This window comes from Oryzias latipes, chromosome 13, assembly GCF_002234675.1.
Source record: "Oryzias latipes chromosome 13, ASM223467v1".
Taxonomy (NCBI): Eukaryota; Metazoa; Chordata; class Actinopteri; order Beloniformes; family Adrianichthyidae; genus Oryzias; species Oryzias latipes.
Genome location: NC_019871.2, coordinates 2271484 through 2341997, shown reverse-complemented (window position 1 = coordinate 2341997; position 70514 = coordinate 2271484). Strand labels below are relative to the sequence as shown.

The following is a 70514-nucleotide window of genomic DNA, read 5'->3' as shown; positions in this document are numbered from 1 at the left end:
AGAAGGACCGCCTCAAGTCCTGCCTCCCCACTGTTGGTTGGCTGCTGGGAATCACTTCAAATTTAAGACGCTAATGTCGGTCGATGCTCGGTCTCACACAGCGGTGGCCGTGTTCAGGAGGAATGTGGTTCGACATCCAACGCGTGTGAGGTTCATGTGCCTTAAAGGAAGCCGCACACTTACAGGCGTACCCAAATGCTGCGGTGACAGGATGGTTTGCATATTTGTCACACTTGGGACAGAGCTCTGCAAAAGCGGGGCAGATTTTCTGCCAGATTCCAAAATAAAAGTCTCTGGACGCTCTGAGGTGGGATTAGGAAACCAAACACCGTGAAAAATGGAAATCAAGCAAAAACCTTAGTTGATTAGATTGTTGTGATTCTCTCTTTTCATGTGACGCCACACATAAGGACTTTGTGAGCGCTGGGGTCAAAAGGCCTTCTGTGTGACGCTCACAACAAATGTGATTCGCGCTTATCGTAACTTGATGCTTTGTATGCATGTGGATGAGCTTTCCAAAGTATTAAGCCTGTTGTTCAGAGATCAAGTTTATTTATTTTGAAGCGTCAGGAATCACGTCTCTGTGTCTGGATTTACAAGGTCATCCAAAGACTCTCCCAGTACAGTGAGCTTCACCATCAACTGCGTCTGAATGACGGCGCTCTCAGCGGGACCTCTGTTTGTCTGTGACTCTGTTCCACATTGGTTTAAGGAGGGAAAAATAAATCACGAGAAAAAAGATCTTTTGACTATTGTCTTTGTGCAAATGAGAAAAATATTTGCTTCAGTTCAGTAGGAGAACACATGGTCAGATGATCAGATTCTACTCCATGGTTTTGGACTCCTCCCCCTGATTACTGATTGGCTCATGTGATGTGAAAGTTAAAAGCATTGCGGAGCACCGGGATGTCCAAAATGTGCTGCTGCCACGCCTGATGTTCCAAACACGCCGCAGAACTGCTGATCGATTCTGTGCATTGACTTATTAACATCCAAACCGGACATCCTTGCTGTGTGAATCGTTCGATGGGGAGGGACAAGAGGGGGGTGCATGTTTTTGGTCGTCTAGGTCCGTGGGGGGTCGTAGAGAGGAGCGGGCCTTTGGTTGCTTGCGGACACCTGAGCAGTTCTACAGATGGTGGAACCAAAAACTGTCCCTTCTCTTTGTTTTTTCATTTGTCAAACGTGACAGAAAGTTGGAATCCGGTGTTCAGTCTGGACAGAATTTTCCCCCTGATGTCCATCTTTCATCCCTGAAGCCAAAGGCTGAAGACAGCCAGCAGAAACATCTGCATCGGCATCTGCAGCTGTCAGAGGAGATGCTTGAAGCGGCCACTCACACGCGGCATCTTTCATCCCAGCCGAGGCAGTTCAACACAGCAGTTAGAGCACTTTCACGAACTTTCCTCCTCTGTGGCGGTAAACAGTCTGCTCTCCAAACCAGCACCGTTTCTAAAGCCAGCCGCTCTTCTCCTTCACCTGTTCCTGTTTGATCGGCACACCTGTGTTTAAACTTTTCTAAATCCCTCTTCATGTGTTTCTTTTTTTAAAACAATATTCACCACATTTCAACCATTTCTTCTCTCTCCATTTGTTAAACTCTATGCGTCTAACCTGTGTCCCTCCGTTTGGCCGCCACAGGCGCTCGATTGACAGATGAACCCGTGTCACTCGGCCTGCACATCCGCCTGTTTCCATGGCAACCCTTCTGCCCACAGATGTTCCTGCCTGTCATAGATGTGCATGTCTCCGATGATGCTAATTATCTAAGAAGCTGTAAAAACTGCTGTAAAAAAAAAAATCACCCACCAATTAATTAGTGCTCCCACTGTGTGCTTGAGATAATTTAGAGTTTCTCTGATCTGCTGGCCTTCATTTGTGGGTTTTTGCTGCAGCGGGTTCATCGTTTAAAATTCTTTATCATTTTTAAAATTGTGAGCTGTAACGAGCACCCGGCATGTTTTTCTGCATGAATCTAAACAGACACGCATTCCAACAGTTTTGGATAAACAGAAAAAGTTTTTTTTTTTTAATGAAGTATTTTAGGTTTTCTGAAGCATCAGCAGAGATTTCACAAAGGTTCCCCTTTTCTCACAGCTATTCCTGTTCATCCTAAACCTTAACAAGGTTAAACTCAAACAAAAATTAAAAACCTTCAAATGAATTAATTTTAGAAACAACACGTTGAAGATATTTAAGATGAGGAGAACTGAAACGTTTAGACACTGAAGCACCAAAAGGACATTTAACAAAAGGAGGCTGAAAGACCTTTAGTGTTGCATGAGGTCGTGGTGGAAACGTCTGGATGTTGCAAATGCAATAATCCAAATATTGTTTAGAATTAAAAATCACGTCTGATGTCCATTTCAATCTAAAGCTTTACAGCAGAGTCAAAAGGAGATCCGGAAATGAGACGTCTCTTGCCCCCATGAGGGTTATATTCAGCCAAGCTCTCTTTTTAAACCTAAAGATTATTTCAAAACTTGATCTCTGAATCTTCATCAGGAAACAGGATCCTTGATAACAGATCTGCAAAACGGTTCAACAGGAAACTCTTCTGACTAGATATGATCATCTGACATTTGTGCTGCAGCAGCTGAGCTGCTCTGCAGTTTGACTTTTCTTTTGGTTTAAATTCTGAACCTCATGGAAAAGAGTCAGAATGAGGAAGTTTTAGGAAGAGGAGGAAAGAGGGAGGTGGGGGTAAACATGGAGGACATGAGGGGATCGACACGAAGAGAGAAAACATTAAAAACGTTGCTTGGAGCTTCATGCTGTCAATGCCATCAACATTTAACAGGATATGTGCACAACCACACCCATCTACACACTCTAACGCACAAACAAGCACACACCTTTGTAAATGAGGAATGGTTCTCAATCAACCTTCCTGGATAAATACAGGTTCTACAAGATGCAGATCTACACACGACCCACGTGTTCTTTCAGAGTCAGATTCACAAATATACAAAGTTAACATATTTATGGCTCGGTGGTGCAGTGGGCAGCGCTTTCGCCCCACAGCCAGTGATTAGCTGACTGCCACGGTGGGTTTTCTCCGGGAACTCCAGCTTTCTTCCACAGTCCAGAAATATGTTTGTAGGTTGGTTGATCATTTTTAAACTGTCCCTCTGTGTGATTTTGTGGCATTGGGACAGGCTGGGGCAACACTGTGACCCCGAAAGGGGTAAGAAAATGGGTGGATGTGTTTGAATCTCACATCAGCATTCTTGAGGTTATATCACACTGAGGAAGAGTGTGAAATGTGAAAAACACACAGCACCAGGGGCAAATGTCGTATCAGTGCCGCTTTATGTTAGGAAACTGACATACATGCTAAAGTGAGGAAAAGTCATGAAAAGTCATGAAAACATTGTAATAAAGTGTTGCATTGAAGCACACACTAAATTAACAAAAGGCCCTCAACCCAGTTTGCATTGGATTGCACAATTTACAGAGAGGCTGAACTCGATGCTGCAACAGGAAACACGCTAAACACAGAGATTTGGAGGATAAAATGATAGAAATGATTCAAATGTTTGTGGATGTCATGAAGGAAAGGGAAAAACATTTAGTTTTTACACCTTTTTAAAATATTCTTTAAAACTTCAATGATTCTTATTGTTTTCTTAGCTTGCCATCCCATAATGAACAAATCCAGAGCAGATGAAGGCCGTTTTTCTCTGCTCCTTTTCTTTGGAAGCTGAATTCATTTGCTATAAACCACCTTTCTCTGATGTGGAGCGACGGCTCAACTCCAAGCTCCTTCCAGACTCCTGAGCTTCCTCCACCTTTCTAAGGTGACCAGAGTCTTCCTCAGAGGAAACTCTTGTTTTGATGTTGATCACATCTTGGTTCTACTCCTGAAGTTTCTTCTGCTAAAAGATAGATCTTGATTGTAAAGTTCTGAGCCCCAAGTGTCAGGAACTTCAAACCCTTATAGATGCTCAGCAGCAACAAACACCCAGAAAATCATCAAACTAGTGTCTTTGAGGGATGTTGTGAAGAACAGGCTGTCAGAGTTTGAAAAAAAAGTGAGAGCAGAAAGGCTGGGAGGGCGGGGCCAGAGCACTGGCGTGATAAGTAGAGGAGCACGGGAGGGGAGGACAGACGGAGAGGACATGGAGCGTCCAGCTCTGCTGCTGTTTGTGGGTCTCTGCAGCTCAGGTAAAACTCTGCTTCCATCCTGACTGGCTTTGACTTTTAGATCTGGGAGAAAGCAGTGGCGGCTGTTTGCATTCCTGCTGACTGCAGAAGAATCCGTGCATTGGAGTTGGAGAATGTCACACATGACGCGCTGTTCTCCTCATGAGGGGCCTCATGTTGAGGATGGGGTTGTTTCCATGGAGACCATTCTGGTCTCAGTAGGTAGGGACCCTGAGAAAATTAAGAGGAGCATCAATTGAAAACGGCACATTCACACCTAATGGACAAGCTCTGATCAATGAACCTATGAAGCGTGTTTTTGGACTGGGGGAGGAAACGGGAGAAAACCCACACATGTACAAGTAGAACATGCAAACACTCCCCCCTGGGATTTGAACCATTGGGGAGGTTAGAGTGCTTCCCACTACACCACCATGCAACCCCCATGTAAATCAGTAAACACTTTAATTGTGGATTGAACTAAAGTGACTCAAAAGCTGTAAATGATAACTTTAAGTTTCCAGTAAAAGTGACGGCAGGGTCTCTAAGATCCACTCAGCAGGAGTCGACACTCAGACTTTTCTGCCCTCTGGTGGTTCACATGCGTTTCTGCAGGAACTCTGACATCCTCAGTTCATGACTCTGAGTGTGAAAGTGAGTGTGTGTGTAGTTTGTGTGTTGGACAGATGCTACTGTTACAATCAGGAGCCTCAGTTCCACGAGGAACATATTTATATAAACCCCTATAACTATAACAATTAAATGTTTTCCTAAAGGGCGGGGCCTGTCACTCATCCACACACATTCAAGTATTACAAACATGTTAGCACACACACATGTCAACACGTACACAATACACTCTTGTACGCATGCATTTGTCCATACATACATACAAATAAACATTTATGATTCCTGCATCGTGTCGTGTTTTGCACTTGCTGAAGTAGACTTTGGTTGATTGACTGAATGAGAGTCAGGTGTGTGGCATCCAGGAAGTTCACGCTGGGGGTGCTGGGAGATGAAGTGCTTGTTCTTTGGAGACTGCTCCAGCCAGTGACCAGAGGGGGAGACAGAGTTCTGCCTTCTGACAAGGGCCGCATTTACACTGCAGGTCTTGATGCTCATATCCGATTTCCTGACTATATCCGATTTTCTTGAAGACCCGCTTACATAATCTTTTAAAAGTGACCCGTATCTGATTTTTGCATTTACACTATACAATCCTGAAACTATCAAACGTAGACGTTCTGAGGACTACGTAGCAGTATTTCCGCCTTCCGCGGACCTCTTTCAGACTTTTGTGACTGCGGTTGTCATGCAGGCAAGGCGGCGACGGGAGGAGGCGTTGTTTTGGGCGCTCCTGAGGGGATGCATGGGGGAGTAAAAGGGAGGGCTGCTCAGCTCTCTCTGAGTTTTGAATGAGGAGGTGTTTGCGGACGTATGGAGTCCTAAACTGTTCATAATTAAATAAATAAATATTTAATTCAATAAATAAATATGACCTCATGCAAATACACAATCAACCAATAAATATCTCATAAATATATAAAAAGATCATGAAATTGTGAAAAACCTGCACACAGATTTTAAATTAGCCATTATATTATTCAATATATTTCATGTTGCTTTAAAAACCTGTTAAAAGCATTAGCAGAGGGGAGGCGGGGCGATGACGTCACTGCTTTCTCCGTGTGTCCGGCTGCTGACTGACGCACACGCACGCAACAGGAGCAGACTGTGTTAGCGGCAGAGAAGACGGCTTTGTGATGGTTGTGAACTTCTGATGAGTTTCCACAGCTTCTCAGGACTACATAGCAGCATGTCCGCCTTCTGCGGTCCTCCTCCTGAGCAGAAAATTCAGCGCAAAGCTGCAAATAAATGTGTAAATATGTGGGAATTACATCAGTCTTTATTTTGTTCTGGACACCACTGGAAACACAAATTCATATGATGGTTTCTCAGATTGCAGCAGCATTTCATTTCCGCCTTCAGCGATCATCGGGAGCTTCGCGCTCCGCTATGCGAAGGCAGCTGGAGGTCCGAAGAAAAAAGCTTGTCCGCGGTGCGTCGGTACACATTTACCATGGACCTTTTTGAAAATGAAATGTCAAATACTATTTTCATTTTAATTTTAATTAAGTGACAGAATAAGCTGTGTTGAGGAAGGAAATGAAAAAGCATTTTGGTGGATTGCTTTTTCATTTTATTTTTGAGTCAAAAAATGCAGCTTCATTTTGAAAATGAAAAAGCATTTCTGGTTTTGACTTTTATTTTTATTTATGCTACAGAATTGCTTCCATAGATCTGTGCCACGTGAGAGGAAAAAATCGGAATTGGGTCACTTGAACCATGCAGTGTAAAGGCGGCCAAGGAGTTTTGAGTTCAGATGCCTGAAACCTGCATTGACATAGACCAGGGGTCTCCAAATCTAGGTCTGGAGGACCGTTGTCCTGCTTCTTTTCCAGAAATCCTGCCTTATCTGCTGCTGGTTATTTGGATCAGGTGAGTTTAGCCAATGAGGAGCTTCAAAACAACCGCCAAAAATAACAGGCCTGGATATGGGGACCCCTGACATAGAATATTTACTAGAAGTGGACACTGAAACGCGTCTTTCTGAGGGTGATGTGAACGCAGCTTTAGAGCATCTGTGACTAAGGCTTCATGAGAGTCTCACCTTCATTCAGTGATAGCTGTAGATTTCAGTGTGGACACGTGACATGTTGTAGAAAGTTGACTAATCTTCTTCACGCTCCCTCTCTGGTTTCTCCACAGGACTGTGGGCTGAACACACAACAGGTCAATGAGACAAACCCACAACAACACAATCTGCTGTAGGTTGTGCTGAAGTCCCAATGCTTCATGGCATTACTGTGTCTGTGCTCAGTAGGTCCAGAAGAATTCAGGTTGGTAGGAACAGACAGTCGCTGTACTGGTGGACTGCAGAGGAGGATCCAGGGATCTGAGTGGAGTGAAGTATGGGACATAGACATGAAGATTCTAGCCAATGTTTGCAGAAGACTGGATTGTGGTTCTCTGGTGTCAGTCAGAGAAACAAGAGACAATTTGAACATAACTTGTTCAGGTGAGTTTATTAGTGTGTCTCTCTGTGACTTTAAGGAAGAAGAGAAAAATGTAAAGAAGACAATAAAACACTGAAACACTTCAGTTCCATCCAGGAAAGTCAATGGAATGAAAGTTCCCACAGACCCCACATGAGAGAGACCATCATCTGATCAATGTCTGATCTGCTCTTCATCTCTTTCCAGACTCTGTCAGGCTGGAGAACAGATCCAGTCGGTGTTCAGGCAGGCTGGAGGTGAAGTCCAACAACTGGTGGTCCTCCGTGTGTGAAGATGACTTTGACCTGCTGGATGCAGAGGTGGTCTGTAGGGAGCTGGGCTGTGGGGCTCCTTCAGTCCTCCAGGGGGCGCTCTATGGAGAAGCAGAAGCTCCCACATTGAGAAGAGAGTTTCTCTGTGAAGGTCATGAGTCTGTTCTTCTGGACTGTGGAAGCTCATGGAGGAAAACAAAAGCCTGTCCACCTGACAAAGCTGTTGGACTCACCTGCTCAGGTACAGCTGCCAGTTAGTGAATGTAGGCGTGTTTCTGTAACATGTTCAATCTCACTGGGAGCTGATGGATCAATAAGCACAGACAGAACTTTTAGTGACATTTACGCCACTATAGAAATGTCTAGAACACCTGTGCAGGTACATCAATCAGTAAAAGTTTGATTGACAGTCATCTCAAGCTCTGTTTGCACCGGGCATGTGACCCATATTCACTCACTGGTCATTACCAAATCCAAGTCTCTGATTGGTCAAAGTTTCAGCTGGTTTCAACGTGAGTTCAAAGGTCGCGTGTTTTGTTCATGGAGCCTAGAAAAGGTCATAGAAACTTGCAAAGCTAAGCGTGAATGTGAGAGTTTTGAACCAGAAGCCCTAAATGCACGTTTACATTGACTTTTCATTGGAAGTGGCTGCTTAAACGCATTAGTGAGGCCGATGTGAACGGAGCTTTAGGGAAGTGGACGGGTGGAGGGAAGCTCCTCCCACTTTGACAAAGCAGCAGTTTTTGCACTTCCTTGTGTGCTAGCAAGACATCATTTGCTACAGATTGAAGGTCAGATCTTGACCTGGTTTTGTTTCCATGTTTCTCAAACAATCTTTGATTTCTTGGCTTCTTTCAGATCCTGATACTGTGAGACTGATGGGATCGAGTCGTTGTTCTGGTGAACTCCAGGTGAAAAATGGAAGAAAATGGAGAGCTGTTTATGCCTTTTCATTTGAAAGAAAAGAAACAATATTTGCAGCTGTGTGCAAGAAGCTGAAGTGTGGATCCTACGTTTCATCGACAACTAAACAACTTCCAAGACAAAAGCCAGTTTTCAAGTTTAGTTCTACCTGCTTAGATAAATTTCCAATAAATATGGAGGAATGTGTGTATGAAGATACAATTAGCAGCCAGACGGTGGAAATCACCTGCTTAGGTAACAAACCTTCTGATGCCGACTGTACGTACGTCTCACTGTCAGTTTGTGATGCGTCATTGAGTCGATCTTAAGTCGTTTTTTAGTAACCTGAGATGTTTGAGTCCAGAGAATTGAAATATTCCTCATTGTGAACCATTCTAAACTTGGTCTTCTCTTCTGGATCCACAGACTCTGTCAGGCTGGAGAACGGATCCAGTCGGTGTTCAGGCAGGTTGGAGGTGAAGTCCAACAACTCGTGGTCCTCCGTGTGTGAAGATGACTTTGACCTGCTGGATGCAGAGGTGGTCTGTAGGGAGCTGGGCTGTGGGGCTCCTTCAGTCCTCCAGGGGGCGCTCTATGGAGAAGCAGAAGCTTCCATATTGAGCAGAGAGTTTCTCTGTGAAGGTCATGAGTCTGTTCTTCTGGACTGTGGAAGCTCATGGAGGAAAACAAAAGCCTGTCCACCTGACAAAGCTGTTGGACTCACCTGCTCAGGTACAGCTGCCAGTTAGTGAATGTAGGCGTGTTTCTGTAACATGTTCAATCTCACTGGGAGCTGATGGATCAATAAGCACAGATGGAACTTTTTGTGACATTTACGCCACTATAGAAATGTTTAGAACACCTGTGCAGGTACATCAATCAGTAAAAGTTTGATTGAAAGTCATCTCAAGCTCTGTTTGCACCGGGCATGTGACCCATATTCACTCACTGGTCATTACCAAATCCAAGTCTCTGATTGGTCAAAGTTTCAGCTGGTTTCAATGTGAGTTCAAAGGTCACATGCTTTGTTCATGGAGCCTAAAAACGGTCATAGAAACTTGCATAGCTAAGCGTGAATGTGAGAGTTTTGAACCAGAAGCCCTAAATGCACGTTTACATTGACTTTTCATTGGAAGTGGCTGCTTAAACGCGATACTGAGGCTGATGTGAACGGAGCTTTAGGGAAGTGGACGGGTGGAGGGAAGCTCCTCCCACTTTGACAAAGCAGCAGTTTTTGCACTTCCTTGTGTGCTAGCAAGACAGCATTTGCTACAGATTGAAGGTCAGATCTTGACCTGGTTTTGTTTCCATGTTTCTCAAACAATCTTTGATTTCTTGGGTTCTTTCAGATCCTGCTACTGTGAGACTGATGGGATCGAGTCGTTGTTCTGGTGAACTCCAGATGAAAATGGGAGGAGAATGGAGAGCTGTTGATGCCTGGGGATTTCTAAGAACAGAGAGAACATTAGCATCTGTGTGCAAAAACCTGAAGTGTGGATCCTACGTTTCATCGACAACTAAACAACTTCCAAGACAAAAGCCAGTTTTCCAGATGGTTTTTACCTGCTTTAATAAATTTTCGCTAAATACTGAGGAATGTGTGTATGTCGAAACAATGACCAGCTACACGGTGGAAATCATCTGCTTAGGTAACAAACCTTCTGATGCCGACTGTATGTACGTCTCACTGTCAGTTTGTGATGCGTCATTGAGTCAATCTTAAGGCGTTTTTTTAGTAACCTGAGATGTTTGAGTCCAGAGAATTGAAATATTCCTCATTGTGAACCGTTCTAAACTTGGTCTTCTTTTCTGGATCCACAGACTCTGTCAGGCTGGAGAACGGATCCAGTCGGTGTTCAGGCAGGCTGGAGGTGAAGTCCAACAACTCGTGGTCCTCCGTGTGTGAAGATGACTTTGACCTGCTGGATGCAGAGGTGGTCTGTAGGGAGCTGGGCTGTGGGGCTCCTTCAGTCCTCCAGGGGGCGCTCTATGGAGAAGCAGAAGCTCCCATATTGAGCAGAGAGTTTCTCTGTGAAGGTCATGAGTCTGTTCTTCTGGACTGTGGAAGCTCATGGAGGAAAACAAAAGTCTGTCCACCTGACAAAGCTGTTGGACTCACCTGCTCAGGTACAGCTGCCAGTTAGTGAATGTAGGCGTGTTTCTGTAACATGTTCAATCTCACTGGGAGCTGATGGATCAATAAGCACAGACGGAACTTTTAGTGACATTTACGCCACTATAGAAATGTCTAGAACACCTGTGCAGGTACATCAATCAGTAAAAGTTTGATTGAAAGTCAACTCAAGCTCTGTTTGCACCGGGCATGTGACCCATATTCACTCACTGGTCATTACCAAATCCAAGTCCCTGATTGGTCAAAGTTTCAGCTGGTTTCAATGTGAGTTCAAAGGTCGTGTGTTTTGTTCATGGAGCCTAAAAACGGTCATAGAAACTTGCATAGCTAAGCGTGAATGTGAGAGTTTTGAACCAGAAGCCCTAAATGCACGTTTACATTGACTTTTCATTGGAAGTGGCTGCTTAAACGCGTTACTGAGGCCGACGTGAACGGAGCTTTAGGGAAGTGGACGGGTGGAGGGAAGCTCCTCCCACTTTGACAAAGCAGCAGTTTTTGCACTTCCTTGTGTGCTAGCAAGACAGCATTTGCTACAGATTGAAGGTCAGATCTTGACCTGGTTTTGTTTCCATGTTTCTCAAACAATCTTTGATTTCTTGGCATCTTTTAGATCCTGATACTATGAGACTGATGGGATCGAGTCGTTGTTCTGGTGAACTCCAGGTGAAAAATGGAAGAAAATGGAGAGCTGTTGATCACTGGGCATTTCTAAGAACAGAGAGAACATCAGCATCTGTGTGCGAGAATCTGAATTGTGGATCCCACGTTTCATCGACAACTAAACAACTTCCAAGAGAAAAGCCACTTTTAAGTATTAGGTCTCCCTGCTTAGATACATTTCCACTAAATATTGAGGAATGTTTGTATTACGATATAATGAGCAGCCACACGGTGGAAATCACCTGCTCAGGTAACAAACCTTCTGATGCCGACTGTATGTACGTCTCACTGTCAGTTTGTGATGCGTCATTGAGTCAATCTTAGGGCGTTTTTTTAGTAACCTGAGATGTTTGAGTCCAGAGAATTGAAATATTCCTCATTGTGAACCGTTCTAAACTTGGTCTTCTCTTCTGGATCCACAGACTCTGTCAGGCTGGAGAACGGATCCAGTCGGTGTTCAGGCAGGCTGGAGGTGAAGTCCAACAACTCGTGGTCCTCCGTGTGTGAAGATGACTTTGACCTGCTGGATGCAGAGGTGGTCTGTAGGGAGCTGGGCTGTGGGGCTCTTTCAGTCCTCCAGGGGGCGCTCTATGGAGAAGCAGAAGCTCCAAAGTGGAACAAAGAGTTTCTCTGTGAAGGTCATGAGTCTTCTCTCCTGGACTGCAACCACGCCAGACTAGAGAGAAGCTCCTCATCGGACAAAGTTGTTGACCTCACCTGTTCAGGTGGAGGAGGAGCCACAGCTTTAAACTGGTATCAGGTGTAATTATTTATCAATAACGTATCTGTTTGTGTCTACATGAAGGAATCATCCGCCTGGAGGGACACGTCAGTCACTGTGCTGGAACACTGGAGATGTTTTACGGTGGAGAATGGGGACCAGTAGCTGCTTCTAACTGGAGCCGGGACTCCGCCTCTGCAGTGTGCGCTCAGCTGGGTTGTGGTTCTTCTCTGTCTACTAGAAGCAAAGACAACTTCCTGAACAGATCAGTGTGGTGGATCCAGCCTCCGTGTGGCCCATCACTGGAAGACTGTAATATTATGCGTTGGGATGATCAAAGCCAATCTACTCTTGAAATAATCTGTTCAGGTAAAACCAAACACCAACCTCATTATTTTACTGATCATGTCCCATTTTGCTGCAACACTCTGTAATTGTAGAATTTACTGATCCAGATCAGCACCAAGTGTGTCAGGAAAGATGAAAACCAGCCAGGTAGACCTTCAGAAAATAGACTGACTGGGCCTAAGAACTTTATTTTGATAGTGAACAGGAAGTTGTGGGTTTAGATACCAACAAATTCTCCTTTTTCTATTTCGTTTAACAAACACTATGATCACTCCAGACACCCAGGTTTTGTTTGATATAAGAAACGTTTAGTCCCCGTAGATGCACACAGGCCATTGGGAGATTAATAAAAACATTAGGATTATTTTTCCAAGAAAAAGTTCCAATTCCTGAAGAATCAAATGTCCAATATGACTCAGCAGAAATCCTCTGTTTCAGTCTCTGTGGTCGGTTTGATGATCCGTTGGGTTGTCGTCTCGGTGGGTTTGATGGCGATGATCCTCGTAACCTGCTTCTACGCCACGGTACTGAACACACAACCTGCACGGCAAATACAGGACCTGAAGTATTTTAAAGTGATGGTGAATTGTTGTCTTTTAGAAAAGCAGACGGAGAACACGAGAGGAACCGAGACGTTCCTGATGGTTCTGGTTCTGGAGGCTGTACAGAGGAGAGGACTGCAGTGTGAAGGAAAGAATGAAGAGTCCAGGCTGCAGCTGTAGAACTCTGCATTACATTACCAATAGATTCAATAAGCAGCAATATTAACATTTGACCCCAAACAATATTAAAGATTAAACTAATGAGTAAAGTAGCTCATTTATAGAAAATGTCATTGTCATTCTTGCTCATGTAATCCTAATTTTCTACAAAGAGAATGAGGTGAGCGTTGGATGCAGATGTTGTCCAAAAGCTGTGAAGTAAAAAGCGCTTTCATCCACCAGATTCATGCTTTAAAAGTTGGAGCAAATGATTTTGGAATGGTACCTACTTTATTGTTGATTAACTCTGTGAGGAAACTGGAGATTCTAAACAGGACTGTAAATTAGGTTGGTTCATTCCCCTACAGTTTCGTGCACACAGAAATAATGAATAATGACTCAGAGACAAAACTTATCTTTTGTGGAGGTTTTACTTCGCACAAACACGAAGGGGACAGACAGATGAACATGGTGCATTCAAAGTCCGAACCCACGAGCTCAGGGATGGGGTTGGTATAAAAACCCTGCATTTGCACATTCAGAAGATCGTCCGATGGACCTCGTGTGAAAATCACGCCCACAGGTTACTGCTGGCGAGAAGCTCCAAGGCTAAAGTGAAGATAACTCTGAAGGCCCGTACACACCGGGACGAATATTCGCCAGGCGTTATTCGCCAGCGTTTTTCGCCACGTTTTTTGTGTTCACACCCAGGCGATTTTCGCTGACGATGAGCCGAGCGAACATGCAATTTCATTCCCTGACATTAGATGGCGCTTAATGTAAAACAGAAATACTCCTGTACACAAGGTGGCGCCGCGCAACTTTACGCTTCTTAAAGTCGCTTTTCACTCAGAAGAAGAGAGCGAGTATTTACGCGATTGTCAGAATCATACAAAGAAAACATGAATATTTCAAGCACCAGTAGCTCCAACTGGTGCTTGGTTCGGGGATATTTTAGAATGTCCGTCATTATTGCTTCGCGGCAGTGTAGACGCTACTTGGCGTCTATCTTCTTCGCTGGTATGTGTGCTCAGCAAGGCAGTTTTGTGTTTTAGCGCCCCCAAGTTGTGTTTTACTGTAACTTCAGAAGCTCCAGACACGTGTGCAAAAGCGCCATTCTCATTGGTCGAGTAAATTTCGACGCGAGGCGTCAAAAAAAAAAAAGACTGATTAGTGTAATAAAAGTTAAAGGGAGTTTCTAACAATTCTTCACAAACTCACTCCAGGTTTAATGGGTCACGTTCATAAATCCTAGAAAGAAAAAGGAGAAAAATAAAGTCAGACAAAAAGGTGTAAGATGAATACATTTGATGTTTTAAACGTACAAGAAGGTTTTTCGGTTACAATTATGGTTCGTGCACCATATCGGCGGTTTGCATTGACTGTATATGAGAACTGGACTGAGTGACCCCTCCCCCCCTCGTGTTGATGCCTCAATAAATCATGTAGTGCCGGCTTCAAAACAGTCCGTTTGAAACCTTTGACAGACTATCCTGAGTCCGCTTTCAAAGGCTGATGTGTAGACCTCCAACAAGCTGGTTGCCATAGAATGGTTGCCATAGAAAAGTTAACCTGGACCAATAACTGTTTACTGACGGCCGCTTTTGAATTGTGGCAAATGGCGGCTTCATTTCCCTGGAGGCGGTAGTAAGCTGTTTTCTGTGGGTGACATCACACTGGCTCAGTCCAGTTCTCTTTTACTGTCAATAGACGTTCATCATTGTTTTGGGGTGTCCACTGTGAACAGATGCTCACTGGATTGGCTAATATAGACCACAATGCACTGCTTTTGAACTTTTTGTCATTTGAAAAAAAAAGAAACTTTATTTCATCCACATTTTCATCATCATAACAGTGGATTTATTAATATTCTTTATAAAAGTTCATATTTTTGCTATTGAATAAAATAGAAGCAGTGAGTTGTGGGTCCATGTTGTGTTACAATCCAGCCCACTGGTTTTTCCTGCACTATATAGTTTTTAGTGGTAGAGAGTAGTGACACAATCCGGCCTAAGATTACCTTTATTGGCCCCGCCATCACTTAATCAACTAGCTTTTATGGAATATTTAGAATTTACTTCCATTGAATATTTGCAGACGTTACCAAGGAAATGCAGGACTCAGCAAACTGAAATACAGATCTGGCAAACATTAGGACCAATCAATCATGCCAATCACACCAGATGTGTCCTGGTCTGGTTCAACAACAACCACCACCGTGCCGTTGACATGCAGGGTAGAAATTGGACGACTGATGGTGGAAGAAGGAGAGGAGGAAGAATTGTTAGTAGACAGATAGAAGGAAAGGCAGGAGTGAAGGACTTGGAGGAGGAAAAAGATGAGTGACAGCACAGCCGTGGATGGAGAGAGCGTATCCAGACGGCACAGAATGTTGCTGTGGGCTTGACTCTGGTGGTGAGGATGATGAAGAGGACAGGAACAGTCGAAACAGGAAGACACTGAACTCGATTCACGTGTCAGGGGCGTCATGTTTCCAAGTTAGGGTTGTCAGCTCGACAAGGCGCACATTAAGGCCTTCAGTTTTCTTTAAAAAAGCGCCTTAAATATGGATTATTTCTGGTTGTTCTATGATGTTGAAGTGATTCTGAGAGGGACACCGTTTGGTTGAGTCTTATTGTGAATGCACCAACGGGATAAACGTGTAGCTGTGTCGGACTGTGTTTATATGTTTTCTTCCTCCTGACATGTTTTTCACATGTTATTACCAACATAAGGAGTTTCCGTGGTCAGAGGGAAACCCAATTCTGAATAAAGATGTGAGGTCAGACAGACGTCCTTAGAGCTGTTGGTTGTCTGTTTCCAGATCTCCTGGTGGGAAATCGTTCTGAGCTCTTGGTGTCTGTTTTTTGATCCGGTCTTTAGTTTTCAGAAATAACCTTGACAAGGCCTAACGTCTAAACTTTGTCAAAGTTTGGCACCACATCAAACAATCAGGAGCTCAGCTTTGGCCCATGACGTGTTGATGATGTCATCAGTGCGCTGACACCTTAAATGTCAGTTCAGGCTCAAAGCTGAGCAGCATTAAAACAAAGATTATTGATCTGAGATTCAAAGCAAACACCTGATCACAGACGTTGACAGTCCTTCCTGTCTGTTGGGGTTTTAAACGTTGACTCCTTGACTTCCTGCTGGAGGCGATTCGATCAGTTCATCAGATAATTACAAGCTTGTTACTCAGAAAATTCAGTCTGCTTCTCAGGCTCCAATGTCAAACATTCAATACTGAAACAGTCATGAATTTATTTACAGTCTTAATCTGAAAACAGTATTTATGACAATCCTACCGGGAAAAAAAGTGTTTGTATTTTCACCTTATGTTGACACATTTCTGTTACTTTTGTTTTTCTGTTTTCATAAAATCTAACAGCAAGAAAATAAATGTGTGTATCCCTTCTGGACAGATTAATTTAATCAGGTTCATCAGGTTATGAATCATTTTGCAGAGGAGGAAGCTGTAGATTAAATGATACATCTAAAATTTTTATGTAAAAATAAAGTTTATTTACAGTTCCTGGGTGATCCTTTATGTTTGTCTTTTCATTTTCTTGTATTTCAGTTCAAGTGATAACACATTTCTGTATTTCTGTATATTTCTAAAGTCAATAAAGTTTTTGGATGGACTCTCTCAGAATTGTGTGGAATCTGTGCCTTTCTGAAATACATTTCCTTGCTCATGAGTTCCTCGTCAGCAGAGATCTTCATGGATCCAGGAGACGCCGTCTGAGCCTCTGGGGGGGCTTCAGCCTCCCCCTGAAACTGCAGATGTTCCTCTGGTTCCAACACAAAGGAACCTCCAAACAGCTTTTTCCAGCTGCTTGGATGTGAACAGAAAGCAACATGAAAACACGCTAGTTTACCTGCAAAAGGGTTAGCTCTGGCTGCTGACGGTGCAAAAACCACACCAAAACAAATGGATTGAAATTTGAAATACTGCACATTTCCACGTATGGAAGGAAAAAACCCAAAACGCTTCAGTCTTTGTTGCTTAGTCAACATATAAACCCTTTTGCAGCAAACAGTTTCTAGACAAAAGTGTTTCAGAAATGGGTTTCACTTATAAATGTCTTTTTATGTGTAAAAATAAAATGTTTTAAGCCTCAGTCCCACCTGGATGCCTCCATCATTTATCCCCCGTTCAGATGCTTGTGACAAAGGCTTTAAGGAGATAAATTACAACATTTCCAAGAAAAATACCAGCAGCGCCGAACACCAGCAGGCTTGGAGCCCCGACCTGCGTCCCACATGTCCGTCCCAGCGGCATGGAGGCTTCTGGGTAACGACTGCTATTGTAGATGTCCCCCTTCAGGTGTCACTCTGGAGGTTCCAGCAGGCGCACCACGGCGAGTAGACGGGTCCAGAACCTGATCATCAGAACGGGGTGGACGGCCGCATGTCCACCTGCAGATGCAAAAGACGCAGAGATGCATCGGTTTGGATGCAATACTATCAGATTTACACAATTCATGTTTCAAAAACACTTTAAACAACTAAACATCTTTAATCCACTGATGACACAGATCAGGGGGGCAACTACCTAATTTCATAGGGGGATGCGCCCCCCCCCCCCCCCCCCACACACACACACACAGTCATAAATGCACACAATAAAACATTCCATCCACCCCTCCTAAAGCTATCTGAACACCCACATCTTTATTGTTTAAATATAAATGTCATTACTTCTTATCTGATCATAGATATGACCCAGCAGAACATTTTTGTGAGCTATTTTTAACCAGATCCCTCCAAATTTGTGTGGTGAAGGCCATTCAGAAGAATCTTCTGAGAGGGGAAAGCCCCAGCCCCCTCCTTTTGTACATCTCTGTCCGTCTCCCTCTCCCTCTAAAATTAAATAAACCAATGTGTTTTTAAAGTGAAAAGCATTTTATTTAAGATCCATATGTTTCTGATCCGGCCCACTTGGGCTCAGACGGGTTGAATGTGGCCCCCGAACATAAATGAGTTTAGTACCCCTGCTCTAGACAATCATAGTGGGCGTCCTGGGGGGCACTAGCGTATCATGTGCACCTCCTGTGTGTGGTCAGTAAGAGGGCCAGTCCTCACACCTATTAACGACTAGAGTGCAGCATCAGGACGCTGTACGACATCATCACCTGTACATCATAAGTGCATGTAACTAGACGCACGACAACGCTACGTTCCATTTAAGTGCCGTTCCTTGTGGCGGCTGTACGAGCCTCAAGACACACATGTGCTCCCCTTTAGATGCAGCCGCTCCTCTACGACCCTCCATGGACCCAGACAACCCAAAAACAGTCAGGTTAACCCGTACAGGTGCTGTGACTGAGACTCTAAGACACAGATTTTCAAAAAGCTGCTCTGATGGTGAGTCTTTCATTAGTCAGAACAGGAAGTTGCACAGGAAGTCAGGTCTTGTCATGGTGCCTCTGTCAGCTTCCTCCCCCTCCACTCTCTGCTTGGCTCCTGATGCGACACAGTTGTTACCACTCACCTCATCACCTGCCTGCCTAATTAAGAAGATCCTGGACCAGCAGTTGCCCCTGATGGTGCATAGTTTGGTCACTATTTCTCTAGTTCACGTACTCTTGCTTTTTGCCTAAGTCTCGCTCTCTGTCTCATGCTCAGGAAGTCATTCCCACGAGTGGCCACCTGTGTCCTCATCTCTCACGGCTCTAAGCCTCAACCTACATCCTGTCTCGCCACGAGCCTCTGCCGAATCTCCAGCCATGCGACGAGGCATCATCTGACCTCCCGCAACGCCAACTACCTCACTGGACCGAGAAAAATAAAAAATTATTACTCACCCACTAGCTCACCTGTGTTTTCCCTCCGGGTTCCAGCGTCTGGGTCTGTCTCGCCAAGCTAGCCATGACAGGTCTTCTGGTAAACGTGAGTTGCTGAGTTCAGCTCCAGGAAACAAACACTCCTGCTCCACTCGTTCCTTGTTCTCCTAGCTTCTTTAAAAAGAATTGCAGCTGGACACAAAGATGCACTTTTTATTGTTTTCTTATTGAAGCCCAATAAAAGTAAACGGGAGAAAGAAAGTCAAAAATATTGTTAAGAAATGTACATTTTTTCATGTTTTTCTAACTTCTTGAAGGATTCTGGTTCTTCATTTTAGTTCTGTGCTGTTAGTTTTTTTGTTTTGTTCTCTGTCTTCTGTTTTGCAGGTTAGGATTCAGATGAATAAACATTTTGGAAAATTCTTGACTTTCTAACGAGGTCTGCTGATTTTAGCAAACATCAGAAACAGATGAAGCTCAAATGTTGCATTTATGTTTCAGTGACATTCAAAGAAAATCAACCTCCTTCTGGAAAACCTGCTCTCCTTTTAAAGAGAACATGACATCAATGATTTCAAAACATGGTGTAAAGTTGAATTTGGAAGCAAAGACAGCAGAGTTTTTGTGGCAAAGAGGCAACATGAGATGAAGTAGCATTCAAACGGTGGAAGTGGAGGTCGTGTCAAACGCAGCTGGAAGCTTCAGTTTAGATCTGATCAAAGATGCAACCAGAAGATAAGATTGGAAAGAACTAAAGTTCAACAAATCTAACCAGCTGCAAAAATGAAAGGAACTAAGAAAAAGTGGACGACACCCGTGAGCTGGTCACAACTCCAGAGCAAGGGACAGATTTGACCCTGAGGTCATGTGAAGGACGTGTCTGTCTGTGTCTGATTGTGAAACAGCAGAGAAATCCAACCATCTTTTCCAGTGTGTCCTGAAACCGCTCCAGGTCCCCCCTCCTAAAGTCTTCACCTCGTCTCCTTCATCCTTAGCTGGGAAACTGGGACACGTTGCCTCCTCCTCTGCTGCAGTGAACCTTTGTCTGCCTCTAACCGCCCTTCAGGAAAACAGAAATGCAACATTTTTACATCCATCCATCCATCCATCCATCCATCCATCCATCCATCCATCCATCCATCCATCCATCCATCCATCCATCCATCCATCCATCCATCCATCCATCCATCTTCATATTTAGCTGAATCCCTTTGAGGGTTGCAGGGTTGCTGGAGCCTATCCTAGCAACTGTTGAGTGCAGGTGGGGTTCACCACTATGGCGTTTCATGGCTGCCATAAAGTTAAAGGGCATAAAGAATAAAGACAACTGAGTGGGAGTATTCAGGAACTGAGTGAGGAACCTTACAACCGTGCAGGAGCAATTCTAATCGAGTGACCCCCCCCATTTTACAACTGCAGGCCTGTAATCCCAACTGAGCGAGGATCTGGCTCCGTCATTTGCCCTTTGCACGTTGACCTGGGCAGTGTTCAGAGGTGTGTTTGTCACTTTGGGGCGGAAACCTTACTGGTTGATCTGATTGGCCAAAATTTGCTGGTCAGGTCCGGCGAAGCAGCGGGGCGGTACTTTGACGGGGAACTGGCTCAGGCCAGAGTGCGTCCGGCACCCTCCTGTGAGCAGGGACAGGTCGGGGTGCAGTAGGCACTCTCTTGGGAGAAGAGATGGGTTGGGGTGCATCCAGGACCACCACTGGATCAGGCTGTGGTGCATCCCGGACCACTCCAGAACAGGAAGTGGACTTTGAAGGGGGCGGTGATGACAGCTCCCCTTCATGGCAAAAGCGGAGAACTGGGCCTGGTCAAAATCCCAGTATGACCTGGTCCGCTCTGCTTCTAAGCAGTAAGGCTCCAGCAAATGCATGCCCCACTCCGCTGGGTCCAGGAAAAAATATGGGTGGTCCATTTGTGGATATAGCATGAACACAGGGCAGAAGGGAGTAAGAGACATTAATGGACCAGCACAAGAGGAAGGCAGAGACAAGACTTAAATACAGACAGGACAGACAAGACACAGGTGAACATGATCAGGAGAGACTGAAACAAGACGGAAAGCAAAAACCAATGGAAAGAAACCCAAACCATGACAGCCAGCTTCCCTTCCGTCATCGTCAAAGTCCGTCTCATTGCCGTGCGGCTCCAAAGATCAGTGAAAGCAGACGCATCAGTCCAAGTTTACGTCCTACAGTCTGACAGAGGCAACCTCGCCTTGTTTCTGCAGAAACTCAGCTGCTGCTGCGTCTTCTTGTCTTGTTGGACTTTGTTTTCCAGCTTCCTCACTTGTGAACCATGGATTCATTATTTTAAATTCTCTGACAGCTGAGGTTCAGTTCAGTTAGAAAGATCTTCACAGATTCAGACTTCCGGCCTCAATAAATCTTCTGATAAACGTTCAAATGAGTCAGCAAGTATCTCAGTCATTTTGTATGAACACAGATAGTGAACCACAGATGCATTTCTAAAGAAACAAGATAGTTTTTTTTCCTTTTAATCAGAATTGCTGGCTTCAAGCTGTGAATAGGAGACATGCAGACATGCAGACATGCAGACACGCAGCAAGTCGGCTGCCAAGGGACCGAACTGCAGCTGCTGGATTCCCGTGTTCCTCCACGTAGCTGATAGCTGCAGTTTAAACTGAGCTTCATAATCGTGTCTCTTTGCATTTCCAGGGTTTCCAAAACGATTTTGTTCTGCAACCATTTATGCTGCAAGAGTGTTAACCACTGCACCACCATGCAGACTATTATTTTACCCCAATACATTTATACAACCATCATAGATGTGAGGCGATGTTCATATTTATTTGTTTGACACAAAAAGTGTTGCCACATCTGAGGACATGGCAAAACTTTTGCCACAAAGACAATTAAAAACAACATATTTCCCCCATGAGGGTAAAATTCAGCCAAGCTCTCTTTCTGAACCCAAAGATTATTTCAAAGCTTGATCTCTGAATCTTCATCAGGAAATAGGATCCTTGATAACAGATCTGCAAAACGGTTCAACAGGAAACTCTTCTGACTAGATATGATCGTCTGACATTTGTGCTGCAGCAGCTGAGCTGCTCTGCAGTTTGACTTTTATTTTAGTTAAAATTCTGAACCTCATGGAAAAGAGTCAGAATGAGGAAGTTTTTCCACCTTTTTAACCTTTGTGCTATCTTAGATGACCCCCCACCCTTACATTAATGTGTTCTCCCTACCATGACAAAGGTGGATGAAGGTGGAAAGATTTCATGTAATCCATAGACATCATTGAAATCAATCATTGATGAAAAAAGGTTCAGAGCACTGTCTAGTGGGTCTAGATGACCCCACTCCCAATGGTAAAGTGCCTAGGATAGAACAAGGATTACAATATTCTTTAAAACTTCAATGATTCTTATTGTTTTCTTAGCTTGCCATCCCATAATGAACAAATCCAGAGCAGATGAAGGCCGTTTTTCTCTGCTCCTTTTCTTTGGAAGCTGAATTCATTTGCTATAAACCACCTTTCTCTGATGTGGAGCGACGGCTCAACTCCAAGCTCCTTCCAGACTCCTGAGCTTCCTCCACCTTTCTAAGGTGACCAGAGTCTTCCTCAGAGGAAACTCTTGTTTTGATGTTGATCACATCTTGGTTCTACTCCTGAAGTTTCTTCTGCTAAAAGATAGATCTTGATTGTAAAGTTCTGAGCCCCAAGTGTCAGGAACTTCAAACCCTTATAGATGCTCAGCAGCAACAAACACCCAGAAAATCATCAAACTAGTGTCTTTGAGGGATGTTGTGAAGAACCGGCTGTCAGAGTTTGAAAAAAAAGTGAGAGCAGAAAGGCTGGGAGGGCGGGGCCAGAGCACTGGCGTGATAAGTAGAGGAGCACGGGAGGGGAGGACAGACGGAGAGGACATGGAGCGTCCAGCTCTGCTGCTGTTTGTGGGTCTCTGCAGCTCAGGTAAAACTCTGCTTCCATCCTGACTGGCTTTGACTTTTAGATCTGGGAGAAAGCAGTGGCGGCTGTTTGCATTCCTGCTGACTGCAGAAGAATCCGTGCATTGGAGTTGGAGAATGTCACACATGACGCGCTGTTCTCCTCATGAGGGGCCTCATGTTGAGGATGGGGTTGTTTCCATGGAGACCATTCTGGTCTCAGTAGGTAGGGACCCTGAGAAAATTAAGAGGAGCATCAATTGAAAACGGCACATTCACACCTAATGGACAAGCTCTGATCAATGAACCTATGAAGCGTGTTTTTGGACTGGGGGAGGAAACGGGAGAAAACCCACACATGTACAAGTAGAACATGCAAACACTCCCCCCTGGGATTTGAACCATTGGGGAGGTTAGAGTGCTTCCCACTACACCACCATGCAACCCCCATGTAAATCAGTAAACACTTTAATTGTGGATTGAACTAAAGTGACTCAAAAGCTGTAAATGATAACTTTAAGTTTCCAGTAAAAGTGACGGCAGGGTCTCTAAGATCCACTCAGCAGGAGTCGACACTCAGACTTTTCTGCCCTCTGGTGGTTCACATGCGTTTCTGCAGGAACTCTGACATCCTCAGTTCATGACTCTGAGTGTGAAAGTGAGTGTGTGTGTAGTTTGTGTGTTGGACAGATGCTACTGTTACAATCAGGAGCCTCAGTTCCACGAGGAACATATTTATATAAACCCCTATAACTATAACAATTAAATGTTTTCCTAAAGGGCGGGGCCTGTCACTCATCCACACACATTCAAGTATTACAAACATGTTAGCACACACACATGTCAACACGTACACAATACACTCTTGTACGCATGCATTTGTCCATACATACATACAAATAAACATTTATGATTCCTGCATCGTGTCGTGTTTTGCACTTGCTGAAGTAGACTTTGGTTGATTGACTGAATGAGAGTCAGGTGTGTGGCATCCAGGAAGTTCACGCTGGGGGTGCTGGGAGATGAAGTGCTTGTTCTTTGGAGACTGCTCCAGCCAGTGACCAGAGGGGGAGACAGAGTTCTGCCTTCTGACAAGGGCCGCATTTACACTGCAGGTCTTGATGCTCATATCCGATTTCCTGACTATATCCGATTTTCTTGAAGACCCGCTTACATAATCTTTTAAAAGTGACCCGTATCTGATTTTTGCATTTACACTATACAATCCTGAAACTATCAAACGTAGACGTTCTGAGGACTACGTAGCAGTATTTCCGCCTTCCGCGGACCTCTTTCAGACTTTTGTGACTGCGGTTGTCATGCAGGCAAGGCGGCGACGGGAGGAGGCGTTGTTTTGGGCGCTCCTGAGGGGATGCATGGGGGAGTAAAAGGGAGGGCTGCTCAGCTCTCTCTGAGTTTTGAATGAGGAGGTGTTTGCGGACGTATGGAGTCCTAAACTGTTCATAATTAAATAAATAAATATTTAATTCAATAAATAAATATGACCTCATGCAAATACACAATCAACCAATAAATATCTCATAAATATATAAAAAGATCATGAAATTGTGAAAAACCTGCACACAGATTTTAAATTAGCCATTATATTATTCAATATATTTCATGTTGCTTTAAAAACCTGTTAAAAGCATTAGCAGAGGGGAGGCGGGGCGATGACGTCACTGCTTTCTCCGTGTGTCCGGCTGCTGACTGACGCACACGCACGCAACAGGAGCAGACTGTGTTAGCGGCAGAGAAGACGGCTTTGTGATGGTTGTGAACTTCTGATGAGTTTCCACAGCTTCTCAGGACTACATAGCAGCATGTCCGCCTTCTGCGGTCCTCCTCCTGAGCAGAAAATTCAGCGCAAAGCTGCAAATAAATGTGTAAATATGTGGGAATTACATCAGTCTTTATTTTGTTCTGGACACCACTGGAAACACAAATTCATATGATGGTTTCTCAGATTGCAGCAGCATTTCATTTCCGCCTTCAGCGATCATCGGGAGCTTCGCGCTCCGCTATGCGAAGGCAGCTGGAGGTCCGAAGAAAAAAGCTTGTCCGCGGTGCGTCGGTACACATTTACCATGGACCTTTTTGAAAATGAAATGTCAAATACTATTTTCATTTTAATTTTAATTAAGTGACAGAATAAGCTGTGTTGAGGAAGGAAATGAAAAAGCATTTTGGTGGATTGCTTTTTCATTTTATTTTTGAGTCAAAAAATGCAGCTTCATTTTGAAAATGAAAAAGCATTTCTGGTTTTGACTTTTATTTTTATTTATGCTACAGAATTGCTTCCATAGATCTGTGCCACGTGAGAGGAAAAAATCGGAATTGGGTCACTTGAACCATGCAGTGTAAAGGCGGCCAAGGAGTTTTGAGTTCAGATGCCTGAAACCTGCATTGACATAGACCAGGGGTCTCCAAATCTAGGTCTGGAGGACCGTTGTCCTGCTTCTTTTCCAGAAATCCTGCCTTATCTGCTGCTGGTTATTTGGATCAGGTGAGTTTAGCCAATGAGGAGCTTCAAAACAACCGCCAAAAATAACAGGCCTGGATATGGGGACCCCTGACATAGAATATTTACTAGAAGTGGACACTGAAACGCGTCTTTCTGAGGGTGATGTGAACGCAGCTTTAGAGCATCTGTGACTAAGGCTTCATGAGAGTCTCACCTTCATTCAGTGATAGCTGTAGATTTCAGTGTGGACACGTGACATGTTGTAGAAAGTTGACTAATCTTCTTCACGCTCCCTCTCTGGTTTCTCCACAGGACTGTGGGCTGAACACACAACAGGTCAATGAGACAAACCCACAACAACACAATCTGCTGTAGGTTGTGCTGAAGTCCCAATGCTTCATGGCATTACTGTGTCTGTGCTCAGTAGGTCCAGAAGAATTCAGGTTGGTAGGAACAGACAGTCGCTGTACTGGTGGACTGCAGAGGAGGATCCAGGGATCTGAGTGGAGTGAAGTATGGGACATAGACATGAAGATTCTAGCCAATGTTTGCAGAAGACTGGATTGTGGTTCTCTGGTGTCAGTCAGAGAAACAAGAGACAATTTGAACATAACTTGTTCAGGTGAGTTTATTAGTGTGTCTCTCTGTGACTTTAAGGAAGAAGAGAAAAATGTAAAGAAGACAATAAAACACTGAAACACTTCAGTTCCATCCAGGAAAGTCAATGGAATGAAAGTTCCCACAGACCCCACATGAGAGAGACCATCATCTGATCAATGTCTGATCTGCTCTTCATCTCTTTCCAGACTCTGTCAGGCTGGAGAACAGATCCAGTCGGTGTTCAGGCAGGCTGGAGGTGAAGTCCAACAACTGGTGGTCCTCCGTGTGTGAAGATGACTTTGACCTGCTGGATACAGAGGTGGTCTGTAGGGAGCTGGGCTGTGGGGCTCCTTCAGTCCTCCAGGGGGCGCTCTATGGAGAAGCAGAAGCTCCCAGAAGAGAGAAAATTAAGAGGAGCATCAATTGAAAACGGCTGCAGGTAAATTCTGCTTGATGGCACCAAAGTTTGAACAGAGATGAATATTTAAAAAAAGTATTCTTCCATAAATCATATGGGACGGCTGTGGTGCAGTGGTAGAGCGGTAGACCTCTGACTGGACCTGTCGGCCAACGTATCTAATGCATAATTTAATCCATGTTAGAGCAGTCCAGGTCCTGTGGTTTTTGATCAGGACCTGGTTTTAGGTGATCTTAGTGTGAAAAATGCAGCAGAATGTTCCTTTAGTGCCTCACGAAGCAGAAGCTGTGAATCAGAAGCCAACTTCAGCATCGTCTTGTGGTCACAGATTGGCGCCAGTGTTTGGCCGCTGAGCCGCCATCAGTGAGTGAATGTGACTGGAAAGAGCACTGGGCCTTAGAGCGAGGTAGAAAAGTGGGATGAAAATATTTACAAGTGAAATCTTCCGTCCTCTTAAGCTGCTGAATCTTAGTTGGGTTACCGGGGTTGCTGGAGCCTATTCTATCTAGTGAACGTGGGGTCAGGTCACCAGTCTGTTACAGCGCCACACAACCACACATTCACACCTAATGGACAAGCTGTGATCAATGAACCTATGAAGCGTGTTTTTGGACTGGGGGAGGAAACGGGAGAAAACCCACACATGCACAAGTAGAACATGCAAATACTCCCCCCTGGGATTTGAACCATTTGGGAGGTTAGAGTGCTTCCCACTACACCACCATGCAACCCCCATGTAAATCAGTAAACACTTTAATTGTGGATTGAACTAAAGTGAAGCAAAAGCTGTAAATGATAACTTTAAGTTTCCAGTAAAAGTGACGGCACGATCTCTAAGAACCACTCAGCAGGAGTCGACACTCAGACTTTTCTGCCCTCTGGTGGTTCACATGTGTTTCTGCAGGAACTCTGACATCCTCATTTCATGACTGAGTGTGAATGTGAGTGTGTGTGTGTGTCTGTCTATGTTGGACAGATGCTACTGTCACAATCAGGAGCCTCAGATCCATCAGGAACATATTTATATAAACCCCTATAACTATAACAATTAAATGTTTTCCTAAAGGGCGTGGCCTATCACTCATCCAAACACATATAAGTATTACAAACATGTTAGCACACATACATGTCAACACATACACAATACACTCTCGTGTGCATGCATATGTCCATGCATACATACAAATAAACCCATGTCCAACATTTCTTATTCCTGCATCGTGTCGTGTTTTGCACTTGCTGAAGTGGACTTTGGTTGATTGACTGAATGAGAGTCAGGTGTGTGGCATCCAGGAAGTTCACGCTGGGGGTGCTGGGAGATGAAGTGCTTGCAGTTCTCTGGAGACTGTTCCAGTCGGTGACCAGAGGAGGAGACAGAGTTCTGACTTCTGACAAGCAGTTTTGAGAGCAGATACCTGAAACCTGCATTGACATAGACCAGGGGTCTCCAAATCCATGTCTCGAGGGCCGGTGTCCTGTTTCTTTTCCAGGAATCCTGCCTTATTTGCTGATGGTTACCTAGATCAGGTATGTTTAGCCAATAAGGAGCTTCAATGGCAGGTTGGTTGAAAACATGTAGGACACTGGCCCTCCAGGCCTGGATTTGGGGACCCCTGACATAGACTATTTACTGAAGTGGACACTGAAATGCGCGTTTCTGAGGGTGATGTGAACGCAGCTTTAGAGCATCTGTGACTAAGGCTTCATGAGATTCTCACCTTCATCCAGTGATAGCTGTAGATTTCAGTGTGGACACGTGACATGTTGTAGAAAGTTGACTAATCTTCTTCACGCTCCCTCTCTGGTTTCTCCACAGGACTGTGGGCTGAAAACACAACAGGTCAATGAGACAAACCCACAACAACACAATCTGCTGTAGGTTGTCCTGAAGTCCCACTGCTTCATGGTATTACTGTGTCTGTGCTCAGTAGGTCCAGAAGAATTCAGGTTGGTAGGAACAGACAGTCGCTGTGCTGGTGGACTGCAGAAGAGGATCCAGGGATCTGAGTGGAGTGAAGCATGGGACATGAACATGAAGAATCTAGCCGATGTTTGCAGGAGACTGGATTGTGGTTCTCTGGTGTCAGCCAGAGAAACAAGAGACAATTTGAACATAACTTGTTCAGGTGAGTTTATTAGTGTGTCTCTCTGTGACTTTAAGGAAGCAGAAAAAAATGTAAAGAAAAACAATAAAGCACTGAAACAGTACAGCTCCATCCAGGAAAGTCAATGGAATGAAAGTTCCCACATGAGAGAGAGCATCATCTGATCAGTGTCTGATCTGCTCTTCATCTCTTTCCAGACTCTGTCAGGCTGGAGGACGGATCCAGTCGGTGTTCAGGCAGGCTGGAGGTGAAGTCCAACAACTGGTGGTCCTCCGTGTGTGAAGATGACTTTGACCTGCTGGATGCAGAGGTGGTCTGTAGGGAGCTGGGCTGTGGGGCTCCTTCAGTCCTCCAGGGGGCGCTCTATGGAGAAGCAGAAGCTCCCATATTGAGCAGAGAGTTTCTCTGTGAAGGTCATGAGTCTGTTCTTCTGGACTGTGGAAGCTCATGGAGGAAAACAAAAGCCTGTCCACCTGACAAAGCTGTTGGACTCACCTGCTCAGGTACAGCTGCCAGTTAGTGAATGTAGGCGTGTTTCTGTAACATGTTCAATCTCACTGGGAGCTGATGGATCAATAAGCACAGACGGAACTTTTTGTGACATTTACGCCACTATAGAAATGTCTAGAACACCTGTGCAGGTACATCAATCAGTAAATGTTTGATTGACAGTCATCTCAAGCTCTGTTTGCACCGGGCATGTGACCCATATTCACTCACTGGTCATTACCAAATCCAAGTCTCTGATTGGTCATAGTTTGAGCTGGTTGCAAGGTGGGTTCAGAGGTCACGCGTTTTGCTCATGGAGCCTAAAAACTGTGATAGAAACTTGGATAGCTGTCAGATAAATGCATCTAGACATTAAAGAAAAACACAATTATAAACAACAAACCACAAACCACGTCCGGAGACCTGGTCTCACGGGCTGTGCACAGACTTCAATCGGCATGGTCCTCCCCCAAGGACGCAGAAATGTTGTCATCCGGCTCGAATGGACCAAAGAATGTCAGATAAATGCATCTAGACATTAAAGAAAAACACAATTATAAACAACAAACCACAACAAGAATCAAGTTTCTCATGCACGAGGGAGAGGAGCAAGAGTGACAGAAAACGTCTACCACGTTTCTCTTCTCAAAGGTCTGCCTCTCCTCGTGCTGCTTTTATTAAGAACACAAGAAGGAGGTAACATTTTCAAGACAAAGAGAAAAGTTCATTAGGGGGTGTTGTATAATGACCCATTTTGTTGGATCCTAAGTTCAAACAGTATTCCTTATCAGCTAAGGACAGTGTGTCGTAAAACCCCCTCTTAGCTGGGATGAGAAGCAGATGAACAAACACACAGAACTGTTTTCAGAAAAGGTCAATCTGAGTTAACATTTAAACATACATTTACACAAATACATTTAAGCAATGATAATAATAAAACATATTCCTTCACAATAGCTAAGCGTGAATGTGAGAGTTTTGAACCAGAAGCCCTAAATGCACGTTTACATTGACTTTTCATTGGAAGTGGCTGCTTAAACGCGTTACTGAGGCCGATGTGAACGGAGCTGTAGGGAAGTGGACGGGTGGAGGGAAGCTCCTCCCACTTTGACAAAGCAGCAGTTTTGGCACTTCCTTGTGTGCTAGCAAGACAGCATTTGCTACAGTCTCGACATTTTTAACTCCGGATCCGAGTTGGCCGAGAGAGATCCTGAGGGAGAACAAAGGACGCGACCCGAAGTGGCGGCCCCAACGGAAACGAGCCGGCGTCAGGAACAGGCTGAGAGCCCGTGCACACCGCACACCTCTGCCTAGCATCCTGCTCGCCAACGTCCAGTCACTGGAGAACAAGCTTGACGACCTCAGGGTCAGGGTAAAGTTCCAGAGAGAGACATTCGGGACTGCAATCTCCTCTGTTTCACCGAGACATGGCTGAATCCAGCGGTGCCGGAACACGGCATACAGGCGGCTGAGTTTTTCTTGGTTCAACGCATGGACAGGACACGAGACTCGGGGAAGACAAGGGGAAGTGGAGTGTGTCTAATGGTGAGCAGCAGCTGGTGCAACAGCGCAAGTGTTGTTCCTCTTACACGCTCCTGCACACCCAACCTGGAACTATTGACCATTAAATGTCGTCCTTTTTATCTTCCTCTGGAGTTTAAATCGGTCATAATCAGCGCCGTTTATATTCCACCACAAGCGGACACGGACACTGCCCTATATGAGTTGCATGAGGCACTCACACAGCACCAGACTCAACACCGGGTCGCTGCGCTTATTGTGGCAAGGGACTTTAACAGTGCCAACCTCAAATGCGCAGCGCCGAACTTCTATCAGCACATCACCTGCCCGACCAGGGGCAAAAGGACACTGGACCACTGTTACATAACAGTCATGGACGGCTACAAGGCACAATCTCATCCACCGTTTGGGAAATCTGACCATGCCGCCATTTTCCTCATGCCAAAATATAAACAAATGCTCAAACAGGAAGTTCCGGTTCAGAGAGAGGTTGTGCGCTGGACAGGCCAATCGGTGGCCGCCTTACAGGATGCACTCGAGGACGCTGATTGGGACATGTTTCGAAACAGCTCAGATGACATCAATGTGTTTACGGAAGCGGTTGTGGGATTTGTTGGGAAACTAGCGGATGACACCGTACAGAAAACGAAGATCAGAACGTTTCCCAATCAGAAGCCGTGGGTGGATAAAACCATCCGTGACGCTCTGAGATCTTGCACCGCTGCCTACAACACGGGACTCGCGTCCAGGGACACGGACCTGTATAAGGCTGCGTCATACAACGTCCGGAAGGCAGTAAAAGAGGCGAAGAAGCGCTACGGGAGGAAACTAGAGTCACAACTCCAACAGAGTGACTCCAGGAGCCTGTGGCAGGGACTAAGAACAATAACGGACTACAGAGCACCGACATCCGGTGTGACGAACGCGGACAGGACTCTGGCAGACGAGCTGAACACCTTCTATGCTCGTTTCGAGGCTGCAGCTAAGGACGCTAGCGTTGCTAATGCTAGCGTCGCTAATGCTAGCGGAACTAACGGCTGCAGACAGGAAGTCACTACCAGTACCAGTAACGCGTTTATCATCTCCGAGCATGACGTGAGGAGAGCTTTCAGGAGAGTAAACACCAGGAAAGCAGCAGGTCCAGATGGCATCTCAGGTAGAGTCCTCAGAGCCTGCACAGAGCAGCTAGTACCTGTGTTCACAGAGATATTCAACATCTCTTTATCTCAGTCGGTGATCCCTACATGCTTTAAGGAGTCTGTTATTGTTCCGGTTCCAAAGAAACCCCATCTTACTTCCCTCAACAACTATCGACCTGTAGCCCTCACCTCAGTAGTGATGAAGTGCTTTGAGCGACTGATCAAAGACTTCATTATCTCCTCACTACCTGACACACTGGATCCACGACAGTTTGCTTACTGTTCGAACCGCTCAACGCATGACGCTATCTCTCATCTACTCCATACTTCTCTCACTCATCTGGACACTATAAGGGGAAATTATGTTAAAATGCTCTTTGTCGACTACAGCTCAGCATTTAACACCATAATTCCCTCCACACTCACCACCAAGTTGGAGCACCTGGGACTCAGCCCATCTCTGTGTCAGTGGATCTGCAATTTCCTAACTGGCAGACCACAGGCAGTAAGGATGGGAGGACATGTCTCAGCTTCCATCACTCTCGGCACTGGAACCACCCAGGGTTGTGTTCTGAGCCCTCTACTGTACTCACTGTACACGTACGACTGCGTGGCCTCCACCAACTCCACCACCATCATCAAGTTAACTGACGACACCGTTGTGGTGGGCCTGATCACTGATAACGATGAGACGGCCTACCTGAAGGAGATTGGGCATCTGGAAAACTGGTGTGAGAGGAACAATCTCCTCCTAAATGTCAGCAAGACAAATGAGTTGATAGTGGACTTCGCCACAAAGCAGAAGAGGAACTACCAGACCCCCGTCATCGACAAGAGCCCAGTGGAGAGAGTGAACAGCTTCAGATACCTCGGTGTCCACATCACGCAGGACCTGTCATGGTCCTGTCACATCAACACCATAGTGAAAAAGGCCCGGCAGCGTCTCTACCACCTTAGACGCCTGAGAGACTTTAGACTGCCCTCTGTGGTGCTTAGGAACTTTTACTCTTGCACCATAGAGAGCATCCTGACGGGAAACATCACAACCTGGTTCGGGAACAGCACCATGCGGGACAGACGAGCTCTCCAGAGGGTGGTGCGTTCAGCTGAGCGCATCATTCATACCGAGCTCCCTGACCTACACTCAATCTACAGCAGGCGGTGCTGGACCAAGGCCAGGAAGATAACGAAGGACCTCAGCCACCCCGACAACGGACTGTTCTCTCTGTTGCGGTCAGGAAAGCGATTCAGCTCTCTGAAGGCCAACACAGAGAGACTGAGGAGGAGCTTCTTCCCGCAGGCAATACGGTCTCTTAATCAGTAATCAGTACACCACACAGTACTGACCCGTTTTTTTGCAGTTCCATACTCATGGACATTATACACACAAGCCACTTTCACATGTCACTTTAGAGCATATTTGCACTCATTCGGACATTCTGTTTTCATGTTTTTATATTTTATATTTATTTTCATATTGATATTCTTTCTTTGTTTGAGGTCGCGGGCGGTCGCCTAAGCATTTCACTGCACATTGTACGGTGTATGATTTTGTGTGTGACAAATAAAATTTGAATTTGATTTGATTGAAGGTCAGATCTTGACCTGGTTTTGTTTCCATGTTTCTCAGACAATCTTTGATTTCTTGGGTTCTTTCAGATCCTGATACCGTGAGACTGATGGGATCGAGTCGTTGCTCTGGTGAACTCCACGTGAAAAGTGGAGAAGAATGGAGAGCTTTTGATGCCCGGGCATTTCCAGCAACACAGACAACATTAGCATCTGTGTGCAAGAAGCTGAAGTGTGGATCCTACATTTCATGGACAGTTAAAATACTTCCAACAGAAAAGCCAGTTTTCCATATTCATTATACCTGCTCGTATGAATTTCAACTAAATTTAGAGGAATGTGTGTATGACGATACAGAGACCATAGAGACATTGGAAATCACCTGCTCCGGTAACAAACCTTCTGATTCTGACTGTATGTACGTCTCACTGTCAGTCTGTGATGCATCATTGAGTCGATCTTAAGTCGTTTTTTTAGTAACCTGAGATGTTTGAGACCAGAGAATTGAAATATTCCCCATTGTGAACTGTTCTAAACTTGGTCTTCTCTTCTGGATCCACAGACTCTGTCAGGCTGGAGAACGGATCCAGTCGGTGTTCAGGCAGGCTGGAGGTGAAGTCCAACAACTCGTGGTCCTCCGTGTGTGAAGATGACTTTGACCTGCTGGATGCAGAGGTGGTCTGTAGGGAGCTGGGCTGTGGGGCTCCTTCAGTCCTCCAGGGGGCGCTCTATGGAGAAGCAGAAGCTCCGTTTTTGACCAGAGAGTTTCTCTGTGAAGGTCATGAGTCTGTTCTTCTGGACTGTGGAAGCTCATGGAGGAAAACAAAAGCCTGTCCACCTGACAAAGCTGTTGGACTCACCTGCTCAGGTACAGCTGCCAGTTAGTGAATGTAGGCATGTTTCTGTGACATGTTCAATCTCATTGGGAGCTGATGGATCAATAAGCACAGACGGAACTTTTTGTGACATTTACGCCACTATAGAAATGTCTAGAACACCTGTGCAGGTCCATCAATCAGTAAATGTTTGATTGACAGTCATCTCAAGCTCTGTTTGCACCGGGCATGTGACCCATATTCACTCACTGGTCATTACCAAATCCACGTCTCTGATTGGTCAAAGTTTCAGCTGGTTTCAACATAAGTTCAAAGGTCACGTGTTTTGTTCATGGAGCCTAAAAACGGTCATAGAAACTTGCATAGCTAAGCGTGAATGTGAGAGTTTTGAACCAGAAGCCCTAAATGCACGTTTACATTGACTTTTCATTGGAAGTGGCTGCTTAAACGCGTTACTGAGGCTCATGTGAACGGAGCTTTAGGGAAGTGGACGGGTGGAGTGTTACGCCCCTTTTGTGGTGTAGGGGTACCTAGAGGGGCATAACATAAAAGTCAGTTTATTAATATAAATGCCACTTTAACAGCCTGGTGGGAATTTCTCAAAATATCAAAATCATCAATTCAACCGTGCAAAATGACACCCATCTGGAACAACCCAGACATCCTCATAAACAAAAAAATAATCCACTTCCCAGCTTGGCAAGCAGGGGGCATAAAACAACTAGAGCACATAATTATTGATAGAAGATTCATAACTCCCCAGGAACTTCAAGACAAACATGGAATATATAACTTCTTGGAATATCAGCAACTTAAATCAATTATTACTAAAAAGTTTAAATACAGAGACAACGATTTAAAGCTACCAGATGTAGTTACCACTCTGATCAATTTCTCAATGAATAAAACTCTCTCCAAAATATACAAACTTTTATGTAATTTAGATAACAATATTTCACTTCCGACAACAAAATGGGATACGGATTTGAGCATCAGCACAGATGAAAGTTTTTGGTCAGAACTTTGTCTAAACACCTTTAAAATGACAAAAAGTCCAAATCTGCAGCTAATCCATTTCAAAACTCTTCACAGAATTTACTACACTGGACAGAGGATGTTCAAGATGGGTCTCAGTAACTCAGACATTTGTCAGCACTGTGACAGTAATCTACCCGACAATTACATGCATGCACTATGGTTCTGCACGCCTGTCCAGGCTCTCTGGCAGCAGGTATGTGCCGATCTATCAATCTGGCTTAAGGTTTCAATCACAGCTTCACCGTCACTTTGTGTGCTTGGTGACATGAGTGCCATCGATGAAGAAGGAGGATTAGGCTCTATCATTTTCATAACTCTTTGCATTGCTAAAAAAACTATTTTAATAAATTGGAAAAGCAAAAAAAATATAAATATAACTCAACACAGAAATCTGCTGCTTGATCATATCAGCTTGGAAAAAATGTCAGCCCAAAGTTCAAGTAACTTTGAAAGAATTCGGTCTCTCTGGTCTCCCGTAGCTAACTCCGTGACTTAGGGGGTGGGGGGGGGCATGGTCGTCGCTGCTCCTTGCCCTTCTGCCGTGGGCCGGGGTGGGGGTCGGGGCCTCCGGTGCCTGGCCGGGGGTGGTGGGGGCTCCGTTGGTCGGGGGGTCGGGTCCGGCGCCTGGGTGGGGCGGGCTGGGGCGCTGCGTAGTCCTCTGGGCTTGGGTGTGGGGGTGCGTGGTGGGGGGGTGGGGTGGTGGTCTGGCTTGGTTTGGGGGGGTGGTCCCTTTGCCTGTGCTGGGGGGGGGGTTGGCGGGGGGCGCTGCCCGGGGGGGGGGGGGGCCCAGCGGCGCTGGATGGGCTTCCCGTCTACACCTGGGACTGGGATCGGCCCTTCCCTGGCTCTGGGGCGGGACGGGACAACCCTCTTGGGGCCCCCGGTCGCTCTGGGTGTCATCCGCTTCGGCTGCAGGGTCTGGGGGTTGGGTGGGGTGGGGGTCTTGTCGGCCCTGTCCTGTGGGGGGGCATTCTGGGGGAGGGGGGGGCACTATTGGTACGGGGCAGGGGGGGTTGACGGGTCGGGGTCTCCGCTGAGGCCATCGGCGGTTTCCCCGGCCGGTTGGCTGCCTCGGTCCCGTCGAGGCCTGACCAGAGCTCTTCTAGGGCCGGCGTTTGGGGGTGGGGGCCTGGGCTTGCTCCGGGGGGGGGGGGGGGGCGGCGCTTTCTGGCTCCCCTCTCTCTGTGTGGGGGTGGTGGTGGTGCTGGGCCTGGGGTGTCTGCGCCTCCGGGGGTGGGGCCCCGGGGCTGGGTGGGCCTGGCCCCCTTGCTGGGGGGGGGGGCGGGGGACGGCTGTTTGACCACTGGGGGACAGTCTATCATCTGTCCCCAACTTACCCCCTTCCTCATATAACCTCATAATAGGGTGAGGGGGTGGGGGGCTTAGCCTGCGATGAGCCTTGGGGGGGGGGGGGGGGGGTTACTAGGCAGTGGCCCCCCTCCTGTGGTTGCCGTATGGAGTGGGCCCCCCCTCTTTCGGTTTTATTTGCACCTTAGACATGTAGGGCCCTTGGTAGGGGGGGTGCTTGGACATCACTGCCAGCAAGCAGCGGATGTCCTCCTAGCACCCTACCCGCCAATTTTAACCGCACCTTAGACATTTAGGGCCCCTTGGTGGGGAGGGTGAGGGGACGTCACTGTGAGTAATCAGGAGATGTCCCCTTAGTGCCCTACCCGCCAATTTTAACCGCAACCCCCTTAGTACACACACCCCTCCCCCCTCAATATATACATCCCAACATAAACACACACATGCACAGACACACTCTCTCAAACACACATACACGCACACACATTTTGCAAGGAAGGTGGGACCTAGGACCATCTGTCCCCTGCCTCTTCCCTGGTGGGGGGTACGGGCCCCTTTGCAACGGCGGCTGTGTCCCCGGGGTGCCGGCTTCCTGGGCCCGGCGGTGCTCTCTCCGCGCGGTGGGGGGGTTCACATTACATCTGAGCCGGGGGTGTTCGTGTCCCTGGGGGGTGGGTTCTGGTCCTTGCTCCTGAGTGCTGGGCCCCGCCAAATTTCCAACTGTGGCCGAGCCTGGTCGGGCCATATTTACAACACCCCTTGTGGGCCCTCTTTTTTCCCCGGGGTTCCCCCCTCCTGGGCGGGGGCGGCGGGCCCCTGCCTCGCTCCTCCCTGGACCAACCGTCGGCCTGGCGGATGGCTGCCTGGAGTGCGGAGTGGGTCTCCCTTGGGGGGTCCTGGCTCGTACCTGGGGTTGGGGCGGGGGGATGCCCGGAACTCCTGGGTGGTGGTGGGGTGCTCGTCTGGGGCTGTGGGCGTCCTTCTCCGGTGGGGCCCTGCGTTGGGTTCTCCCGGCGCGGCGGGGGGGCTGCTCTCCTGGTTGGGCTGGGGCGGCGCCCTCTTTCCCTCCGTCCCTCCCTGCTCTCTGGCTCTGGGGGCCTTGCGGCGGCCCTGCTGGCCCCGGCCTGGGTGGCGGGCTTGGTCGCCCGGGCGGCGGTTGTTCCCTGCCGGTTCCCGTGTGGCGTTGGGGGGATTCCGGCTGCCGCTGCTGGTGCGGTGGGGGTCTTGGGGTGGGGATGGCTGGGCACTCTCCCTCCTTCTTTTCACGTTCCACCATCCATTTTAGAAGAACATAAACACTCACCTGAGCACAGGTGTTAGCTCAACAGACTGAATGACTGAAATATTTCACACTAGTTGGTTTTAAGGCATAAGTATGCGTGTGAACACTATCTGTTTTGTGTACATGTCGACAGGTGGACATTTTTGCAACTAACAGGTGTGTTTATAACATTTGAGTGTGTGTGTGGACAGGCTCCGCCCTTTTTTTTATTTTTTATTTTTTTACATTTAAACCTTACCATAATGATTAACAACCAGTAAACCTGTCTGCTCTATGCTGCTTCATGGTCTTATCCCCCTTCCCCTCCTATTATCACCCCCTACCCCCCCTCTCTCTAACGTCCCTCTCTCTTCTTCCCCTCTTTCCTTTTCCGTCCGGTCCAACACCAAAGATTTTCAGACATGTTTGAAATTAATCAAGTTTGGTCTCAATTACAAAAGGGGTTTATTCAGACATACCTTTGGTTTGTCTGAAGATTAATAACCCCTCTTGTTAAAGTAAAATATGTCCAACCCAAGAGGCCCTCAGCTCTCATCTGACTGCCCAGCTGTTGGACAGGACAAGTTAAAAAAAAATAAATAAATAAATAAATAAATAAATAAAGTCAGTTTATGCCTGTTTCAAATTAATAACAAGCACCAAATGATTGTCTCAGTACAAATATAACACAATTTTTCACAAATGGATAACAACCAACCAATAACAACTTAAAGTAAAGCACTTCAGGGTGAACCAAGACCAAAATTTCATTCATTCATTCATTTTCTTAACCGTTTTTCCCTTTCGGGGTCACGGGGCTGCTGGAGCCTATCCCGGCCACTTGTGGGCAATGGCAAGGGACAACCTAGACAGGTCGCCAGTCTGTCGCAGGGTAGAATATCCACAATCACACACTCATTCACTCTCACACAGGTAAGACGTAAAAAGTGCAACATTAGCATTAAACAAATACTGTAAATATCTGATAAATTATAATATAACATTTAATGTTTTATTTTTTTTTCAAAACCTCAACAGTGGGTGAGGCCCTCACATCTTCAGGCAGCCTGTTCCACAGACGAGGCATGCAGTATCTAAACGAAGCCTATTCATGGATTTTAGTTCTGATCTTCAGCAGGGCTCTGGGAGGTTCAAACGCTAAAAGCAAGTCTGAAGTAAAAGGACCAAGAACATGAACACTCTTAAAAACTATCTTAAAAATCCTAAAATTGAGCTGACAGAAGCCAGTGCGGTTATTCTAAGCTTGGTGTAATGTGCTCCCTCTTCCTGGTTCTTGTTTACAGGTGTGCAGTGTTCTGGACTAGCTGCATGTGATAAGAGGGGTTTTCTTTACGCCAGAAAGGAGGTCATTACAGAAATTTGTTTTTTTATGTGATAAAAGCATGAAATAAGATTTCAGCACTGGTCAAAGCTAAAGTCAGCATCTAAGATCAAACCAAGGTTCCTTACTATCACATACAGTACGGTTGGTTCATGGATAAAAAAACCTTATCTCTCTCTCTGCTTCAGAACCGATAACCAAGACTTCTGTTTTGTCTTCTGTTTTGTTTCTGAGCTACAAAGGTTCTCTCAAATTAATATTTTAATGTCAGAATTACAGTTTAAAAGCCTGTCCAACAAAAACACCATTCGCACACCAAACCACAACTGGTTTGTTAAAACACAGACAAAGCACAGGCTAACACATAAAATTACTTTTAACAGTTCTCTCCAAACTAAAAGAAAAGCATAAAATACACAACCCAAAACTAATGGTATATTAACACTTGAAAGCAAAATAAACCATTTCACTGAAACGAATCCTTTAATGCAAGACTAGTCATGTTTCTTTATTTTTTCCTATTCCTCTTTTCTCTCTCTCTCATGGTCACACACAGACACACACACACACACACACACACACACACACACACACACACACACACACACACACACACACACACACACACACACACACACATGCACGCCTACTGCGACAACAGAGCTTCACTCAGGCACACGCAGCTGCATTATCTCACTCTACTCTTCTTTCTATTCTTCTATATTCAGCTGTCCTTTCACACCATACTTTATCTTTTATTTTAACATATGTTGTAGGCTGTTTTGGGTCTTTTTGCACCATATATTTTTCGTCCCCCTGTAAGGAGCCCCGTTAGGGGATTTACTCATGTTACTACCCATAGTCACAACTGTAGGGCGGTGAATTTAAACACAAATCAATTTTAATTTTCTGCAGTCCACACTTTTGAGGTTATTGAAAAGATGCACAAAACGCGAGATTACTTTGGTGACCCTGGCCAACCAGGAGGTATGGCACGCTATGTCCCGAATTCCTGGTCCAGGGAGATCGAACTAGCTCGAATCTCCAACACCAAGGTCACTTTGATATCTATGCGAAAATATATAAATTTATATGTGTGTCTATATAGTAATATAATTTTATATATTTTTAATTTTTAATTTTTTTTATTTTATTTTTATTTTTTAATGTTCCCTGCCATCTGTACTGCCTTTTTACAGGAGTACTCCAGAGAGGGTCTCTAAAATACCTCTCCTTCTTTTTTACATTTGCATGCTGGGACTGGTTACCCTTTTAGCCAGAAACCTTTTCTGCTATTTTATTCTCAACACTGTGATCGTATGCAAAACTCACTCAGTCCTGTGGTTCGTCACTTCCGGTCGGATCTCGTCAAGCCACCGCTGGTAAATGAGGGTTAGACCTATGACGCTGGCCTGGCGAAGAATTCACCTCCTGGGACTTTCTTCCGGACTGCCTATGTTGTCCGGGCGTGCGCACGGCTTCAGCGCGTTGTCCTCAGTCCACCACCGGTGGGTATGTTGAGATCCGGGTCACGGCACCAAGATTTCAGGGTTCTGACTTTTTCCTTAATAAAGAGAAGAACCACACAGGAGATGAGAACTTTTGCTAGACTTCTGCAGAAGGAGAATCGGTCTGTGACAGCATGAACTGTCACAGAGGAGTTCTGCCTTCCAAGTGTATCCAGTCTGGTTTTATTGGTGGCAGTTGTTGATAACATAAAAGTGGGTCATTCAATCAAGCAGTACAGGAACATCATATTCTTGTATAATCGGAACTTTTCAGGTCATTGTTTTCTTACTGAAAGAAAGAACTGAAACAAACATATCATGGTGATAATAGCGTGTAAGCAAATGATAATTACATAACCCTAGCAATGGTCAATTTAGAGTTGCCAATGAAACTATGAGGCATGTTTTTGGATGGTGGGAGGAAGCCGGAGATCCCAGAGAGAACCCACCCATACACGGGGAGAACATGCAAACTCGACACAGAAAGGCCCCCCATTGATGTAGTGTTTTTCAGGTCTTTTCGGGACTTGAACCGGAGGCCTTCTTGCTGTGAGGCAAGAGCGCTAACCACTGCGCCACTGTGCAGCCCAAAATAGATCAAAATAACAAAAAAAACCCCACCCAACTCAAATCTGTTTTATTACCAGTACTAACCCTTGTGCTATCTTGTGGGGTCTACATGACCCCACTCCTAATGTTCACGTGCCTTGGAGGCACGTTAACATTGGAAATGGGGTCATCTGGACCCACTAGACAGTGCTCTGAACCTTTTTTCTTCAATGATTTGTGATCTTCACTGGTGTCCATGGATTACATGAAATCCTCTCCACCTTTATCCACCTTTGTCATGGTAGGAAGAACACGTCAACGTATGGGTGGGGTCATCTGAACCCCATAGAATAGAACGAGGGTTAAAAGAAAAGAGAAAACAAAGACAAACACTAACCTCTGGACTAATATAAACAGGAGAAAAGGAGTACTAAAGAAAAATGGCAGTTCACCCCTACAGCTTCACTTAAACAAAACTGGACTAAACAAAACTACAGAGTGGGCCTAAACACAAAACCACAAAGAATTGCAAAGTGCAAAACAGCAAAACAAAACAGGTGGATCCTATTGGTGGCGCTGATGCTGTAGTATCAGCTCACCACACTCAGCGAGGCGAGTGTGGTGAGTCAACTTGCCGGGGCGTAAGCATTTGAACAAACATTTTCGATCTTGTTTCATTATTCCACCGTATTAAAATAAGTCCAGCAAACTAACATAACCATTTAAAATTATTAAACATTTGTCAGCCTGGAGGACCTGGAGAAATTCATTGACGAGTGTTACTATACCTGCGTCATGGTGAAACCCAAAACCGCCACCACCACCCCCTCCGCCAAGCGTGAACGGCCTGAGGACTCTCCCAGGGCTGCCTCCTCTCCAGGCAGCGGCTTGAGCGACATCCTGGATTCGATTGACAAAAAGCTCTCCAGCCTTGATTGCCGCCTTAATCTACTGGAGATCCTCCATAGAGAGTTCCAAGGCCTGCGGGAGTCTTTAGAGTTCAGCCAGCAGCAGGTGCGGGAGCTCGCAGGGGAGAACCAGGCCCTCAGAGAGAATGTCAAAACCCTGAGCAGCGACACCGCTCGACTCTCTGAGGAGAACCGTTCCATCAAGGAAACCCTCCTGGATCTTCAGTCGAGGAGCATGAGGGACAATCTAGTGGTCGCGGGGGTTCCAGAGGAGGCGGGAGAAGACCCCGAGGCCACGGTGAAGTCCTTCATGGAGGTCCACCTGAAGCTCCCTAGGGTGGAGGTGCAGAAGATCTCTTTCCACAGAGTTCACCGCCTCGGAGGAAGAAGGTCCGACCACCAGCGCCCGCATCCTATTGTTGCTAAGTTTGAACATTTCAAACAAAAGGAGCTGGTGAAGGGCCGCGGACGGGAACTGAGAGGCACGCATTACAGCGTTAATGACCAGTTCCCGGCAGAAATCCTCCGTAGAAGAAAGAACCTGTTCCCGCTGAGGAGGAAGCATCTTGCTGCTGGTTCTAGAGCGGTTGTGGCCGTTGATAAATTATACGTCGATGGCCGGCTGTTCCGGGACCCGGAGATCACCCCCTGGCTGTGCTGAAGGCTTTCAGACCCGCGCTGAGAACATCTGCGCTGCCCAGAAGAAACCCGCTAAATTTACTTCAATGAATGGAAAACCGGATCATCAATAATCCACACCTCGATCTCAGGAAAAGTCTTTTTCTTTACCTCAGTACCACTCATGTTTCTGTTGTTGTTTTTGTTTTCCCTTCTATCTCTTTTTTTCTTTCCTTTCCTTTGTCCCCCCCCCTCTCCCCCCTCCTCATATGTAAATCACCTGAAAGCAACACATCCCGGGTAAGTATTTATTTATGCACGGAACGAGCATAAATACAAGAGCAAACACAGGCGTGCACGTGCGATCCTGCACACACACGCCGTCTTACTGCAAACACCTCACACAGGCTCTCATAGGACACACGCAACACGCCATTATTGATGAAACAGGAGATGTCACTCATGATCTGGTCAAAATCAATACCGCCTTTGAAGACTTTTATAAAAACTTATACACTTCACAGATCAATCCGTCGGAGCAAAGCATCAACTCATTTCTAGATAAAATAAACCTACCCAGATTAACTGAAGATCAGATGATAAACCTAGACTCACCGCTTTCGTTGTCTGAGCTTCATGAAGCCCTACTACTTATGCCTAATGGTAAAGCACCAGGACCTGATGGCTTTCCTGCTGAGTTTTATAAAGAATTCTGGGAACAACTGGCACCAACGTTTTTTCAAGGAAAGCCAATCAATGCCACCTAACATGAACTCAGCCAACATAATTCTCCTCCTAAAACCAGACAAAGATCCCAATAGTCCTTCAAGCTATCGCCCCATTTATTTAATCAATGCAGATGTTAAAATTATCTGCAAAGCACTAGCACAGAGAATAGAAAAAGTCACTCCTCACATAATTCACTTCGACCAGACTGGATTCATCAAAGGCAGACACTCGGATGACAATGTCCGTAGACTCGTTAATGTAATTGACTTTGCCACCATTAAAAACCAGGAAATTACTGTATTATCGCTGGATGCTGAAAAAGCTTTCGACAGAGTGAATTGGAAGTTCCTCATTGCTGCCCTCCATAGGTTTGGTTTTGGAGAAGCATTCATCAATTGGATCAAAGTATTATATCATAACCCCAATGCATCTGTCAGAACTAATAAACAGACTTCCAACAGGTTTTTTCTCAGAAGCACGGATGTCTCCGTGTGGCGTTGGGGGGTTCTGGCTGCCGCTGCTGATGCGGCGGGGTCTTGGTGTGGGGGTGGCTGGGCTCTCCCTCCTTCTCTTCACATTCCACCATCCACTTTAGAAGAACATAAACACTCACCTGAGCACAGGTGTTAGTTCACCTTTGCACTACTAGATTGCATGACTGAATGACCGAAATATTTCACACTAGTTGGTTTAAAGGCATAGGTATGCGTGTGAACACTTTCTGTTTTGTGTGCATGTTGACATGTGGACATTTCTGCAGCTAGCAGGTGTGTTTATAACATTTGAGTGTGTGTGGACAGGCCCCGCCCTTTGAGATTTGTATTACACTTGAACCTTACTGTAATGATAAACATCCAGTAAAGTTGTTGCTTTAGGCTGCTTCATGGTTCTACCCCCCCTCTCTAACATCCCTCTCTCTTCTTCCCTTCTTTCCTTTTCCGTTTCAACACAAAAGATTTTCAAATATGACTGAAATTAATAAAGTTTGGCCTCAATTACAAAAGGGGTTTATTCAGACATACCTCTGCTTTGTCTGAAGATTAATAACCCCTCTTGTTAAAGTAAAATATGTCCAACACAAGAGGCCCTCAGCTCTCATCTGTCTGACCAGCTGTTGGACAGGACAAGTAAAAAAAAAAAAAAACACAAAAAAAACAGGTGGAGAAGAAGGCCAAGCTGCAGTTTAGACTGATTGCAACAAGCTCACCTCTCCCAGGCTGGAGGTCCAAGTGGAATCCACACCCTTTACAGCACAACACCTGAAAATAATCATACACACACACACCTACACACCCACACACGCGCCTACACACACACACACACACTTACATGCACAAAGATCCAGCCACAGAAAAAAATACAGAAATCACAGAATAAATGGAAAGAAAAAAAATTTAACCACAGCCGCAACATGGAGGGAAGCTCCTCCCACTTTGACAAAGCAGCAGTTTTTGCACTTCCTTGTGTGCTAGCAAGACAGCATTTGCTACAGATTGAAGGTTAGATCTTGACCTGGTTTTGTTTCCATGTTTCTCAAACAATCTTTGATTTTTTTGGGTTCTTTCAGATCCTGATACTGTGAGACTGATGGGATCGAGTCGTTGTTCTGGTGAACTCCAGGTGAAAATCGGAAGAGAATGGAGAGCTGTTGATGCCCGGATGTTTCAAAGAACAGAAACAACATTAGCATCTGTGTGCAAGAACCTGAAGTGTGGATCCTACGTTTCATCGACAATTAAACAACTTCCAAGAGAAAAGCCAGTTTTCCAGATTAGTTTTCACTGCTTTAATGGTTTTGAAATAAATATTCAGGAATGTGTGTATGGGGATACAATTAGCATCCAGACGATGGAAATCACCTGCTTAGGTAACAAACCTTCTGATGCCGACTGTATGTACGTCTCACTGTCAGTTTGTGATGCGTCATTGAGTCGATCTTAAGTCGTTTTTTTAGTAACCTGAGATGTTTGAGTCCAGAAAATTGAAATATTCCTCATTGTGAACCGTTCTAAACTTGGTCTTCTCTTCTGGATCCACAGACTCTGTCAGGCTGGAGAACGGATCCAGTCGGTGTTCAGGCAGGCTGGAGGTGCAGTCCAACAACTCGTGGTCCTCCGTGTGTGAAGATGACTTTGACCTGCTGGATGCAGAGGTGGTCTGTAGGGAGCTGGGCTGTGGGGCTCCTTCAGTCCTCCAGGGGGCGCTCTATGCAGAAGCTCCCATATTGAGCAGAGAGTTTCTCTGTGAAGGTCATGAGTCTGTTCTTCTGGACTGTGGAAGCTCATGGAGGAAAACAAAAGCCTGTCCACCTGACAAAGCTGTTGGACTCACCTGCTCAGGTACAGCTGCCAGTTAGTGACTGTAGGCGTGTTTCTGTAACATGTTCAATCTCACTGGGAGCTGATGGATCAATAAGCACAGACGGAACTTTTTGTGACATTTACGCCACTATAGAAATGTCTAGAACACCTGTGCAGGTACATCAATCAGTAAAAGTTTGATTGACAGTCATCTCAAGCTCTGTTTGCACCGGGCATGTGACCCATATTCACTCACTGGTCATTACCAAATCCAAGTCCCTGATTGGTCAAAGTTTCAGCTGGTTTTGTTTCCGTGTTTCTTAAACAATCTTTGATTTCTTGGCTTCTTTCAGATCCTTCTACTGTGAGACTGATAGGATCGAGTCGTTGTTCTGGTGAACTCCAGATGAAAATCAGAAGAGAATGGAGAGCTGTTGATGACCAGGCATTTACAACATCAGCATCTGTGTGCAAGAATCTGAAGTGTGGATCTTACGTTTCATCGACAATTAAGCAACTTCCCAGAGAAAAGCCAGTTTTCCAGATTAGTTCTGACTGCTTTCATGCATATAATCCTGAGAGATGTGTGTATGATAATGCAATGGGCAGCCAGACGTTGGAAATCACCTGCTTAGGTAACTAACCTTCTGATGCCGACTGTATGTACGTCTCACTGTCAGTTTGTGATGCGTCATTGAGTCGATCTTAAGTCGTTTTTTTAGTAACCTGAGATGTTTGAGTCCAGAGAATTGAAATATTCCTCATTGTGAACCGTTCTAAACTTGGTCTTCTCTTCTGGATCCACAGACTCTGTCAGGCTGGAGAACGGATCCAGTCGGTGTTCAGGCAGGCTGGAGGTGAAGTCCAACAACTCGTGGTCCTCCGTGTGTGAAGATGACTTTGACCTGCTGGATGCAGAGGTGGTCTGTAGGGAGCTGGGCTGTGGGGCTCCTTCAGTCCTCCAGGGGGCGCTCTATGGAGAAGCAGAGGCTCCAAAGTGGAACAAAGAGTTTCTCTGTGAAGGTCATGAGTCTTCTCTCCTGGACTGCAACCACGCCAGACTAGAGAGAAGCTTCTCATCGGACAAAGTTGTTGACCTCACCTGTACAGGTGGAGGAGGAGCCACAGCTTTAAACTGGTATCAGCTGTAATCATTTATCAATAACGTATCTGTTTGTGTCTACATGAAGGAATCATCCGCCTGGAGGGAGACGTCAGTCACTGTGCTGGAACACTGGAGATGTTTTACGGTGGAGAATGGGGACCAGTAGCTGCTTCTAACTGGAGCCGGGACTCCGCCTCTGCAGTGTGCGCTCAGCTGGGTTGTGGTTCTGCTCTGTCTACTAGAAGCAAAGACAACTTCCTGAACAGATCAGTGTGGTGGATCCAGCCTCCGTGTGGCCCATCACTGGAAGACTGTAATATTATGCGTTGGGATGATCAAAGCCAATCTACTCTTGAAATAATCTGTTCAGGTAAAACCAAACACCAACGTCATTATTTTACTGATCATGTCCCATTTTGCTGCAACACTCTGTAATTCTGGAATTTACTGATCCAGATCAGCACCAAGTGTGTCCGGAAAGATGAAAACCAGCCAGGTAGACCTTCAGAAAATAGATTGACTGGGCCTAAGAACTTTATTTTGATAGTGAACAGGAAGTTGTGGGTTCAGATACCAACAAATTCTCCTTTTTTCATTTCGTTTGACAAACACTATGATCACTCCAGACACCCAGGTTTTGTTTGATATAAGAAACGTTTAGTCCCCATAGATGCACACAGGCCATTGGGAGATTAATAAAAACATTAGGATTATTTTTCCAAGAAAAAGTTCCAATTCCTGAAGAATCAAATGTCCAACATGACTCAGCAGAAATCCTCTGTTTCAGTCTCTGTGGTGGGTTTGATGATCCGTTGGGTTGTCGTCTCGGTGGCTTTGATGGCGATGATCCTCGTCACCTGCTTCCACGCCACGGTACTGAACACACAACCTGCACGGCAAATACAGGACCTGAAGTATTTTATAGTGATGGTGAATTGTTGTCTTTTAGAAAAGCAGACGGAGAACACGAGAGGAACCGAGACGTTCCTGATGGTTCTGGTTCTGGAGGCTGTACAGAGGAGAGGACTGCAGTGTGAAGGAAAGAATGAACCGTCCAGGCTGCAGCTGTAGAACTCTGCATTACATTACCAATAGATTCAATAAGCAGCAATATTAACATTTGACCCCAAACAATATTAAAGATGAAACTAATGAGTAAAGTAGCTCATTTATAGAAAATGTCATTGTCATTCTTGCTCATGTAATCCTAATTTTCTACAAAGAGAATGAGGTGAGCGTTGGATGCAATGTTGTACAAAAGCTGTGAAGTAAAAAGCGCTTTCATCCACCAGATTCATGCTTTAAAAGTTGGAGCAAATGATTTTGGAATGATACCTGCTTTATTGTTGATTATCTCACTCCAGGTTTAATGGGTCACGTTCATAAATCCTAGAAAGACAAAGGAGAAATAGAAAGTCAAACACAAAGGTGTATGATGAATACATTTGATGTTTTAAACACACTAGAAGGTTTTTAAGTTATAATTAAGCTAAAATGCAAGTTACAGGTCAACTGGTTGGAAACTAGCATCACGTCTGAATTCCTTCACTACTCACTACTTGGTGCTCCATATCAGATGTTTGCATTGACTGTATATGAGAAATGGACTGAGTGGCCCCTCCCCCTCTGGTGTTGATGCCTCATTAAACCATGTGGTGCCCGCTTCAAAGCAGTCTGTTTGAAACCTTTGACAGATTCTCCTGAGTCCACTTTCAGAGGCAGAGGTGTAGACTTCTAACAAGGTGAGAGTGGTTGCCATAGAAACGTCGACACTGACCAATAACTGTTTACTGACGGCGGCGTCTGAATTGGGGAAAATGGCGGCTTCATTTCATTGGAGGCGGTAGTAAGCTGCTTTCTGTGGGTGACATCACACTGGCTCAGTCCAGTTCTCTCGTACAGTCAATGGGCGTTCATCATTGTTTGGGGGTCTCTGAATCCTTGATTCCAAATACAATGTCCTAAAAGAACCAGTGTGAACAGATGCTCACTGGATTGGTTAATATAGACCACAATGCACTGCGTTTTAACTATTTGTCATTAAAAAAAAGAAACTTTATTTCATCCAAGTTTTCATCATCATAACAGTGGATTAATTAATATTCTTTGTAAAAGTTCATATTTTTGCTATTGAATAAAATAGAAGCAGTGAGTTGTGGGTCCATGTTGTGTTACAATCCAGCCCACTGGTTTTCCTGCACTATATAGTTTTTAGTGGTAGAGATTAGTGACACAATCCGGCCTAAGATTACCTTTATTGACCCCGCCATCACTTAATCAACTAACTTTTATGGAATATTTAGAATTTACTTCCATTGAATGTTTGCAGAAGTTACCAAGGAAATGCAGGACTCAGCAAACTTAAATACAGATCTGGCAAACATTAGGACCAATCAATCATGCCAATCACACCAGATGTGTCCTGGTCTGGTTCAACAACAACCACCACCGTGCCGTTGACATGCAGGGTAGAAATTGGACGACTGATGGTGGAAGAAGGAGAGGAGGAAGAATTGTTAGTAGACAGATAGAAGGAAAGGCAGGAGTGAAGAGGAGGAAAAAGATGATTGACAGCACAGCCATGGATGTAGAGAGCGTAGCCAGACGGCACAGAATGTTGCTGTGGGGTTGACTCTGGTGGTGAGGATGATGAAGAGGACAGGAACAGTCGAAACAGGAAGACACTGAACTCGATTCACGCGTCAGGGGCGTCATGTTTCCAAGTTAGGGTTGTCTGCTCAACAAGGCTCACGTTAAGGCCTTCAGTTTTCTTTAAAAAAGCGCCTTAAATATGGATTATTTCTGGTTGTTCTATGATGTTGAAGTGATTTTGACGTGACTAACGTGTAGCTGTGTCGGACTGTGTTTATATGTTTTCTTCCTCCTGACATGTTTTTCACATGTTATTACCAACATTAGGAGTTTGCGTGGTCACAGGGAAACCCAATTCTGAATAAAGATGTGAGGTCGGACAGACGTCCTTAGAGCTGTTGGTTGTCTGTTTCCAGATCTCCTGGTGGGAAATCGTTCTGAGCTCTTGGTGTCTGTTTTTTGATCCGGTCTTTAGTTTTCAGAAATAACCTTGACAAGGCCTAACGTCTAAACTCTGTCAAAGTTTGGCACCACATCAAACAATCAGGAGCTCAGCTTTGGCCCATGACGTGTTGATGTCATCAGTGCGCCGACACCTTAAATGTCAGTTCAGGCTCAAAGCTGAGCAGCATTAAAACAAAGATTATTGATCTGAGATTCAAAGCAAACACCTGATCACAGACGTTGACAGTCCTTCCTGTCTGTTGGGGTTTTAAACGTTAACTCCTTGACTTCCTGCTGGAGGCGATTCGATCATTTCATCAGATAATTACAAGCTTGTTACTCAGAAAATTCAGTCTGCTTCTCAGGCTCCAATGTCAAACATTCAATCCTGAAACAGTCATGAATTTATTTACAGTCTTAATCTGAAAACAGAATTTATGACAATCCTACCGGGAAGAAAAGTGTTTGTATTTTCACCTTATGTTGACACATTTCTGTTACTTTTGTTTTAGTTTACATAAAATCTAACAGCTAGAAAATAAACGTGTGTATCCCTTCTTAACAGATTAATTTAATCTAGTTCATCAGGTTATGAATCATTTTGCAGAGGAGGAAGCTCCATCCAGTATCCATCAAGATACTGGAGAATATATTATTTGTTGGAGAAAATGAAGAGAGATGAAATGAGAACAAACTCATGACTAAAGTGCCGCAGGAGTTCACTGTTTGACAGTTTCTCTTTTATTACTGATGCTGAGACAAGACTCTGACAGTGAGCTGTTTATGTTGTTTTTCTTCTCTGTAGAAGGCCCAACTTCTCTTTCAGTGCTAAGAGTAAAAAAAGGCTTTGATTAGGGATGTCTGTGCGCCCTGTCATTGAAATAATGCTGTCATAATACTGTGACCCTTTGGCATATGACTATAGTGGGGAAAGAGGAGAGCGGCGCCACCAAATGTCCAGCAGAACATCCTGAAAGCTTCCAGAAAACCCATCAGTACATTCCAGGAGCAGATTCCAACTGTCAGGTTTCAGGAACTGGATCCCTGGTAAATCCTCCAGAACTGAGAGCTCCTCTAGATCCGGGCCGTTATTCTGTAAAAGCCCGGTGAAACAGCGCCGAACACCAGCAGGCTTGGAGGCCCGACCTGCGTCCCACATGTCCGTCCCAGCGGCATGGAGGCTTCTGCGTAACCACTGCTATTGTAGATGTCCCCCTTCAGGTGTCACTCTGGAGGTTCCAGCAGGCGCACCACGGCGAGTAGACGGGCCCAGAACCTGATCATCAGAACGGGTGGACGGCCGCATGTCCACCTGCAGATGCAAAAGACGCAGAGATGCATCGGTTTGGATGCAATACTATCAGATTTACACAATTCATGTTTCAAAAACACTTTAAACAACTAAACATCTTTAATCATCTTCCCCTGGGGGTCCTCCCCCTGGGGGTGGGACGGCTGGCCCCTTTCTTCCCCTCTCCTGGACCAACCGTGGGCCAGAATGAGACCATTGTTGTGTTGGAAGATGGAACCCTGTGATGACACGTCTAATGGTGCTGAAGACTATTTACTTTTTGAAGTTCCCAGGTAGAAGCTTGAACCTTCATAGAACTTTTTTGATTGTCGACTGCTTTGGGTGGTGAATCTTTAATTTGGTCACTCGTGATGCCCCCATTGAGAGCTGCTGTAAGTTTTGTTTGCTTAACCCTTGTGCTATCTTGCTATCAAGATAGCACAAGGGTTAAGAAGCCATCCACCTATGACAACACCGACCCTCTTTGGTGAGTCCAATGCTTGTGTGTTCACAAACCTCCTTTATGCCTTAAAGTGTGGATGCCATGCTTTGAACAACTTTGTCAAATAAAAAAGCCTTTTAAACGCTGATTCTATTGATACCAATAGTTAGCGTCGAAAAAAATCCGAAGCATATGAATAATAGACATCTTTCGAAGGAATCAGAGATTTGAATTTGCCGCTAAGAGCGCAGGCTGGAAGTGACCTCGATATGACCTGTGACGTCACGAAAGGCATTGACTTTCGCAGTTCCGCTTCGGACAGCATGTAAACGAAACAGGTAGTCTTCGTTTCTCTCATGTTTAAATCTGTTAATCATCAACATGCCAAGTCGTTGTGTGGCAGCTGGATGTAGCAATACATCTAGTGAAAGTGTATCTGTGTATAAATTCCCAAAACAAGAAACGCTGCTGAAACAATGGACAAAACAAGTGCAGCGAACGAGGGCGAATTGGGTGCCAACTGCTTCGTCAACTTTATGCAGCGAACATTTTGAGGCAGACTGTTTTGAAGAAACACCACAGCTCATGAAAGATATGGGAATGCATGTCAGATATAAAAAAGTATTGAAACCGAACGCAATCCCCACCATTTTCAAGAGATCGCTAGTGGGAACGTCCGAAACAGAAACGCCCAGTACCAGCACTGGCAGCAGCCAGTACAAAAAGAGAAAATCTGTGACCGAAAAGCTGGCACAAAAGAGAGTGAGTTTAACGTTTAATATATATACGGTATATATATTGATATAAAAATTTCCCTATGCTATATTATACATAGGCCTAGGCCCTAGAGTAACAGATCTTTATACTGAATAATCCTTTATTTTAATTAAATGTTGCCTGTACACAACTAACCATGCCGTGTTCTGGAGTCTAGCCGAATCTTCATGCTGGCTATCGTCATCGGCCTCACTAGACCTACTACTTTCTGCTATATCCTCCTCACTTTCGCAAAAGGGTTCGAATCGATACGGTTGCAAAAGTGACTCATCATCATGATAATCTCCGCAACTTTCCTCTTCATCTTTCTGTTCATCTGATGATAAATCGCTAATAGAGACGGTAGCATCACTCTGTGCTTCGCTATCGGTGCTAGCCATGTTGTCTGCCTTTCGTTACGTCACAAACATGGCGGCGCAAAGTCGGCGGAATACGTGAAGCCGGCGGCCGTCCTCGTTGTTTATATCGCGTTTTTCGCTATTTATTCTTTTTCGAAAAATATTAAAAACAATCGCAACATGAAATAGAGACTATTTACTATATTTTGGCTTATTAAAATAGGCCATGTCACCCACACTTTAAGCCTCCTTTAAGCAGACACGTTGATCTGTTTATCCATTTACAGACCATGCAGGGTTTGGTGTCATGCTGATCACCATGATGACTGCTCTACCTGGGATTTGAACCCTTGACCGGTCAACTGGCAGACAGGCTACAGCCAGTTGGACGTAAATGCAAGAGACCTTTGACAGCAACGTAAAGGCTGATAAAAACACAAAATCTGAAATAAGCTCTGACTATCTAAACCTTAAAGTCCCAGTGCAATCAATAATTAAAGCATGGTGTAGCCTCCAAGTTGTGAGCGTGGGGAATAAGCCTACTTCCCATCATGCCTTTCTCTCCTGCTCTGCCTCGGAGCAGGAAGCTTATTTTCAGGGTTTTTTCTACGTCACAAATCCGTTCGTTTCACAACGATTTAAGTAGAGTAAAGGCCCGTACACACCGGGACGAATATTCGCCAGGCGTTATTCGCCAGCGTTTTTCGCCACGTCTTTTGTGTTCACACCCAGGCGATTTTCGCTGACGATGAGCCGAGCGAACATGCAATTTCCTTCCCTGACATTAGATGGCGCTTAATGTAAACAGAAATACTCCTGTACACAAGGTGGCGCTGCGCAACTTTACGATTCTTAAAGTCGCTTTTCACTCAGAAGAAGAGAGCAAGTATTTACGCGCTTGTCAGAATCATACAAAGAAAACATGAATATTTCAAGCATCAGTAGCTCCAACTGGTACTTGTTAAGGGGATATTTAAGAATGTCCGTCATTATTTCTTTGCGGCAGTGTAGACGCTACTTGGCGTCTATCTTCTTCGCTGGTATGTGTGCTCAGCAAGGCAGTTTTGTGTTTGAGCGCCCCCAAGTTGTGTTTTACTGTAACTTCAGAAGCTCCAGACACGTGTGCAAAAGTGCCATTCTCATTGGTCGAATAGATTTCGACGCGACGCGTCGAAAAAAAAAAAACGAACCCGAGGCGTTTTTTTTTTTGACGCTTTGGCGCTTGGCGTTTTTTCGCCTCGGTGTGCACACTCACATTGGTGCCCTTTGTTTAGTCACGAGGCATTAAACGTCGGCGAAAATCGCCGGCGAAATTCGTCCCGGTGTGAACAGGCCTAAATACTCAAAATTGTGATTTGCAGCTTACATTTCTCCATCATCAGAAAAAGGCCACAAGAACATGTAAAAATCCAAAACACTATTTTCATTAACTAGCATACAGTACAGACCTAAAGTTTGGACACACTTTCTCATTCAAATGAATGGGAAGGCGTGTCCAGACTTTTGGTCTGTACTTGTGTTAGCAGGTTAGTAACTGCACTGCGGTGCTGCGTGGTACCTGGACTACCGTGTCAACTTCACCTGGAGAAATTCCTACAGAATCAATTAAGTCACACACCAAACAATTCCTCTTTCTCTGACTTCACTCTCAGCCAACTACACAGCTGGGAGTGAGACACACGCATAATCATTACTCCAACACATCTGGACAAAAAAACAAAACAGGAAATAACACAAACCACTTTCACAATAACATACATAATAGAAAATAAATGCAAAATAAAACAGAAATTGAGATCACATTCAAACAACTTGTGAACAAAAATTTACTAAATTACCCAACGCATCATAACTAATACCAATCAGATTATGATTCTAGACTCCACCCACCCCAGTAATCATACTTTTACTTTGCTGCCATCTGGTAAGCGCTACCGTAGCCTGATGGCAAAGACCGAGAGACTCAGGAGGAGCTTCTACCCCCAGGCCATCAGGCTCTTAAACTCTAAACGTGTATCTTAATAATCTAAGTCTACAGTTTACATTCAGGCACTTTATTTTGCGTTCTATATTTCATTTTACAATACACATTTTTTTCTTATTTCATCTTTACATAGCTTTACTTGTATATATTATGTATATTTTCATCTGTGCTGTTTTCCTTAATTATTTGCACTGTCCACGGAGAGGACCTGGCGTACATTTCACTACTGGTTGTATTTGCTAAATATAACTTTGTATGTGACAAATAGAAATTCTTGATTCTTGATAAAAAATAAAACAATTTATTAAATGTTTACAAAACCTTTTATCTGATCCAAACTTACAGTTTCTGTCAGTTCTTTCACTTACTGATGGAAACGCTCAGGTGAAGGTCCAGCTGTCATCCTCCATCCATTCACTTTATTCCAACTCATCTTTTTCACTTTCCCTGTCAATCCAAACTGACAGGAAAATTTGAATTTCCTCATTTCTGTTCCCTCTTTATTCTCGTCTCTGCCAGTTCAGTCTCTTGCTTTTCCTTCATTCATCTTCCCTCCAGCGCTCACCTTTCTCCGTTCTTTTGTTGCTCCTGTCAGCGTCCATTCCTCTCTCCTCCCGATTCTCCTCCTAGAGATGACGGGTCAAAGCAGGTTGTCATTAATCCAACCCAACCCCCCCCCCCCCCCCCCCCCCCGAGGTCTGCGGGGATGATTGATGGGAGGAGTCTGCAGAAAACCCCTCAGCCTCTCGGCATCAGAGACAAGGATTAAGATTCTAGATGGGGAAGAGTGAAAGAAGGAGAACAAGTTAAAGGAAGGAGGTCAGACATAATTAAAACTCTGTTATCAAGCAGTTCTTCCATCTCAGAGTGCAAGGGATTACAAATTACTTTGACGCAAGAATAAATGTAGAAGCAGATTCGGGTGAAGACCTCATGGTGTGTTTTTTCATTTTTATTCTCTGATTCCTCCTACTAACGGTCAAAACTCCTTACTTTGTTTGACTTACTTCAGATTTAGTGATGCAGAATTTTTCATACATAAAAGTGTAAAAACGCAATGAAAGATGATAATAAGACAAAAAACAAACAACTGGAGCTCATCTTCAAGCTGACGTTTGACTGAACTACAAGGGAAATACGACTATTTTATTCATGTAGAATTTTTTTAAATCTTGTTCTGTCCAACAACTGAGCAAACAGATGAGAGCTGAAGGCCTTTAGTGTTGGACAGGATTTACTACAAAAAAGAGTTATGCATCTTTGGATAGCCAGGGTGCATAAACCCCTTTTGTTTTTTGATTCTTTTTAACATTTGATACATTTTATGTTTTAAACATATATTTTCTTTTTCACAGAGGGAATAGAAAGGGGAAAAGTGTGAAAAAGAAAGAAATTTGTGTGTTGTGTGTGTGTGTGTGTGGGGGGGATAAGGGGATTCCATGTTGCTAATTTGAGAGAGAAGCTGTTTCATCTCCTCTTTTTTCTTCGTGAAACAGCTTCGCTCTGCATCATTTCAGCTCAAAGGTGGAAGGAAACAGTCGGTAATGGGAAGCAACAGAAATGTATGTCGTTCCGTTCTTCCTCTGATGCCTTTTCTGGGAAACATTTTGAAAAAATTCTCAGTTTTTGTTCTGCTGATGGTTGGAAGATAAATTTAAATGAATGTGTTTTAAAAGCCTTTTCCCTGTTTTCAAATTGTGCTTCTTCAATCTAACCCCCTCATTTCTCTGTGGCTTATCCTCTGGCCCCTTCCTGTCTTTTTCTGCACTTCTGTTCCTCTTTTTTTTCCCACCGCTCTGCCCCCCCCAGCCGTCTCTCCCTTGGGTCAGCTCCTGCACTGATAACAGTGTTTATCTGTGCTGTGTTTCTGTGTCTGGGTGCTGTAGATAGCTTATCTAAGGATGGCTTATACCCCCCCAGGAGTGAAGAGACACCGGCTAACTGTACACTCTTGCTCCAAACAAACATGGGCGCGAAGGGGGGGCAGCGTGTGGATGCACGCGGGCCCTTTGGGGGGGTGCTCACACAGCATTCCCTCACTGCTGAATAATCCCCCACATTCACAGGTCTGCAGGGCCAAACAGAACAACCTGGTGATCTGGAAGCACAGCGCGGACCCCCCCCCGGTGTCAAAACCTTCCGATGGGGAAGAAAAATCCAATCGCATTTATGTACAGATGGAGAAATCTGTTTTTTACGTCGATTTACAGCTTTAGTCATTGAGATCAGATCATTTCATTGGAGGCGCACTTCAGAGTGAAACCACCAGACTGAGCTTGTTAAACACAACAATCGGGAAAATGTCCGGCCAAAGTCACCGTAGGAGCTCACAGCCCTGCAGAGGAACCGGGTGGTGTCCGTGCAGCAGCAGCAGAACCATGAACGAATGCTACGGGAACATGGCAGCTCTGCTTCTACACCACTGAAGAGCACGGGGGTGGCAGTATCCTGCTATGGGGTTCTTCTGCTATCCTATATATCTGGATGGAGATTCTAAGACTGCCAGATTTAGATAAGGAAAAGTGGAACCAGTGACTCAGGATGAGACCAAATAGCAGTTTATTGTAGAGAAACAAGTCCTCCAGACAGTAGAGGGCGTGTGAGAGCGTCCTGGTGGGCAGCAGACAAAGTCAGTAAAAGTCCAATAAAAAAACCACTGGAGGGAAACTCAGCGCTACTCCTGATAATGCAGACCAGCCTCCAGGATCCGAAATCCAGTGGGTGAAAAATCTCACCAATAAAGGTGGAGGAAATCCAGGAAGGGCGGGCAGAAATCAAAACCAAAAATGAAGGTGTGGGTCGAAGAAATGGCGGGCAGGCAGAGACGAAACAGAGGTACCAGAGGACAAAAGGCGGATCCAAAGGTCCAAAATGATTGCGTGGGTGGAGACCACTGACTCTATGAGAACTGGACTGAGTGAGTGTGACATCATCCGCAGAAAATGTTTTTCGTCTGTCCTCAACCAAATGAAGTCAATTCAGATGCCTTTTTTTTCGTGATACGGACGCCACCATGTTGGAGACAAATGATGTCACTAAGCAGTGATTAGTCAGAGTTGGTCTTAGTCATCGTTTCTATGGCTACCACTCTCACCAATCAGGAGTGAGCTTGTTGGAAGGCCACACCCCTACCATTTGAAAGCAGATTATGCGAAATCTGTCAAATGTTTTGAACGTTGGACGTGGGGGGCTTCTACATCTGGGGCATCTGATTGGTCAATTCATAACTTTCTTATGGGTTCTTCTGACCAATAGAAGGACTGAGTAACAGCTGTTTATTTCTCCATAAAAGTCTATCAGATTTTGGCTTCTTGGAACCAGCAGGTACTTCCTGTTTGGAACGCCAGGGGGGAGGACTCACTCAGTCCAGTTCAGGGGACTGGACAGGTGGTGCCAGGGTTCAGCTCTGTCCTGCTCAGGTGGAGGTGGTGAAGATGAAGGTTTTCACTGCTGTCCTGTTAAGTCCAATGAAGTTCGACTCAAGTCTTTCTTCTGCCTGGATGCTGAGTGGAAGACCTGCTCCAGTTGTCGTCCAGCATGTCTTCCTGCCTGCACCTTGAGGAGGGACTCAAATCCAATAATTCACTTTTTTTCTAGATGAATCTTGATCTGGGTTTTCCGCCTAAATGAGCACTTGGACGCCGTGGAAACAAGATAGAAATGTTGACTGAGAAACTAGCAGCGGTCATTTATCAGAAATAAAAACACATATTCATCCAGTTTTGTTATGTTTGCTTGAGTTAAAAAAAAAACATTTTCAGAAGCATTTTTAAATTTGACTTTTTCTCCAAAAATTTTCCTCAAATTTTTTTTTTAAAACAGTTTTTCTTTTCTTTGTTTTTCCAATAAAGAAGTCAATCAAATGCTGTCCATCACATTCCTGGACGGTCGATGGCTTATTGACCCAGAAGAAGACAACTTTATGACAAAGTAATAAAGAAAATGACAGACAGCCGGTTGAGCTGCCGCTTCAATTTGGCCTTGCAGAGGAAAGATTCGAATCCAGTTTCAGCAGCAGTTAAAGGAGAAAGGCGCCTTTTGCAACTTCATTGTGAGAAAATTGTGTTTTCAGAAAACTGGCTCAGCTTAATGAACTGCAGGAACGTCAGTACTAAAGCAGAAAATGAATTTATTGGAGACGCTCTGCAGCCTTTGGAAAACTCCCCAAAAAATATCATTTTGAGGAATAGTTCATATTTATGTAAATTGATTTTTTTTGTGTACTTTGTTAAACCTCACAGTCACATTATCCTTAGTTATAAAAAGTTCAAAGAAGGGAACCATTAAGAAAATGTATTTAACTCAAAAACGGGGGGAAACAGGATAAAGTATCGTCTGGTTTCTACCAGAGCTTCAACCGTAGAAAATCCCAACGAAGATGAAGAAAAACGTCTATCTTTATCTGAAACATAACTGAAGATTTCAAGTTATTTAGAATCCTCACCTTGACTTTTTTATTGCTGACATTTGCACTTTGAAGTCTTTTGTTTGTTTTGTGTTTATTGTGGCAAACCTTTGAGTCTGTAATAAAGCTTCCTTATTCTTCATGCATGCATAAGGAATCAAGTAAATGCAAAATCAAATAGCATAAAAATTTTATGGTCACCTCCACACAACCTATGAAGCATGTTTTTTTGGACTGTTGGAGGAAAGCAGAGAAAACTCACGCATGCACCAAACTCCACGCAGAAAGCGCTCAGCCGGGATTCTAACCTTAAGGTGAGAGTGCTAACCACTGCACCACTGCACAGCCCTTCTCTAAAGTTATTAGTTTTAAATCATTTGTAGGATAAAAATGGGTGTTTCCTCTTTGATCAGCTGTAGTGTTGGTGCTGGAGCTGCTTTGCCCTGGGGGGGGGGGGTCAGTTGTGCGGTTGGACTCTCCGGTGTTTGCTCCTGTGCTCAGCATTATTTGCAGCAGTCATGAATTTTTAAAAATGCTGGAGTTTTCCTTTCATGTACTTGAAAACTTCTTCTTAATAAAGATTAATGTGATTTTTTTCCTCTGGATTCCCCTCCTGGTTGTTGATTAACTCTTATTTTAATTTGAGCGGCTCATTTTCGAGCCTCATTAAGACGTGGTTATGAGACCCACAGCGGCCGGCGCCGTATGTCAAAAATGTTCATGTCATTTATTAAAAATCCTGTTTGAAAGTGAAACTTTCTGCTTCTATAACTATTGAAACGCCGCAGACTGACGACCCCTGACCTCCCAGACTGACGAGGCCGTCCGCTCGCTCTGAAGACGCCCATCTGTCATTCCTTTCTCTCCGCTGTCATTCAGCTTCTGGACGTAGAATAACCGTCTATCGGTCGCTCATTTATCAGAGTGGAGGCGCCGCGAGGAGCAGAATGCTTCTGCTCTGCAGAGGCAATGATTGGCGACACAGAGCTGCAGCTGATATCCACAATGAGCCGCAGAAACGAGTGGAAGGAGGGCGGCGCCCGCGGTGTAAAGGCAGACATTAAAGACTTTTCAGACATAATTGGGTTTCTGGGATTTGCCTGAATGAGCCTGTTGAGAGAAAAAAAACTGTCAAATTCTCTCATAAATCACTAAAATCACAATCTTTGTGTCTTTCTTTTCATTCCTTTCTTTTCATTTCGTCCTTCTTCTATAAACTGAGTGTCAGTCTTGTCTTTCTGTCAGTTTTTTTTACCCTCCTGAAATGATCAAACCAGCAGGAGTTTAGCTCAAATTAAACAAATTTGCTTCTGGGAGATTTCAAAGCAAAGCATTTTTAGAAACGTGTTTAAAATAACAGAGGGACTGTCTTCATTTTATATGTGAATTCATCTTCTTTTCAATTACACAACATTTGGTTTTCATCAGGAAAAAGGAGTCCTTGTTTTGGCGAGATCTTTTTAGGATCCCAGGTTTTACAGCAGACCTTCTTCCATGACTGGAGGGCAATCGTTGGGGGTATTTCCTGGCTGCAGAGCGGGCATCCAGTGACAAAGGTCAGAGATGATCTCAGAGAAACAAAACAGTTGCTGAAAAGGTTAATTCAGGCCAGTTGGGGAAAGTTGAGAAAATCTTTTCTTCCAGCTAAAAACAGTATGACAACAGCTGACCCTGTACTTGAGCTACATTGTGTCGCATATCCCAAGTACCACTGCGCAGTGACCTAAATGAACGTTTATTACCATATTCAGCATTTGTAATCAGGAGACGGCGTTAGCCACACGTTGGCCGGGGAGGTTTGAAGAAAAACGTTACATATTACGGCGACCGGACCATTTCTTTTCTAGAAGTTGATGTCAGTCAGTGACAGGCGGAATGGCCCGCTTTTTATATACCCTAGAATACCGGGCGGCGATCCGGCTACAACCGCCCAGCTGTTGCCTGATTTCGTTTTGGTGTCTTCACCGCATGCCCGAATGCCGCCGTCTACATTCATGACCACGCCAATGATCTTCAAATAGTCGGGCGGCGGCATTTATTCCTGAAGATTCTGACGATGTCCCCCCATGGTGGCAGTTAGAGAATGAGTTTATGTCGAGATCAAGCGGTTCCAGAACAACTTTAAAAGTCGATCCGTGCAGGATAACTTTGATTGCAGCAGAGACAGAAATACGTGAGCGACCTTGGGAACATTTCAGGCAGACTACTTGAGCACTGCATTTACTTCCGTTACTCCTCCCTAGGGCGGTTCAGTTAATCAACTCAACTGTTCAGTGTCCCATTTAAGTCCAGGTGTGCAGTTTTTCCTCTCTTCCTTTACCGCAAGCGCTGCATCCCCCCCCCCCCCCGCCTTCTTTCTGTGAGCTCTGTTAGGGGTAGTTCATTACCCAAATATTTTATGGACATCTTGTCTTATGTAATTGAACGGAGCCTCATGCCTAGCCAAAAGAATGTGAAAAATAAATTTCTTTACTGCATGAGTTGTCTGACTGAAGTTGCAGTTTTTGAAACCTCAGTGGCCCTGCGACAGACTGACAACTGGTCCAGTCCAGGGTGCCCCCAACCTTCACCCAAGAGTGGCCGGGTTAGGCTCTAGTGGCCCCATGAGCCCCTAAGGGATGAAACAGGTTCAGAAAATGGACAGATAGAGATGAAAGAACTGTTAAAAACCGCTGACAGAGCACATTTAACTCCACCAGTAACAAGGGAGAGGTAGGACGATGTCAGAGATCTACTATGTCACACAAGGAGTCATTATTATCGCTGATTCTTTTTATATACTCCTGAACAACAAGAGGGCATTTCTCTCCAAACAGTTTCTACTTGTTTAGTTGTTTTTAATCAGCGAATAAAGAAACAGTCATGAAATATTTTTTTATCTAATTTATGCTGAACTAAAATGAGCTTCCATCACACGTGGAGTTCCACAGGGATCCATTCTGTCCTGATCCATTCTTTAACTGTAGACATCTGGTTGCACTGTAGCAACAGTCAGACGTAAACACGTAAATTACTCTTTGAAACCTATACTTTCATTTACGGAATGACTAGAAAAGTATGTCAATTACCAGATGAGAAGTCCAGTGTTTGAAGGGGAACCTAAGATTGCACTGGAATATTCCAACCAGCAGAGCGTGACAGACTGACTTAGAGAAGAACAGAAACACACAGAAAAGAAAACATTTCACAGACAACATTCACTTCCATTGCGGCTTTATTTTTTTTTTGCTGTTGTTTTTTTCTTTTTTTGTTGCAATGATGGTCTTTAGCCACCATACGAATAACCACAGCAGGTCACTGGGATGTTTGACCAACGCGTTAGTTGGTTTAAGTTGTTTCAGGCTAAACTGAAGCTCTTACTGTTTCTGTTTTTCTAGATAAACATTTACATTTCATTTGTATTTTAAAATTTAGCTTTTTGTTCCTTAAATTCTTTCGTTTGTCCGATTTCTCTCTGAAATTCTGAGCAGCTTCAAAAACCTCAGAGCTGAACATCACAAAAAAGGACGCCTCGCCTGATTTTAGGCCTAAAATTTACAGCAGACAATGTAAATTTAAATTTTTTTGAATAATGGCAGGCTGTGAAACGTGAGCCAAGACGTGTTTATTTCTAATATAAGCACCGTCTCTGCAGGAGCCCCTAAAACGCCTGCAGTGAAAGAGCATGCTGGAGGACAGGCGTCAGATTTCACGCCATGAAAACACTGCAGATAAAAACAGAAGCTGTGGAGTTTTTGTTTTTTGCTGCTCCCATCCCTGCAGTCTGCAACCTCTTCCTCCCCGCTGAGCTCCACCGAGCCGGCTTGTTGAAAAAAAAAACTGTCAAAAATCGTTAGAGTAGATCGTAACTGAATTCACATTCATGAAAACAAAACAGAACTAGAACATGGGGGGGGGGGGGGGTATTTTGGGATTTTGTTCCTTCACCTCAGCTCTCATTCTGCAACTCTTCCTTCTTTTCTGTCCGATAGGTCCACCATACCTCAATTAAGCCCCTCCCCTTCACCTGCATGAACAGACTTCAGACAGATCCATCTGTACTAGATCCTAGTTGTGTTTGCAACCCGTTTCAGCAAAGTCATGTTGCCAACTTCAGATTTCCTCCTGACCAAGTTGTTCTGCCGGTATCTGTTGTTCAGTCGGACCCTCGTCTGTTTTATTGCTTGTGTGACGAAGTTGCGCCACAGGTTGCCGGACAGCACCTGAACACCAGCTTCAATTCTCCCAGCCCAGTAGCAGTTTATAGTTTTCACCGGACAAAGGTAAACACCCAGGCAAACAAATCATTCACAGTTTAACACAACTTAATAGAAAAAATTTGTTTCATTCTAAGGGTGCACACTTAGTTTTGGATCTTTTCCCTCCACAGACAGCTAAACCATTGTACACATCAGCATACATATCCACAGGAAACAGGAAGTGACTTCATTTGTCGGAATTGTTTTTTTTTTTTTTACTTATATCTTTTTATTTATCTATTTCTATTTATTTATTTTTTTAAATAAAAAATGTTTTTTTGTGCTTTGTTTCCCTTTCTGTCTAATGGATTTTGTTTAAAATCTATTTATATATTTCATTTGTTACTATCTTTTTTTGTTAAACATCTGTCTTTTTACGGTTATGTTAAAGAATCCCCCCAGTTGATGGGTGTGACAGCAGTGTTTCGTGTTTCTATACGCCTCAAGCCTTGTTTCCACTAAGAGGTCCGGTCCGGTTTAGAATGGTCCGGAAAATACAGGTGAGCATCTCAACTCAAAGTTGGACCATGACGCCATACGTGGGGTGAAGACCAATTGTGTAGCTTTGTGTTATCATAGTCCGATTACAGCAAAAGAGAAGCTAGCAACAACAATAATGGAGGTCATCAAGCAACTTGGCTCCTGGTAGTTGGTAAAGACAACTCATTTTCTGATGTTTGAGAGAAGATTGAGGGCGGCGAAAACGTTGGTGCTAGTTTGGAACTTTCTTTTGTCGTGATGACCTTCCACCAACCAAAGGGTTCATCTTATGATGACCATAGCTCCACCTTGACCGGTCTGTTCCATTTATGCCTTTTCAAGCAATAAATCAAGCTCTACATGTCTTTTGTCAATGATCACTATGGAAACAACCAAATGTGAGATCATTTGGTTTTTACAATTTTTCTTTTTGTTTGTCTTTATTTCTATGCACTTCATCATTTCTGTAATGAGTTTGATAAAACTTCATGAATTCTTTATTGTTTTGACTACAATGCTTGAAACCAACCAACAAAATAACCAACCAACCAACTAACGGACCAACCCACCAACCAACCAACCAACCAACCAACCAACCAACCAACCAACCAACCAACCAATAACAACAACCAATGTGGGGTCCATTTTTAATGGGTCCATTTTACAATGGAAACGCTCAAAATACCGGACCGGACCGTACGGATCACTCAGTGAAAATTAGTGAACCGTGCCGGAGTCGGCTCGGACAGATCGCTGCCCTCCTTCATGGCTTAATTGCCCGACATGTTAGAACGTGGATCCACAAGTCTACTGAGTTTGAATGGACAGACCTTAGTGGAGAGTAGAGCTTTATTTCTTACATTTGTTGGACTTTTTAAAAGCATCATTAAAAAAAGATTCAGGAGGAACATAGGCTTTCTCTAAATGTTACTTTATTTTGAGGACCCTGAATAGTTTGAGCCAGCACATTTCTTGTATGAAAGCTGGATTCAAACATTTTAAATAAAACATTTTCTTTTTTTCATTGTATATGTATTTTTTTGTCTTCTTTTATAACTGTAATTTCCATTTTTTTTTGTTTTCCACTTTCTCCTCATTGTTATGCAGTCTAGTGCTCTTTGTTTTATGGATCAATATTTCAGTCACACTTTGGAATTCATTCTGGACACAAACATTAAATCAATCAATAACTCATAGCATTTCATTCTTATTTCAAGAAAACATTTCAGTGTTAGACATTCATTTTTAAGAGCATGTTTAAAAAAATAATGTATAGTAAATGTGAGTCACATTAATGCCATTGCAGCTGCTCGCCTGCTGGCATAAAACCCAGATAATCCATTGCTCTGAATTATTAAGGTCCTTTCAGACGACTCCTGTTCCTGTCGCCGGGCAGAGATGCAGGCGTCTAACACTTGGCTGTATTTCATTTACAGGTACAGAAATACTCTTTTCTTTTTTAACCTGCACTGAGGTAAAATGGCTGTAAATCAGCATTCTGCATTATTTTTCCAGCAGTGATGTGTGGCTGAAGAGGTTTACAGATGAGAATCTCAGCTTCACCTTTTTAATTAAAGGTGATTGTTTTTAGGAAGATTGTTTGGGCAGGAGACATTTCTTGCAGCAAAGATAACTTTGTTCCTCATAGTGTGTGAATCACTTACTTTTAGTGTTTGGTGAATGATTGCATATAAACTCAGCAGAGCAGGTTGGAATGGAGGAGACTGAGGAAAAAGATAAAGAAAAAGTCCCCATTAGAGAAGAAGACACCTGCAGGTTTTGTAATAAATGCGTTTAGTGGGGAATATCGTTCAGAAATTCTGATTCCGACATAAACTCTAGAAGTTTTCAGAAAATTAAAGCTTGATTGACAGATGATTTGTTGGAAATGTGGAAAGTTTTGCATTTTTCATAAACTGTAGCTCTGTAAACGGATCAGCTTTGACTCCTGCGGTGGCGTTTCTCTCAGAAAGTTGTCCTCATTTTTTCAGCCTTAGATTGAGTTTAATCTAGTTTGGATTCACTGCTATATGTTTTCTATATGGATAAGAATTTACCCATCATCCCCTTCTGCCGGGAGACTATGGCGACAGCAGCATGTATGAGGACAGAAGTGCAACACAATAGTGCTTCATGTTGGTTTAAATTATGCTTTATTTACAAATGTCAACCACCTTTTTTTCAAAAACATTTATTTACTTTCACTTATTTTAATGTGAAAACAAACAGATGGAAGGTGTGATGTTCCAGGCTATCCTGACATGTTCTCTGTAAAATTCCCCTTTCTGACGGCTCTTTAAACACGAGGGAGGTGAGTTAATGGTATGGGCTCCTGCTTGTTTTAAGGGAAATCATATGTATTATGATTACAGCATGATAGTACCACATTACACAAAGAAAGGTCAATGCTTCATCCCTGCTGAGTAAAAGAGAAAAATGTGAAAAACGACAAACTGGCCTCTTTTAGAAATAGAAGTTGTTCTACAAACCAGGAAGTCCACAGATCTGAAATGCGTTCTCAGTCTTTCAGAAGCGTCGAGTGCCTGAACTGTTCGTCCTCTCCCACGTCTCCGTCGTGTCCTTCATCTACGCCTCCACTTGCGCTGCACTCGTCTTTCCTGCAGGCGGATGTGAAGCAGAGACGGTCATTGATGTGGACAGTCGGAAACCCCAAAGACGCAAATCCTGCCCACGGGCCCCTTTTGTCACCAACAGTCAGACTCCTCGCTTTGGCTGTGAAAATAATCCAGCGGGAAGGAGGAGTTTAGGAACAGCCTTCAGGTACTCGGACGTGTGATGTCAGCCAAGTGGGGCTCTGTCGCAGACATCCTTCCCTCAGGACAGGCTGTGCTGTAGATTTGTGTCGCCTTCCAGCTGTCAAATTAAAACAGGAACCAATTTCCAGCGGGATTTCACTGAGCTGTTTTGCATTTTATGGCATTTCTTTAGACTACTAAACTTATCAAAGGTGGAAGACTCAGGAAAAATCAGATTTTTACTCACAAGTTGCATTTCTGGTGTAGGTCTCTGCTTATTAGGTTTGTTCAAAAGTTGTTGTTTTTCTCCAAATGAAAGCGGCACCGCTCACACTTCTGTAGAAAAAGTGGTGGAAAATGCCAAAGGAACTGTTTGTGATCCATGGAATGTAAGTAAAGAGGGGCGTGGCGACCCGTTTTGGGCTGTTGGGACCCGTGGATGTTCGTGGAGAGGAGCGGCTGCATCTTTAACGCTGATTTCCACGGCTCAGTCTCCGTTCCGTTGTGTTGACACAAAAATAGAAAGTTCATTAATTTAAAACTTCTGTTGTAACTAAAACTTTATAACATTGTTTTTTATATTTAAGGTGACGTACCCCTGCGATAACGCACGTCAACACTGCAGAGAACACCGTCATTTCCCTCAGGACGACAAAAGTTAACTTTGGAAGTTCAACAACATGGAATTGTTTATGACACAAAACCTGTTTCAAAGTTTCTACTTGTTGACCCTGAAAGTAAAGTTTGTTACAAAATAACATTTCTGGTTAACAGTATAACTTTGTAAGGAGATTTCTATTCTAGTCCGCAGAGGCCCCGGTCTTTCAGGTTTTAAATGTTTCCTGCTACAACTGACCAGTTTCTGATTACATTTAAAATGATCCTCCCCAACCTGTAGTAACCCATTAAATCAGATGTGATGAACTCGGTAAATACCTGAAATCTAAACGGATAGGAGATGCAACAACCATGATAGGAACAGAGTAGTCATCTATCCCCACAAATATACTGTAGTTTAAGGAGAGTTATGATTGTGGCTACATAATTTAAGTCCTGTTGATAACATTTGAACTGCCTGTAGAAGAAATGTTCCCATGGTTTATGTTCAGGATAACACTGACATGGAAATTGCACCTGCAACCAAACCACACAGAAAACGGGTGGTGCGTTCAAGGACGCTCCAACGCTATTGAGACGTCATTTAACATGTAATGCAAAACCAAGTTTCAGGGTCTCTCTCAGCTTGGTGGTGGTGGTGGTGGTGAGGGGGCACCGGTGGTGGCCTGCCTAAACAGATGAGCAGAGGGGGGGGGCCGGGCCTGCAGCCATGTCTTCATAAATGGTGATTTATTTAAAGCTTTTGTAGGTTTACTGCTGATCCTTTGTAATCACAAATTTCTGATTTGTCCTCCGAACACGGCTGACGTCATTGTCATGAAACCAGTCGGGATGGAAATTCCTGAAGGTCACTTTGTTCTTCACCGGCACCAAACCCAAACAGCCAAAGGACCCGGTGCTGCTGTCCCAGGTCAAAGCGTTTCCAGTTTACTTGGAAATGTTTTCAAAGTTTCGGCATCAGATTTGTGTGAAAGAAGCTGCTGCCGGTTTCACTGGTCCGGGACCAGAACCTCGCCTCTGATTCCACTCTGACCCACAGCTCAATCTGGATCAGAAAAGAATTTGACATTTCCAGAACTAACATTTTCAGTTGAACGCCACATTTAACCCTTGTGCAATCTTAGATGACCCCACCCTTCCATGACAAAGGTGGAAAGATTTCATGTAATCCATGAACACCAGTGAAGATCACAAATCATTGAAGAAAAAAGGTTCAGCGCACTGTCCAGTGGGTCTAGATGACCCAACTCCCAATGAAGGGTCTAGGATAGCTCAAGGGTTAAAGCACGCATTAATTTCCAGTTTTATTTCAAATAAATCAAAAGGAAATTAGATGAATTTCAGAGCCTCTTTAATTTAAAAAGTTCACTTAGATTTCCCCCCCCCCCCCACCCCCAGGAGAAAGTCTGTCAGTCACAGAGTAAACCCCGGTGTAGAAGTGACCCTGTCTCTTCCTGTCAAAACATTTGTGGGGGTAATTGAGCCTCTGCAGGTTCATTGAGAAGTTAAAAGACTGTCAGCGTTTAACTGAATCAGATGCTTTCAAGGTTAACGGTCGCCGTTTTACGTCCTTGTTCAGGCGCTCTGATGGGCTCATTTTCTTCAGAACCATTGCTTCTTGCTTTTTAGGTTGTGGTTGAATTTCCTTTCTGCGTACTGAGGCAGGATCACAGCGGGTTGAAGCGTCAAACCATCACAGCTGTTTTTTCTGGGCTGTAATTTCTTGGCCCATCTCGGGGCCGGAGGGGGGTCTGCTTTGGGGACTGCAGGACCTGCTCTGCTCTTTGCAGATGATGTTGTCCTGTTGAGCCAGGACTTCCAGCATGCACTTGGGTGGTTCGGAGCAGCTGAGATGAGAGTCAGTCCAGTCTGAGGTTGTGGTTCTCGTTTGGACAAAGGAACCGTTTTTCAACTATTTAGGGCACACTGCATTTATAAGGCTTAGCGTCAATGAATGGTCTATTTTCAAACATGTGTCATATATAAGGCCGGGGATAGGAGAGTCTGAGGATGTTTGCTTAGACTCCTGCCCCCCCGACCTGGTCCTGGATGAACAGAAGAAAATGAATTTAAAGATGGATGGATGGTAACTTTGGGAGTTCCGTTTAACTGCTACAACACCGTCTTTGTGCATCGTCTCTGTTTTCCACTTAAAATTTTACATTTCTCTTTTTAAGCCTCTTCTGCCAAAATCAAGTTAATAAATATGCAATTAATTGATAAAAAATGTCTTATTAATTAAAGAACTAAATAATTTAATGTGAAAAACACTTGAAGTCATAATAAAGTTAGGAATAAGCATGAAGACATGTATCTCTATATTTGCCTTAAGCCAGTCAAAAATGTTTTTTCCACCTTAATTATGGAAGCTTTTCTGCAGTAAACCTGTTGCTTCTGGCAGAGAAAACTCTCAAAAATGGATTTTGACTTTCATCCTCGGTCTAAATTCTCTTTTGGCTTCAGAACTTCCTCTCAGATCCTGAACACAGCAAGAAAACTTGCCAAAAGGGCCCAGCTGTTCTGAAACCAGGATGTTGCAACTGAATTAGACTTTTTCAAGGTGACTGAAGAACACGGTGGAACTTTTCAGAAAAGAATCCAGCCACTTCTGGAGCACGCTGGGACTGATCTGGGTCGGACTTTGCACAGAGGCGGTGCTGACCGCGGACCTGGTGAGATGTCTCATAAATAATGACTGCCGAAGCCTTCAGGCTCGGCTTTGGGACTGGAGGAACCTCTGGGGTCTGACGCTCTAGCAGAAGAAGCTGCACGAACCGGCGGGGGTAGGGGGTGGGTGGAGGCGCTCCCACATGCCTGCATTAAAGCCACAATGCTGCAGGCCGTTACACTGAAGTCTGAATATTTCATCAAAGGAAATCTGCTCTGGCTTCTCTGCTCCGTCTTCAATTAATAATGGGTCACATGTGTTTGTGTATCAGCTCACAGAGTCAGGAGATGAAGGTCAGAGCTCACAACACACGTCGACAATCGCAACCCCACACTGTTTGGAAAATCTGCAGCAGCCCGACTCTGGAGTATAACTGCATCACGCTGCAGCTTCCAGCCTCCGCCGCGGATTTCTGCTTCGTCTGCAGGAAGCAGCTAAAAGCACCGATAGTCTGCAGCATCAGGACCACAGACAACCAGGTGGAGGTGATTGTATGCTAATATGCTGATGAGAACGAGCTGGTCTGATAGAAACTGCAGGAATCAGCGCAAATGCAGTGAGGCAGAGAGAGAAGATGACTGGATGTGAAGCAAACGCGAAGAGATGGTCGAGCTCAGCCGGGTTTAGATGAAAGGCAGCTGGTGGCGTTAGCTGCAAACTTCAAGGCATGACACGCTCGGCTCGCTCCGTCCATGCATGTGGAACTGTGGTGTGTGGAGCGTCACAAGCAGCTCTTCTCAGCAGGTTTCCCTCCTCTGACTGCAGAACCGTCAGCCCATCAGCTCCAGAGGGAACGAGCCTGAACCTTCTCCCATCACGAGAAAGTTTCTGAAGGAAATCTTCTCCTCTAAACTGAAATTAGGAGAGGAGTTAAAAAAGACTTCAGTAAAAAACACTGAGAAAATAGCGCTTTCCTACTGAATGTCTCAGTCTCCATGAAGACGTCCATCCGTCCTTCCAACACGTCTGATGTTGATGTTTGTAGATCCTCCAGTTCTCTCTTCAACCAGCTTTCAAGAACCAA

General features: G+C 44.6%; 4 protein-coding genes and 2 long non-coding RNA genes across 7 annotated transcripts; 5 read left to right on the top strand and 1 right to left on the bottom strand.

The window, feature by feature from the left end:
- Positions 1-6843: 6843 nt before the first annotated feature.
- LOC105358800 (CD5 antigen-like) lies at positions 6844-8729 on the top strand. The gene is made up of 5 exons (XM_023961819.1): positions 6844-6942; positions 7034-7228; positions 7413-7718; positions 8336-8635; positions 8722-8729. The coding sequence occupies exons 2-5, from the start codon at positions 7135-7137 to the stop codon at positions 8727-8729; spliced, it is 708 nt and encodes a 235-aa protein (XP_023817587.1). The 5' UTR covers positions 6844-6942; positions 7034-7134.
- A 2424-nt stretch (positions 8730-11153) lies between these two features.
- LOC111948480 (scavenger receptor cysteine-rich type 1 protein M130-like) lies at positions 11154-13062 on the top strand. The gene is made up of 5 exons (XM_023961802.1): positions 11154-11424; positions 11597-11899; positions 11980-12264; positions 12682-12767; positions 12844-13062. The coding sequence occupies exons 1-5, from the start codon at positions 11391-11393 to the stop codon at positions 12883-12885; spliced, it is 750 nt and encodes a 249-aa protein (XP_023817570.1). The 5' UTR covers positions 11154-11390; the 3' UTR covers positions 12886-13062.
- Positions 13063-25351: 12289 nt separating this feature from the next.
- On the top strand, positions 25352-26042 carry LOC111948481. 2 transcript variants are annotated; one of them, XR_002874495.1, is made up of 3 exons: positions 25352-25450; positions 25542-25736; positions 25921-26042. It is a non-coding gene; the product is annotated as an uncharacterized LOC111948481 (long non-coding RNA). The 2 variants fall into 2 exon arrangements; XR_002874496.1 differs by having other exon boundaries at positions 25539-25736.
- Positions 26043-28158: 2116 nt separating this feature from the next.
- On the top strand, positions 28159-45751 carry LOC110016278 (deleted in malignant brain tumors 1 protein-like). Its single transcript, XM_023961817.1, has 6 exons — positions 28159-28258; positions 28435-28740; positions 33518-33823; positions 44620-44763; positions 45092-45308; positions 45706-45751. Exons 1-6 carry the CDS (start codon positions 28159-28161, stop codon positions 45749-45751), a joined length of 1119 nt encoding a protein of 372 aa, XP_023817585.1.
- A 171-nt stretch (positions 45752-45922) lies between these two features.
- Positions 45923-46503, top strand: LOC110014212 (scavenger receptor cysteine-rich type 1 protein M130-like). Its single transcript, XM_020700983.2, has 2 exons — positions 45923-45987; positions 46160-46503. Exons 1-2 carry the CDS (start codon positions 45954-45956, stop codon positions 46501-46503), a joined length of 378 nt encoding a protein of 125 aa, XP_020556642.2. The 5' UTR covers positions 45923-45953.
- Positions 46504-50127: 3624 nt separating this feature from the next.
- Positions 50128-55009, bottom strand: LOC111948479. Its single transcript, XR_002874494.1, has 3 exons — positions 54891-55009; positions 54694-54785; positions 50128-50805 (listed from the first exon to the last, which is right to left on the bottom strand). It is a non-coding gene; the product is annotated as an uncharacterized LOC111948479 (long non-coding RNA).
- Between the last annotated feature and the right edge of the window lie 15505 nt (positions 55010-70514).

Bases quoted from the DNA above. Each gene is read 5' to 3' on its own strand.
- LOC110016278 (XM_023961817.1), top strand. From the start codon at position 28,159: ATGAACATGAAGAATCTAGCCGATGTTTGCAGGAGACTGGATTGTGGT. The intron at 28,741-33,517 runs GTACAGCTGCCA...CTGGATCCACAG, and splicing joins TGTTGGACTCACCTGCTCAG to ACTCTGTCAGGCTGGAGAAC. The intron at 44,764-45,091 runs GTGGATCCTACG...CTGGATCCACAG, and splicing joins TGTGTGCAAGAACCTGAAGT to ACTCTGTCAGGCTGGAGAAC.
- LOC111948480 (XM_023961802.1), top strand. From the start codon at position 11,391: ATGAGCAGCCACACGGTGGAAATCACCTGCTCAG. The intron at 11,425-11,596 runs GTAACAAACCTT...CTGGATCCACAG, and splicing joins GGTGGAAATCACCTGCTCAG to ACTCTGTCAGGCTGGAGAAC. The intron at 12,768-12,843 runs GTACTGAACACA...GTTGTCTTTTAG, and splicing joins TAACCTGCTTCTACGCCACG to AAAAGCAGACGGAGAACACG.
- LOC110014212 (XM_020700983.2), top strand. From the start codon at position 45,954: ATGGGCAGCCAGACGTTGGAAATCACCTGCTTAG. The intron at 45,988-46,159 runs GTAACTAACCTT...CTGGATCCACAG, and splicing joins GTTGGAAATCACCTGCTTAG to ACTCTGTCAGGCTGGAGAAC.
- LOC105358800 (XM_023961819.1), top strand. From the start codon at position 7,135: ATGAAGATTCTAGCCAATGTTTGCAGAAGACTGGATTGTGGTTCTCTG. The intron at 7,229-7,412 runs GTGAGTTTATTA...ATCTCTTTCCAG, and splicing joins TTTGAACATAACTTGTTCAG to ACTCTGTCAGGCTGGAGAAC. The intron at 7,719-8,335 runs GTACAGCTGCCA...GGCTTCTTTCAG, and splicing joins TGTTGGACTCACCTGCTCAG to ATCCTGATACTGTGAGACTG.